General features: G+C 37.2%; 2 protein-coding genes across 2 annotated transcripts; one reads left to right on the forward strand and one right to left on the reverse strand.

Annotated features, from left to right (window-relative positions):
- The first annotated feature begins 12,605 nt into the window (after positions 1-12,605).
- LOC139146285 (cartilage acidic protein 1-like) lies at positions 12,606-14,097 on the forward strand. The gene is made up of 3 exons (XM_070717693.1): positions 12,606-12,620; positions 12,953-13,175; positions 13,497-14,097. Exons 1-3 carry the CDS (start codon positions 12,606-12,608, stop codon positions 13,982-13,984), a joined length of 726 nt encoding a protein of 241 aa, XP_070573794.1. The 3' UTR covers positions 13,985-14,097.
- A 3,652-nt stretch (positions 14,098-17,749) lies between these two features.
- Positions 17,750-34,583, reverse strand: LOC139145655 (excitatory amino acid transporter-like). Its single transcript, XM_070716937.1, has 11 exons — positions 34,499-34,583; positions 32,714-32,808; positions 31,931-32,129; positions 29,443-29,653; positions 25,251-25,293; positions 24,511-24,727; positions 23,600-23,726; positions 22,675-22,908; positions 22,046-22,240; positions 21,254-21,388; positions 17,750-20,425 (listed from the first exon to the last, which is right to left on the reverse strand). Exons 2-11 carry the CDS (start codon positions 32,783-32,785, stop codon positions 20,176-20,178), a joined length of 1,683 nt encoding a protein of 560 aa, XP_070573038.1. The 5' UTR covers positions 32,786-32,808; positions 34,499-34,583; the 3' UTR covers positions 17,750-20,175.
- Positions 34,584-72,089: the final 37,506 nt, after the last annotated feature.

The following is a 72,089-nucleotide window of genomic DNA, read 5'->3' on the forward strand; positions in this document are numbered from 1 at the left end:
TGAGTTATAAATGGCGAAAAAAGCTTTCACGGGGTAAATGACTACAAAGTTAGCACATATTTAAAAATCATTCTTGGTGAATTTCCCCTTTCATTAAAAAAAGGAATAAAACAGCAAATAGCTAAAACTCTGTAACCACAGACCAGCTTTGGTTGAGACTTGGTATGCAGGTTCTTTAAGGTGACAAGTCAAATTGTGGTTAAATTTTTATAGTTGTAGTTTTGTGCAATTTTCAAGTTTTTTGTCAAAAATATTATTCCCATTGATTTGAAATTTTGAAGACATGGGGCTAGTTTCTGTCATATATTTTAAAATTGTGGTTAAATTTTCATAAATTTTATATAGTATATGAAACATATTTACCATCTACCATTATCTTTTGTTCAAACAATCATTTTCTCCAAAAAGTTTTTGTCAGATGCGGCTTCGAAACATGTGTGCTTGATTCTGGGATTGTCTTCTGTCTTAGTTCTTAAAATCGTAGTAAAATTTTCATCTTTGTATTTTTGGGCATTCTTTTGCATTTGTGGTCAAAAAGTAATTTTCTCTGATTTAATGATTTAATGATTTATGGTAGGTAAAATTTATTGTAAGACCGTCAATATTTGTAAGAATTAGTGTATGACTAGCACAACAGGAGACTGCACTCTTTTTTAACAGATTGAAGTCTATGCGCATCATGTTTACAAGTGAATGCAAATTTGCCAGATTGTATGTTGTTGTTACATCGTTCAGGATAATAAAATATATGAAAGGTATCATATTGTGTGTTGTCCTACTTCAAATATTTTTTGTCAATAATACATAAAAAGAAATTGAATAGACTTAAGTTCACATTACGTCATTTTCAGGGTAATAAGACTGATTGATAGATCACCACAATGTCATCAGCATTAAATAAATAGTATATTTTTATATCGACTATTGAACTCACAACTGTCGGTAAGGTTATCATTGTAATTAGTGAATAGTATGAGGGAGAAGACTACTTATAAGATAAGATGAGGATGTGAATGGCTGATGTCCATCAACGAGACATAGATGTAGCAAAATGCGCACACCAAAGGCAGATAATACCCCCTTTTATTGTCAACATATTTCAGTCAACAGCTAGACAAGGCCACATACTATTTTTCTTCTTCAAACAGAGAAATAAACAAAACCAGGTGACATACTGAACTGGCGTTTCGTGGCAGCAAACTATAACATCATGTTCAGAGTATTATATGTTATGCAGCAGTCAATGTAATCCCCGAAGGACACCACCACGGGCGATAGGGGTTAAATGTGGGGGGATTAGACTGTTTGCCATGAAACTATGCCCGAGGGGGTGGGGCAGTTGCCTCATATTGATCCCCAAGTCACTTTCACGGACTTGCACAGATTTTAAAAATGTCTCATTCATTGCGGTGGGGATTTTCAAGATTGTCTTGCCCCAGGGGGTGGGGCATTTGACAAATTTCTAAGACTAATTCAAGAATCCCCAACAAAGCTTATGCCCTGAGGTGGGGAGGAAGGGGGTTGACATTGACTGCCGCATGACAAACATGCAGTCTAGAATAGGTCCCACAGGAAAATTGCACAGAAGTTAGGCACAATAAATATTTGTTTCCAAAATAAGTATCACAAAAGTAGTAATTTCACAGTAATTTCTAAATTTCTTCTGAAGTACGATAGCCTGCAAAATATAACGCCCTTCGTTTAGAGGCGATATCAGGTCAAGTGCACAAACATTATCACCAAATAACAATTTTGCCACAAATTCCATTGTATAACATTTAGGGGTGGACCATTTGATATCCAGGGGGGGGTCTGGAAGATTTTAGAAAAAGTTTTTTTTCCAGCAGATACAAGGGGAAATAATTCTGCCTTAGATGATTTTAGATAAGTGAACACACTCTGTAGATACATGCATATCATCTCTTGTGTGTTGACCAATAAATAAGTTTGTTCTCTGGTATGATTCCGACATGGACAGATTGCACTGACAAGTCAAATGACAGAATTTCAGAAGATGTTAAAACAAAACTGTCATCGTCAAGTATTATAATCCTTGGCATATTTTGGCCAACCAATAAACCAATTTACATTTTCAAAAAATAAAATCAAAATAGAACTAATTTTCAATTTTCAAATGGTTTTATCATCTTGATTATTAGCTTTTAGGCCTATTTCTAAATTTAAAATCTTTGGGCTGACATCGGAACGTAGGAAACAGGTATGTATATGTATAGGTGTGTATACTGAGGATGGCGCTTTGCGGGCATTCAAATTTCCCTCTGACAAACTATTAACAACAATGCACATTTCTGTTTTTTCAATTTACAATATACCAAATGTCCAATTTTCCAATTTCATTTGGGGCATGGCCTAGTATCTTTTCATTACTATGGTAAAAATAACTGTATTGAATTGGAATTAAGGTGTAACATTTCTCAGTGTGACCAAATATATACCGGTACTGGGGGAGGGCTTGGTTATGATAATTCGGAAAAGATACTTTTAAAAATTAGCGGGAATGAGGGACTGGTCAGTTTCTTTGGCCAGCGAGGCCATTTGATTGATGGGGTGACCCTGTATTTTTACTTTGGTTATGGTGTCACCTATTTTGAAATGTCAAATTAGGGGGGTCAGTGTGTTTTTAAAGTTCGACGCGGGCTCATACTTGCCTAAAATGCATCAAATGCATGGTGCTAGCCATGAATTTCATCATTCAATTTCATATTCGGTGCATAACTTTAACGATAATGAGATATATTTTTCACAGCCACGTCCTTGTGCAAAACGTTAATATATCAGACATACATATATCTGAGATATATGTATGTTTAAAATTTTTCGGCACGCCCTTCAGGCGCATTTCTTTTAAATATCAAACAAAATTTTTCAGCATGCCCTTCAGCTGCATGACTTTCATACATCAGATATATATATATATATATATATATATATATATATATATATATATATATATATATATATATATATATATCAGAGATATCTGGATGTTTAATATTTTTGGCGAACCCTGGCACAGTACATTAATATATCAGAGATATATGTCAGAAATATCTTGATGTCTGTAAATTGAATGTCTGTTTTGCCAAGTGTACTAATCATTATGAAATCTACAGTTCATATGAAAAGCATGACAAGTTCCTGACAATGTATGTTTCTTCCATGAGAATTCAGTATTAGAAAGCAACATGCACTAATATATCACAATCACATTTTTCTTACAACAGTTCTGGACATGTTGTTGTGCATAAAAAGAATGGCGTACATTCACAGTTCATTCAAAATACTGTATTAAAACTTTACAATTGACACGTTTAAGTTCTTATTAGTGACATGACAACAGTTTTATTGAAACACTAAATCAAGTATGTAGAAGTCCGAGGATTTATGATAAACAGATTGATTTGGCAACATCGCTGCATTAAAAAAAAGTAAACATGTGGGGAAAACAATAATGCCCCACAAAAATCTTCTAACCCCCCCAGGATATCAAATGGTCCACCCCTTAGGGGTGGATAATAATCCTACATTTGTATCGAGATTTCAAACAGATACAATGTTTTCATTACATCATAAACAATATCAATCTGATTAAAATCAGATATAGAGTACCGCAACGTCTTCTTATGCGTACGCGGTGTTCTCTTCCTGTCGCCTCTTATATTCCTGACTTTGTACACAATAGAATTTCAATGGATAATGGTAGTTTTAGTATCAATTCCTTTGGGAGACAACTGATTGATCTTTGCATTCAAAACGGCTCACAGATTTTAAATGGTAGAACTGCAGGGGGTCTTTATGGAAAACCAACTTGTTACAAGGGAAATGGATTTAGTACAGTAGATTATGGTATTGTTACAAAGAATTTGGCGAACCGTATAGATTATTTCAAAGTATATGCTTTTACACATTTCTCTGATCATTGTCCAATAGGTTTTTCTATAAATATAAATAATATTGTGAAGCAGTCAGTTGATGTAGAGTGTAAACCATGTTCAAGTAAATATTTTTGGAATTATAATGCTAAACAAGATTTCTTAAATACTCTGCAAAGTTCATCTAATCAAGAAGACTTTAGAAATTATAATATTGAGTGTCATAGTTCCAATTCTTGTGATAATATTGTAAAAGTATTTGAAGGTATTATTCACAAAGTCTCAGATCGCTGTTTACGTAAGGTTACGCCGAAATTGAAAAAGAAGAAATCAAAACGTGGTTTTGCAGCCTTGGTTTGATAAGTCTTGTTTTTCACTTCGTAAAGATCTTAAAGATTGCTGTAAATTGTTGAATCGCTACCCAAATGATCCACATATTAGAGGGAGATGTTTCACTCTAAAAAGAGAATACAAAAAATTGTTAAAATATAAACGGTCAACTTTCAGAGAGAGTCAATTAAGGAAATTAGAAAGGGTTTATTCCGAAGACCATAATGATTACTGGAAATTGTGGAAGGATATTTCAGGGAGTCATGTCTGTAAGAAAATCGACTCGTCTATCTCTCCTGCTGAATGGTTTTATCATTTTAAGCAGTTAGGTGATTTTCTTGTGAAGAAACTGATAATGTTTCTAAACGTATCATATCTGAATTAACAAAAATGGAAGATGCCAATGGATATGATGTGAACGTTATTCTTAATTCCACATTTAGAGAATTAGAAATATTTAGGCTTTGCATAAATTAAAATCAGGGAAATCCCCAGGTGTCGATAGTATTTTGAATGAAATGCTAAAATATGGTGGTTCTTCCATACTTACTCCATTGTGTTCATTATTCAATGTCATCCTCAGATCAGGAACATTTCCAAATGCTTGGAAAAAAGCATATTTGGTCCCTGTGTTCAGATCAGGTGATACATGTGATCCGTCAAATTACAGAGGTATTTCTATAAATAGTTGCCTTGCAAAATTGTTTACCTCTGTGTTGAATAATAGGCTTCTAAACTTTCTTAATAGCAATGGTATTCTTTCGCCATTTCAGTCTGGTTTCAGAGCAAAGAGGAGAACTGCAGATAATCTTGTTGTTTTGCGTTCTGCTATCGATCAACATATCTATGCGAAATTTTATCAGTCAAGCTGTAGTCCAAGTCGTAGGTACATTTATTGTTGTTTTGTAGATTTTCAGAAAGCATTTGACAGGGTTTGGCGTACAAGTTTACTTTGGAAATTACAGAAATATGGCATTAATGGTAATTTTTATAGCTTAATTAAGTCCATGTACCACAACATTAAGTATTGTGTGAAAAGTAACAATTGCTTTACTGGAGAATTTGACTCCAATTTAGGAGTTAAGCAAGGGTGTAACTTAAGTCCAACTTTGTTTAATATTTTTATAAATGATCTTCCCAGTACATTTGGTTCCAGTCAGGACTGTCCTATCAAACTTAGTAAACTCCTTATCAATTGTCTAATGTATGCTGATGATCTTTTATTGATTTCAGAATCTGAAACAGGCTTACAAAGCTGCTCAGATAAACTTCATAGTTTTTGTCGTGAATGGAAATTATCTATATGAACATAAAGAAAACGAAAGTTATTGTGTTTAACAAAAGTAATCATCTTTTAAAAGGAGTTACACTCACTTACAATGGAGTGACACTTGACTTAGTGAAAACGTACTGTTACCTTGGTTTTGTCATTATCCCAAATGGTAGATTCAAAGGTAATTTTCATAATCTTATATTGAAGGCAATGAAAGCACTTTCAGCCTTCGTAAGGGCCTTCAGCATGGTTCACTTTCTGTAAAAGTTGCATTATCACTCTTTGATAGTTTAATTGTTCCTATTATGACATATGGCTGTGAAATATGGGGATATGAAATTAATGACAAATGTAACTTTCTCAATGATGTTAGTATATCTTATTATAGATTTATCCTAGGAGTATCTAACCATGCACCGTCTGATGGTGTTGTTGGAGAGCTGGGTAGATATCCAATTCACTTTATGGTGATAAAGCACATGCTCAAATACTGGCATAGATTAGTTTTATCAGATGACATCTTACTGAGATCTGCTTATACATCCAGGTTGAATTCAGATTTGTCTAATTATATACAAAGCATTTTGAACTCTTACAGTGGGAGTGATATATGGTCTTGTGTTTGCAATATAAATTCCACATTAATAATGTATATGATAGTTTTTGTGAAATGTATGAACAAACATGGCTGAGAAACATTCATAATGATACGAGGAAGTGTGGAATGCAGAGGAATAAGCTCCGAACTTACAGGCTATTTAAGACAAAAATTGAATTTGAAAGTTACTTGCTAGATATAAGATCTTGTACCTATAGGAGGTGGCTGACAAAACTAAGAATTTCGGATCACAACCTACAGATAGAACTGGGTATAGAAGGTCAATTCCAAAAGTTCCTGCAAATGACAGATTCTGCAAGTTTTGTAAGTCTTTAGTTGAGGATGAATTTCACTTTGTTATAGAATGTCCAAAATACAGAACGTATCGAGATGGTCTATTTTCATCCACTAGTTTGTATAGTCCAGGCTTTCTTGATTTTAATGATAGAGAAAAGTTCATGTATATCTTTACTCACGAAAACAAACTACCTCTTGCCAAATTTATTTCTTGTACGTTAGTTTCTCCCCCAGCAGCAGCTTCATCCAGTCCTTGAGTGTGTTGTTGAGCAATAAAGTAAAGTATTAAAGTTTAATCAGATCGGAATAATATGTAACACAGGCATTTCTACGGTAACACTTTGCGGTAAAAGAGGGCTCGGACAACACTTCATAAAAGATTTTTGCATCACTGTTTTGTCAATAATAATCTGGCAAACCGGCGCTACCCACAGGTTATCGTAACGTTGCTTGGATAGTCGTTCGAGCCGGGCGGCCGCAGGTCGCCGTTTACTTGGGAAAAAGAGAACGGCGACGTGCGGCCGCCCGCCTCGAACGACTATCCAAGCAACGTTACGATAACCTGTGGCGCTACCATAGGGTATACCCGATTCGTCCAGCTGGGTCGGAAGCACAGACGAATAGGGTCGACTAGACTAGTGCTACTACGGCCCTCTCTTGAAAAATTGAACTCTCATCGACACTCTTTCTACGTATTCGATCGCCAAGATCGCGAGACTTCGCAAAAACCAGAACCCTACTCGCCGATTTGATTATAAACGATACGTAAATACAGAGAGCATACAGAGGGCGTAGCATGCGGAAGTGCACATACATGTGACCTGTCAGAATTTTTCCCACATGACAGTCTCCGGGTGCGCGCGAACTCCATAAGTGAACAAATATGGCTGCTACCATGAAAACGCCGGTCAAAATTCGACTGGATCAGAATTATGTTCGAACAATGGTATCCGAACCAAAAACATTGGCACACGAGACGGGAAACATAAACTGAAAGGATTAATCCAGAAGTACGGGGAAATAGAGGTGATTGAAAGCTGGCTGTGATATCGCAGCAGTACATGTACTTGTGGCGTGTATCGAACGCGCTAGGGTCATTGAGGTCATCGCCGACTGTGGCGTGACCCCAATGCCTAGCACGTTCGATACACGCCACAAGTACTGCTGCGATATCACAGCTAATTGAAAGCAAACTTTGTTGGAAGTGTGAACGACGATTGATTTCGATGGATAGAATGGTGTCCGAATTTCGCGAAAAATGCCAGGCATCATGTCGACGTTCTAAAAGTATCAAGAGGTGTGCTAAATCACAGTGGCTAAATCATGGAGGTAGAAAGTCTTTCTTTCTACCTCCAAGGCTTTGTGGTACAAACAAGAAGTTGATGTCAAGTGAGCCTGAAAGTGCGAAACCCAAGAAAGATGAGAAAAAGTTACAAGTGTTACTTTCATCCAATCACAGCTTGTTTTATTTTAACCCAATAGCGTCCATGTTTACATTAGCCGGTACCTGACCCTATATTTCCCCACGCCCTCTACCGGGGAAATGGGTCAGGGAACCAGACTAGGTCAAAATTGACATCTATTTGACCAGTGAAAGGGGTTTGGAGAGAAAGTGTTAGCCGGTCACTTTTAAGGGAGATTCATGAATGGTTTACGTGAGGGTAGCTTTTCGCCTCTAATCCAAACCTCTCGTTACTTGAAATCCTGAGCACTGACGTAAAAAAGAAAATGAAATCCCTTTTCAATAAGATCTTTCGTACGCATCTGATATCACAGTTTCATATCCGTTCCCGTGGTGTATCTATATTAACATACGAACAATATTTATGAAAATAATATTTATTTTTAGTAAAGAACCTTCTTGCAGCCGTCGAAACCTCATTTTACAAATCATGAACTTCGGTAAACTTTTATTGAATATGATGCAGATGATATAAAAGTGAGCCATGAATACATTTCGCGTCGCAGCGAGTCGTTTCTTCATTGAAATGACAACAGCAGCCAAAAGAATGGATATGCAAGTCTTGCAAACAGGTGTTATACCAGCTCTCAATACAGCCAGGTCAAAGTTCGACACTCTTTAACAAACAAGTTGGAGATATACATGATAACCTGCCTTACCAAAAGCCCATTTTCTCTTTTATGTACTTCACTAGCCTACTCAACTCCCGATTGTTAGTACTGTACAAAATGATTTCTATATATTTCCTCTGATTATTCATAGTCTATCATCGCTCACCTTAAATAACCTAGCCTGACCAACGTAAGACGTATGCTGTTATAAATAAAAGGGAACTTTACAGGAACATCTAATGTTCAGAACTTCGTGGCAACATAGCATGCATGTTCATCCGCGGGTCTCTTAATTATACAAACTTCTAATGCTGATAATATCATGCACACGATCAATATAATGGATTATCTTTTTCAGCATGGCCTGCAAAAGAAATCGCTCTTTCTAGATAAAATGTTGGAAATTGATTTCTTTGCAGTCAACCAGTTTGACAAGTTTCTTTCTCACGGCAGATAGTAGGGAAAAAATCATATGGCCAAAGTTTCACCATATTCCCGAGAGACAATTTGCAAGAATTCCGGCCGACGGCCATGAAGTAGATTTGCTCTCTCTTTACCAGTCTGCCGAGGGCTATAGGAGATAACCCTATGTGGTGAGTAGAGGGCAGTTTGGAGCATTTGTAATGCACAGAGGCTGAGTTTGCTGTGTTTTAAAAGCGAAAAAGTCGAGTGGATTGTCAGTTGGAAAACATCTTTCGACATACTTTCTCAAGTTATGCTTTATTTCTGCCAATGATTTTAGAGACGTGTTAACCGATTTGAAGTAAAGTAGAAGAAGTAATGACGCTCTGATCTTTACAATTTATCAATCGCGAATATGATTTGGTAGCCTGCATGCTATGTATAGTGACCTTTGGCAGCATGATTAGATAGCGAAAGTGCCGACATTTGAAACTTTGAACTGGCATGTACAACTCACAATAGCTTTATGAAATTTGCCGGACTTGTCCCTTTTTATCAACCTTGCCGGCGTTTTATGTCCGTGAATGTAGACTTATTACAACATTAGAATGAAATTCGCATCAATAATCCTTCATTTACAGGCAGTTTCAGTTTACTTTCTCTACCCTCCCAATTAGCAGTCAGTGCCTCATCTCGGCGCGGCTAAAAGGGCGCCCCAAATGTCAAGAATTACACCTCAAATATTTGAAAATTATCACCGATTTTTAGCATTTTCTCCTTTGGATCTTACCAGAGCCCGTATAAATTTCACCAGGGTTGTACATTAAACAGAACAAAAGGCATCAGTAGCGTTCCTGCCTCTCTTAAGGCTTTAAATCCGGCGGAGGAAGAAGAAAAGCTGTAACCAACCCACTTTCGCTATAACGGTCAAAATTGACATCGATTTGACCAGTGAAAGGGGTTTTGGAGAGAAAGTGTTGGCAGGTCACTTTTAAGGGAGATCCACGAACGGTTTACGTTTGGGTAGTTTTTCGTCTCAAATGCAAACCTCCCGTTCCTTGAAATACTGACCACTGACGGAAAAAAATGAAATCCTTTTTCAATAAGATGTTTCCTACATATATGATATCACAGTTTCACATCCCTTGCCACGGTGTATGTATATTAAAATACGAACAATATTTTATAAAAATGGTAATATTTATTTTAGGTAAAGAACTTTCTTGCAGCCGTCTAAACCTCATTTACAAATTATGAACTTCGGTCAACATTTATTGAATATGATGTAAACGTGAGTCATCAATACATTTCGCGTCAGGGCGAGCCATTTCCTCATTGAAATGACACCCGCAGCCAAAAGATGCAAATTCAAGTTCCCTAAACAGGTGCTATACCAGCTCTGAGTACAACCAGATCAAAGTTCGACACCCTTTCACAAACAAGTTGGAGATATACATGATAACCTGCCTTACCAAAAGCCCATTTTTTCTTTTATGTACTTCACTAGCCTACTCAACTACCGATTGTTAATTCATACTGATTTGTACTGTACAAAATAATTTCTATATTTCCTCTGATTATTCATAGTCTATCATCGCTCACCTTAAATAACCTAGCCTGACTAACGTAAGACGTATGTTGTTATAAATAAACTGGAACTTTACAGGAACATTTTATGTTCAGAACTTCGTGGCAACATAACATGCATGTTCATCCACGGGTCTCTTAATTATACAAACTTCTAATGCTGATAATATCAAGCACTCGATCAAAATAATGGATTATCTTTTTCAGCATGGCTCGCAAAAAAAATCGCTCTTTCCGGAAAACATGTTGGAAATTGATTTCTTTGCAGTCAACCAGTTTGACAAGTTTCTTTCTCACAGCAGATAGTAGGGAAAAATCATATGGCCAAATTTTCACCATATTCCCGAGAGAATTAGCAAGAATTCCGGCTGACGGCCATGGAGTAGATTTGCTCTCTCTTTACCAGTCTGCCGAGGGCTATAGGAGATAACCCTATGTGGTGAGGAGAGGGCAGTTTGGAGCATTTGTAATGCACAGAGGCTGAGTTTGCTGTGTTTTAAAAGCGAAAAAGTCGAGTGGATTATCAGTAGGGAAACATTTTTCGACATATTTTCTCAAGTTATGCTTTATTTCTGCCAATGATTTTAGAGACGTAATAGCCGATTTGAAGTAAAGTAGAAGAAGTAATGACGCTCTGATCTTTACAATTTATCAATCGCGAATGTTTGTGTAGCGTGCTATGTATCCTTTGGCAGCATGATTAGATAGCGAAAGTGCCGACATTTGAAACTTTGAACTTGCATGTACAACTCACAATAATTTTATGAAATTTGCCGGACTTGTCCCTGTTTATCAACCTTGCCAGCGTTTAATATGAGTAAATGTATCAGAAATACAACCTGGCAATAGACTAATTATAACATTAGAATGAAATTCACATCAAGAATCCTTCACTTATCACACAGTTTTCAGTTTATTTTCTGTACCCTGCCGTATGGATTTAGCAGTCAGTGCCTCATCTCGGCGCGGCTAAAAGGGCGCCCTCAATGTCAAGAAATACACCTCAAATATTTGAAAATTATCACCAATTTTCAGCATTTTCTCCTTTGGATCTTATCAGAGTCCGTTCAAAAGTCACCAGGGTTGTACATTAAACAGAATAAAAGGCATCAGTAGCGTTCCTGCCTCTCTTAAGTCTTTAAATCCGGCGGAGGAAGAAGAAAAGCTGTAACTAACCCACTTTTGCTGTAACGGTCAAAATTGACATCGATTTGACCAGTGAAAGGGGTTTTGGAGAGAAAGTGTTAGCAGGTCACTTTTAAGGGAGATTCAAGAGTGGTTTACGTGGGGTAGTTTTTCGTCTCTAATCCAACCTCTCGTTGCTTGAAATCCTGAGCACTGACGTATACAAGAAAATGAAATCCCTTTTCAATAAGATCTTTCGTACGCATCTGATATCACAGTTTCATATCCGTTCCCGTGGTGTATCTATATTAAAATAGGAACAATATTTAGGAAAATAATATTTATTTTTAGTAAAGAACTTTCTTGCAGCCGTCGAAACCTCATTTTACAAATCATGAACTTCGGTAAACTTTTATTGAATATGATGCTGGATTCATTTTAAAACTCTTTGTGTGAGAAAACTTCTCACCTTCTGAGTTTTTCGAAAATCGAAAGTTTTATTATTCTCCCTCCATAGAGTTGCAAGGATTTGCGGTCATTTTGAATTTCAAATATCGGTAAATATTTGGTAATTTGTTTCTCTAGTACCAAAATTTGACCCTAATTTTTACCCTTGATTTTGAAAGAGAGTGGAATGAAATATTCCTTGAGAAAAGTTTGACCAAAAGCATTTCATTTTCGAGGCGCATACTACCTTAATTTTAAAATTTTACTCTTTTGTATTTTCAGGAACACATTTATTGATCGACGTCTTTGTCGAGGGCTTTGATTCTGGGTCACAATGTTAAACCCTCTTCTTTAACGACAGTACGTGCTGTTCATGTTATGAATAATAAGTTTAGCAGTGTGTCCGGTGATGAATATCGTTTTGACATGGTTTCTCTCATTTGTGACAGACATAGCTGATCGTTATCGGCACGGTCGCGGGCTGGCGTTGGCAGATTTAAATGGTGACGAACTGATGGATATTGTATACGGTAATTGGATGGGACCACACAGGATATATATCCAAGAGAAAAGCGGCGAGATGCGTCAATTTACGGTAAGGATAGATATTAAAGTAATATGGCCATGTTTTGTCTCTAACAGAAAAATAAAATAAAAATGCACGTTGAAATTCTCTCCGACTTGGTAAAAGGACATAACCCTATATGCCACTAATATTAATGTCTACTTGTTTACAGTACAATCCAATATGGGCACCAGTCGCAAATAGGTCTTTCTTACCCTCATTTCGTTTTTATTTCATGTTGATCATGTTAACTTCAATTTAGTTACTTCCACTTACTCATTCCTAATTACAAGCGGGGACTATGTCGTTGTCAATGACTTGTTTATCAACTGTTCGTTAAACTTTTCGTTCTCATGTTGCAGGATATCGCCCCACCAAGATACCGCAGGCCTTCACCAATTAGGACGGTGATTGTCGCCGACTTCGACAACGACGGCAACTTGGAAATATTCCAGAACAACATCGTTTACCGCAGAGCAGCTCCAAATAACGTGTTCAGAGTTCTCAGAAACGAGAATGGAGGAGATCCTCAGATAACACAAATACCTATCGGAGACGCTCGAGAACTCTATGGCTACGGGACAGGTATGTGTTTTGTCCATCGTCCGCTCGCACGGCTCGTTAGCCAGACAGGAGTTTTCTGATTTCGGGAAGCATCCAGCTGCCCGGAGAGGAGACCTTGGCAAGCGAAGATGACATATGTATGTCCGGATTGATGTGTGTATGCACGTTTATGAGTTTGTTTCTATTAGGCCTAAACACTTTCAATTTCATTCTTCATACTGTGTTGCGCTGATTAGTTTTTTTCTTGGCGAGAAGATTCGCCGCATAAGCTTAATCATGGAAGAAGTTTTCTTAATGGTGGACGCCTTTTCTGATTAACAAATAATTTTCTTTGTCCACCAGGTGGTGCTGTAGCGGATCTCGACGGTGACGGTGTGCTGGAACTGATGTTGGCGCACGGAGAGTCCAGTAGGCAGCCACTTACCATGTATCGCGCCAAAACAAATGGAGACGAAAACTGGCTACGTGTGATGCCCAAGACGGAACACGGGGCTCCAGCTCGTGGCGCCCTCGTTGTCGCCAGGACGACGGACAACGTCGCTCACCTCAGAGTCATCGATGGTGGATCTGGTTACTTATGCCAGATGGAACCTTTCGCTCACTTTGGACTCGGTGATGCAGTGGTCGATAAAATTGAAATCACGTGGCCTAGCGGGGTGAAACTGACCAGAAACATATCACAATTGGAAATGAGAACCCTTGTCGTTGTTGAATATCCAAGAAACGTCGCCTTGACGACTGGCGAATTTGCGATTGTGGACAACAGGGAGATTGTTGGTGAATTCGTAGGACTTGGGCAAGCTGAGGCAGAATTAGGTTTCTCTTTTTGATCAAGGAATACGAAGAAATTTAGAGGACAAAAAAGACAAGCGGCCGCTTTCCCAGTTGAAGTGTACCTCTTCATATGATCAAGGTTGTCGCATTCGCTTATATTCATTTCGCATAGATCAAGAATTCCTCTGGTCGATTTATGGTTCTTTAGCTATTCAAAATTAATATGCCTGTTATAAAAAAACTGCATGTCATTCTAACTGCTGTTACTAATAAATAGACTTTTGGTGAGTGAAACGCAGTATTTCTCCAAATTCTTGACTCGCCAAAAACGCGATCTCATGCCTTTCAACTTCTCGTGGATCTGTTTGGATCTGAGGTAAAGACCAAGCAAATAATAGTACGATCCCAACGATTTGGGAGTATTGGCTGACCGATGGACAAAACTGAAGGAAGGCGTTTCGGGAAAAAGAAAAATTCTCAGTAACACCTTTACTGTTTGAAAGGTTAACTCATTCGACGGAATTATGAAGACAAATCTTTGCAATAAGTATTACGTGTTTTCACATCAGGTTTAAATTTAAATCAGAAGATAGTCTTATAGTCCTAAGGAAACGAAAATCTCAAAGAATAAGCACACAAAGTGTCATAGATTATGTCAAGGCTCAATATTTTCATACAGCAGGTTTAACGTTGACTCCTCACCTACCTGTCTGACAGTTTTTTTTAAATTTTGCCACTGGAAGAATATTATGGTCCCCTTCACATTCTCGACATTCTCATACCTGCATTGTGACATATTATCTTCAAGATTCTCCATTCCTCCGTACAACGCAGACGACAAAACCTTGCTGTATTACAATGAATTGGTAAATGTTTGAGTCGAGATCTTTTATAATGAATTACTATTGTTTGTAGCATTTTAGTGTTTTTTTTAAGAAAAAACAAAATTAGACCAATTAAATCGTTATTAAATAGCGAACTCATTTCTCTCTTTGTACGTACTTTGATGTTTTCTTTGTTAGAACGAGAGTGGGAGGGACAACCAGGTCCCTTCACGTGTGATCGTTGGAGACTTATCTGTAGTAAACTCTTCGAAATTGGAAGAAACTTTCGCTCAAACTTTCCATTAGGGAACTTTAAGCAAAACTCTTTTGACAGCAAGCAAAACAATCAGGGGTCACCGCGCAAAATTGTGTACAAGACAAACAAATTACCCGGAATATACCGGAATGGCTGCTATCCCTGTGGTAACTGTATGGGTTTAAATGACATTTTCGAATTTAACAATATTTGACCGTTACAAAAAATGATTTCATGAGCAAAAAATGTGCCCCACAAGTGGTAGACCAAAATAATTTTGTAAAAGATTGAGCTTCCAAATATCTGTCCTCGAGGCGCATCTAGCTATACACTGACCAATTCTCATTTGAAAACCCGACATACTGATGTTATTATTTATATGTTATTTGATGCAGGTGCCACCAACTGGTAAATTTCATCAATTTCGCAAAATCATCACAAAACATGTTTTGAAGGCTGATATACCGATTTTACTTATTTTTGACCTTCACCTGAAATTTTGAGGGGAAAGTAGAGCTGTTCGTAACTGCCCTCCCACTGGCATGTACGGAAAGTACATACATACATACATACATACATACATACATACATACATACATACATACATACATACATACATTCAAAACAAAGAATAATTATGCATAAAAATAATATAGAAAGAATTATTTAAAAAAATAAAATAAAAATAAAACAGGAGATAAAAGTAAAACAGGAGAATGAACAAAAATAAAAATAAAAACAAATAAGATATAAATAAATAACAGATTGCCATGGAATTGTCTTACTATAGATCGACAGACTCAGTGCCTGGTACAGTCTAATCGATCAGACTGTCGTAGTCGGTGACATATATAGTTTTACTCGCTTTATGATTTACCACTCATGGGACTCATTGAAGCTCTCAGAAGAAAGTGAAGTTATCAATGTCATTTTAGTTCTTGTACAAATCGAAAATTTATGCCGTTCTGAATTTCAAACCGACAAATGTTAGACTTTCTTTCTCAGGTACTAAAATTTGTAAGACGTCTCCTGATTTTTATTCTTGATTTGTCGGACAAGAGAAAGGTTGAAAGTTTATTTATTTCAGAAGTTTTAAGCAAATGTCATAATATTTAGTAATTAGGTCATTCAGTCTCGAGTCGCGTAGATCTTTATAACAGTGAACTTCACGTCGTCTCTCAAGTCCAATATCAGAATGCACAGCAAAGACTATCAAACTTGTTTTCACGGCCGTCAAAACAAACAGTCATGAGCCACACATCTATACATCCCCCTTAGTGCGCAGAAATAAACGTTTATCGAATCATGGAAACATACGAAAAAAAATACGTTACCACACCAGGTGAAAAATTGTACCCATTACTCTGCACGCGCTGCTGGCTTAGATACGGGCTCTGTTGATCACCTTTATCTTATCACCTCGTGTAAAAGTTTAGACTGCAGAGTGTTCCATGAATTTTTTTTTTCTTTTTTCACGTTTTCCTGGTACAACTTTAGATACACTTCTTAAAACATTAACATCAGCATGTGTATTCATCGAAACGTATTCTGTTGGACCTGGGGCCGGGACCTGGGGGCACTGTACAGTTCGGTGTGACTTTCACAGCACCAGCCAGCGCAGCCACACCAGTTTATAGTGTGCTGGCTTTGCTAACAGCTGGGCTAGTGAGGGCGCTTAGATTTTCAGGGAACTGCTACCAGCGTGTCTTGGTCAAAATTAAGTAACTGATATCAACGTGTCATGGTTAAGATTAATTCGAGGAACTTGTCGACCTTCCATGTAAGATAAATTTAGAACAAATACGAGCAATAAACAGTTTTTTCGTCTGACCACTAAAACCTTTTCATAATGCCTATACACAGTCCCTGTATCAGTTGAGTTTGTACCATCCATACCACTCACATGAAAACAGAGCCTTTAATCACTTCAGCTGGAAATATTTCAATGGTTTAATACTGAAAGGTCTCGGTGTTGTCATGAACAACTATCATGCGCAAGATATTTCACTCCTGGTTTCACTATTCAAAAGCGATGTTGTGTCAAAGGTCATAGTATATTCAAATCAAGTCACATGATGAATATTCATATTGTGTTTTCGATATTTAAAACAACAGGGACTTACTGAAAACATGGTAGGGTTACATGATTTTATTAAAATTTTATCATTTTTATAGTCTAGATATAGCACTAATATGTTACACAATATTGTAATCTCTATTTTTACATTCATAGTGACAAATACAAGTGATATAGTACTTTTTTGTAGCAGTTACAATTTTACGTAAAGAAAGGGAATACAAAAATATATGTACAATAAATCTTACCTAAAAGAGTTATCTTTGAGAGGTACACATAAATGTACATAAAATGACTTCTTTTGTCACTCAGTTAAAAAATGAAATTATTTTGAAGTGATTTTGTTGCTAAAACATTCTTCAATGGGGTACACTGTTCAATAACACAAAGCATTTTGAATATTGCATTTTCTATTTTCATGAATGACTTTCACAGAGATTATATGAAAAAAAGCGTTTGATGCTAACTTTCGACTTTTTGAATATATTTCTAAAAACACCTCATTCCCATTTTTTTCCTGAAAGTTCCAAGAAAATGACAATACTACAGGTGTTTCCTTGCATATCTACATAACACGGTTGGAACTAATTTGGGATAACTAGATGGTGAAGTGATGCCCATTTAATCTACAAATGTAATCTCATCTACATTTTGTACTGTTCTCTTTACATTACATGTTTTTATGAGTAATTTGTAATATTGCAACATTCAGCTAAATTGCACTTTTCACCTTCGAGAAATTTGAAAAATATGAAAATCCAATTATCCTAAATTAGTTCCAATAGTGTTATATGCAAATATTTTGTTAAAGCTATCCATCTTGAGAGACTCATGAATAAAGGTAAGAAAAAAGTTCTTCCCAAAAGTCAATACTTAAGACAATTTCAGAAAACAAAATATGATAACAGGATGTTCATGGAAGAATTCTTTGTGGCATTTTCATTGGGATAAGAGTATTAAAAACTGAACAGGTCACCCTGAATGTATTTGACCTCTCACTTCTCACCTCTCTTCCACCTTTGCCCAGTTGACCTCTGAGTGCCAAAGTCAATTTTTGTCATCTTTACAAAATATAACACAGTCAAATTTTTTCAGATTTTTTCCAAAATTTCAAAAAAAACTGTAGTTAATTAAATGTGATGTCCATTTGCTCCAAAATTATAAAAAAATTACAGAAAAAATCATAAAAATTGGTAAAATGTTGCACTAAAATTTTGGCAGGAAAAATTACAGCACTCAAAGGGTTAACCCTTCCACCACCATGTAGTTTCACCCATCCACATTACAGTTGTACAAAAGTCCTATCTGTGACAGGATTGATACCCTGTATAGGGCAGAACCATTTGATTTGGGGGGGGGGGGCAGAATATCTTCCTATTGAAAACACTGCAAATGTACCAAAGTCTAGTTGTGAGAGGGTTGATATCCTGATTACGATAGAGAAAGATTGTTCTTTGGAAAGATATTGATTGGCATGCAAACCTTTACACCTCTCTTTTTAATTCAGTGTTAGTTGAAATTTGAATGGTTCAGCTGAAACATTAATTCTGTATATTAAGCTACAATTACTTAATCGGAATTAAAATGTATCATTGTCATCAATTTGCTGCTTTACAATCAAAAATTACAATCCGCGGATCAAATTTCACACTTACTGACAAAATGCTGTTCTCTGGTTTCCCATGTTGTAGTTGACACAGCAGCAAATTCTAAAAATAGATTTAGGAGTGGAAGAGATTTGATCTCTGAAATCACAGATTACATCACAATGTACATATGGTCTCCATATTCAGAGATCCATTCAGGTAATAGTTGGCAAAAGACCACTAATTAATTTCCCATAGGCCACCATAGTAGCGTTGAGCTCAATTTTCTTATTCTAAAACATTCAGCGGCACGAATCCTCTTAACAGGTGTTAGGTCAATGTCAGCTTGACTACTAATGAATTTTTCGTGTGGGCAAGTCTACGGAAATTTTGAGTTAGCAATGAAAATTGTACCCTCAGTGTTTTTTTTGACAAAATTCAAGCTCATTATTTAATTTGGTATTTTTTCTATGAGCCTTTCCTCATATTGGTACAGAATGCTTCAACCAACATTCAGTTCTGTATTTTGATTCAAGCAGAAAAATACCTTTACAAAAATACTTCAAATTAAAGTTCAAACCAAACTTGCATCAATGCAGGTGTAAAAACTTCAAGGTCCACAATTTTTCACCCAAACTATCTTCATGGTAAACAAATCTGGAAATGAATTAGTCATCTTTTGCCAGTTGATCTCTCACTTAGAGGCTGCCATGGTCATGTGATGGTCACATGATGTACCAGCAGGTGACCCATCAATTTTAGTACTCTTCATCAGTGACATTTACATTTCTATCTCATGTTATTTACTCAAAACATTTTCTGTATATGAAACACTTCAGTACAAGAGTGATACTCTGTTCTAGATGTTTCAAACACTTTCTAAAAACATGAAAAGATTTGATAAAGATCTGAAGTCCACCAAAATCAGACCCTATATGTAATATTGGATGTTATCTATAGTCACACAAACATTGGACCAGAATAATATCATTTTTCAATAATTTTTTATTTCTTTACAACTAAGCTAGCACTTTTTAAACTGCTTTTCCAGGTAACGCCAGGCATCGTTACAATGGAACCCCTTGTTGTTCATAAAATGGGGAAATTTGATTCATCAAAAAAGCTAAGCTAGCACTTATTAAACTTCTTTTCCAAGTAACGCCAGGCATCGTTACAATGGAACCCCTTGTTGTTCATGAAATGGGGAAATTTGATTCATAAAAAAAAATACACTAGCACTTATTAAACTTCTTTTCCAAGTAACGCCAGGCATCGTTACAATGGAACCCCTTGTTGTTCATGAAATGGGGAAATTTGATTCATAAAAAAAAATACGCTAGCACTTATTAAACTTCTTTTCCAAGTAACGCCAGGCATCGTTACAATGGAACCCCTTGTTGTTCATAAAATGGGGAAATTTGATTCATAAACTAGGCGGCCACTTCAAGTTCTTTTTATTGTAACGCCAGGCATCGTTACAATATGACACGCCTTTTCAATTGTATCATTCTGAAATATACGTGATGGACTCTTGATCTTCAGCATTGACAATACCATTGACTTTGTCATCAGAGTCACCCTTGCTGACACTTGGCTGTAACTTGGACTTGTCATCTGAGTCAGCAATTTTGTTCTCTATGCCTTCCTCCATTTCCAGCATATCCATGTCTTTCAGCTCAACGGTTGACAGATGAGCAACAATTCCGGCACCGTACGAGTCACCAAGTACATTTACTGAGGTACGGAAGCGATCCCTGTGAGGAAACACATAAAAAAGACATACAACCATTCAGATAATGATCATCTACTTTGTAAAATACATTAGTTTGTTCCCATTTTTTCTGGCTGTGAATTACTTGAATTTAAGATTGCTGAAAAATAATTATACATGTGTGACTTATACGGTTTGCTCACACATTGTACTCTGCAACTACTCTGAAAACTAGCAAACACCGTAAACATTTTCACGTACGTTAGAGTACTTCAAAGATAGTAAAGAAATACCAGTCATTAAAGAATCAGAAGTCATAATTTCTGATTCTTTTCCACTGATTTTTGTCTTGTACGTCAACAGCAAGTTGTAGTTTCACTCTCTGCAACATGCTGAAATACCTAAAACATGTTGAAATATTTATCTTGCCAGTGCTTCAAGTTCAAAGTGCACTGTTACTCTTCACTTTTCAATTTTAGTCTCAACTAAAATTGACAAATACTAGGAGTAAAAAGCTGTAGTTGACAAATGAAACAAAAAAGTTAAAAAAAATATCCCTTTAAGGCTGCATTAGTGATACATTTTGCGTATTTCTCAGCACTTTTGTTTTTTGTTTCTCTCTTCCAATCTCTCAAGTACACCACAACAGATGTGTTCAACTTGCAGACAATCCTGTATGTATGGTGTCAAAATGTTTTGTTCTATGGAGTAAATGCATTTATTTTTCAGTGACAAATAATGATAATTTAATGGAGGTTGCCATTGTTTTCTTTGAATCAGTAAATTAAATTGATGTAAGACTGAAAATTATTTGGTAGATGAACAAATGAATAAATATAGAGGTCACAGGGTCATGATCTTTGACACTTACAGTAACCAATCAACAGTCCACAGAAGAGTGACATCACCAGTGGGTAATCCAGCTGCTGTCAGAACTAGCAACATTGTAACCAATCCTGCACTTGGAATGCTTGCAGCTCCAATGCTAGCCAAGGTGGCAGTCAGACTACAGAAAATGAAAAAAATAATTTTTCACTTTCATTTTCATTGAATTTCATTGAAAAAATTCAACTCTCTTTGTGTTTGATCTCATTTGGAATATATTTCTTCAATTAAATATATATATTCAAGCACAGTCCCTCCACACAACACTTGGGAACCCCTTGGTCTCTATTGTTACCATGTGCCTTATGGTTTGATAAGATGTCTGTGTTTGTAATTGTAGGGCTTCATTTCAGTTTGAATACAGTCCACCCCCACACCAAAATAACACCACATTTCATGTGATACCTGTCGTAAAAGTTTATTATCAGGCACAATTTGGACTTGGACGACGCATAAAACAGATTCCATACTTCTAAACAAGAAGAATGACAATGGCAATCGAACACAAGAAATGTATTTTCAAAGGGTGTAAAATGGTTGACACAGGCTTCAGATATTAGAGTAAATATCAGTGGTTCTGGGTAGCAAATGTTCGAAAGAAAAACACGACAAAAATGAATGTGAAATACGGATACCAAACCACAATGCACATACAATTCCTAATCCCGTACTTCAAACATTAAAACAATAGACATTTCCAAACTAGTGTGTGGAGGGACTGTGATTCAAACCATAACCAGCAAAAATAAAAAGCTTGTCTATCGACTTAAATACACACCTTACAGTTACGATGGATCCAGCACCAAGATTTATTCCATTCATCTGAGCAATAAAAATAGCCGCTACAGCTTCGTACAAGGCAGTACCATCCATGTTGACTGTGGCACCAATGGGAAGGACAAAGCGTGTCACCCGTTTGTCAACTTTGTTGTTCTCCTCCAGACATCTGAATGTCACCGGCAAAGTACCCGCACTTGTGTGAGATGAAAAAGATGAACATGAGTGACTGCTTTGTACACAGTGTGTTACTTCTAGTGGATTAATAGGCCAAACCCGGAATTCGAATCGACCACAGTACAAACAAAGCCATGTGCGCAAACGCGCATAGACATACGTGTATTTCCATACGCGTTAGTACACATGTGGGTTTGTTTGTACCGGCATCACGTGATTATTTGGGCGTACTGAGTATGTAAAACGCATTCGCTTCCTTTTTATTCCGGGGAAGAACCATTGTAGCTCAGCTAGGCTGACAGATTTCAAGGTTTGATCCAGTCAAGTAACAAACTTGAAAAGCATCATAGATACCTTTTTAGTCATTAGTGTCTGAAAAACTGTCCCCTAGTCATATACTTCTTTCATATTGATTTAAAATGTTTAAAATGCAAAATACAGAGTGTAACTCACCTGGAGGCTGTGCCAAGGGCAGTTATCCATGCTTGCAGCACTCCAAAAAAGTAAACAAATGGGTTTTTCTTGGTTATCACAAAGAACAGTCCTGGAAGTACCATGAATCCATGAATGACGAGTCCAATAATTACAGTCAACATATACATGCCAAGCTGGGCCAGTACAGATTCCAGATCACCCATGGATAGCAACTTTGCAGCAATCAGGGACATGATACCAACTGGTGAATACCTGCAGGAAAATAAAATCTGTGTCAGTGTGACCTCTAAACCAAATTATATTACACTGGAATACTGATGGCAAAAATACAGTGATCTGATTTGTGGAGATGAGAAAAGAGCTGTGCTGTATTAGTGGTATACAACAGTTGGAATCTGACTCTCTGAACTTCATAATGTTTTTCTAATCTACCAGTTGTTGGAGCTGAATTGAAAGCTCTTGGAGTAAGAAATACCATTTTAGTTTTTTTTAGTTTTTCCCACAAAATTAAGACAGGGTTGGCAGCCATTTTGAGTTTCAAATGTCATTAAATGTCAGGTAATTTGTTTGACTAGTACCAAAATTTACATGGTGACCTGGTTTATTGTTGATTTTCACATGAAAATCAAAACTTAACAGGGGTTGAAAAGTTTTCACTTTCAAGGCACATACTGCCTTAAATATTGCACAATCAACTTGGGAAAGCTGGCACTGCTGTGATGCAAGAGACATTTTCATATTACGTGAACTGCTATCACATTGATTTAAAAAATTTGCATTTTATGTAAAGAATTTGACAAGTTGGAGAGTACACAAGATCTGTATCAACCAGAATGTACTGACACTGAAAAGCAACGGCATACCTCTGCATCAAATCATGGAGGAATTTTGCACAAATATACACCACTGGTGGATGATTTGTAAAAGTTTTCTTGGTACATACCACATGACAATCAGAACCATCTGCATGACAATGTCATTCAGGATCATGAAGAACTGACACATAACATGTGCTTTTTTGCCCATCTTGGCCATCAAGACACCAAAGGTAATGCAGAACACAATCAATCCTACAAAAATCAATTTTTGTATTAATTTTGCTTGTGCTGTTATGCTTATTGACAGTAATAATGTATAAAATTCAAATAATAGAACATTTTTCTCAATAAATAAAGAAGTTTATTATCATTATAACTTGTCCATATAATGTTCATCATTCAAAAAACCACTGAGAAGAATTTTGCTTCATAAGATTTGTACATTTTTCCTTAAAATGCTACCAAGCATAAAAACACAGAAAATCTTTTTCATTTTTGTATTGGAACTTTGCAATTAAGTTCAACGTTAACATTATATCCAGTCAGGGATAAATACAATCTGATTAAAATCAGATGTCGCCTCTCACTACAGTGACAGCAAGAGAAAACTGCGTAAGTAAAGACGTCGCCGTACTCTATATCTGATTTTGATCAGATTGGGATAAACAGGCACTCATAGACTATGGTGTCAAAGAAAAGTGAAAAAAGCCAGTTTTGGAATAATACATTCATTATTTTTCTTCTGGAGAACAAGTGCATATTTTCTTCTTCTCCCCAAAATGCATTAAAAATAAGAAGTTTCGGCCTTGAACACACAATGAATTGTTTACAATATGCAATACCATTTTGTATCAATGTATAACACTCTAGATCAGAATTCATTAGTAACAATAACAGACATTATACACACATACAGGCTGTGTTGATCAATGTTGTATTCATGGCATTTTGACATGATTTGGGAAATATATCATATGAACTTTCTGACATTTCATTAAAGAATTTCCTCATGTAAAGAACTCAAAGCAAAACTCACCAAGTACATTCATTCCGTCCGACAAAACAAGGCTCCGTTTGGTCGTTTCACCAACTACATAGGTGATGGTCTCTTCAACGTATGTGATGTTTGTTTCATTGATACGATATAGTCCAGCTTTGTTAAAGTCCGTCAAGTTTGCAACCGCTGCCTCATTGAGTGTCACGTTGATAGTCCTTTGTGCAAGGAGGGGAACAGTTTCCAGTTCCGTTTTAGTCTATTGAATTGCAAATAAAACAAAATTATCACCCATCACAAACTGAACACCAGCAGAACTTGGGTTCAAAGAAATACACCAGCCATCAGTGGATGTGAAGAGAAGCATATTTACAAAGTGTATCATTTTTTTCTATCAATACAGGCTGGGCTGCTGTTCTGCTTTCTGTAAAGTCAAACACTAAACAGTAAAATTACATGATGTTGAAAGTGCAATGACTGACTGACGGTACAGCACATTCTACAAAAACAAAATACTGCTAACTTTTAGACTGCGAGGGCGCACACACTTAAAACAGATAGATGGAGGCCCTCTGCTCAAGCAATTTAACTCCTGTGGGAGAAAATCACCCAATTAAGAGTTCATTACAGATTCAGGATTAAAGGATTAGGCACAAGTACTCTGACAATTTACCCTTTTCTTCTAAACTTTTTCTTGATTTTATAGGTCATTTGGGGTTAAGGATTCAAAGGTCAAATGGGGATAGCTAACGTATCTTTCAGGGGCACCTCATTGTACACACCTGTTTGAAGCAAGCTTGCACTAAATTTGCCGGGATCAGGTTTCTGTAAGAGACAAGTTCAATTTTAAGATGTGAGTAGTGTGAAAAAGCACACTGTTGTAATAAAGCTTAGTATAGTATACCCAAACCTTACAATTATTAGTGCAATTTACTCTGATAACTTGAAAGTGCATCCTAAACTGACATCAATTTCTAAACTCTTCTGATGATTATTATGTTTTGGAATAATATGCAAGACAACATAGCTTGTATGAATCAGTTTCCGTATCTTCTGCAGGGAAAGACACTAAGGGTTGTCCGATTGCCCGGGGCAAGTGAAAGTCGCGTTCGGACAAGTGAACCTCCGATGCCACTTGCCCGACGGGACAAGTGCAAAAAATAATTACCTAGAAATCGAATTCACGAGAGCGATTTCTGGTGAGGGAACATGGACTTAAACAACAACAAATAATCATATTATGTCATTGTGAACATTTCCATAAAATTTTTCATAAAATTGCATGAAGAGTTGACGAAAAGAATCATATTGTCGCTGTCAATAAAATCCAGTTCAAACAATACACCGGTACCGGTAAATTACCGTACGCTGATTTTGCATATGAAAAAGCTGTTCAGCTGGTGGAACGTACGTTCACCAAAGTTCATTGCACTGACTGTGAAGTACGGTGTCTCACAATATGTCGATACGGTAAAAAAAGAAACACACAGCGGTTTTTGTGCTTTGTATGAACGTTTATAATAATGTTAAAATAAAGTCCAGTGGTTAAAAATCACCACATAAAATTGGACTTTTACTAAAACGTACTCTTCAATGTTAACTTGTTGAGGGACAGTGAGTGGCAAAGTCAGTGGCAAGACCGCATGCAATGAAGTCCTGAGCAATATTTGGTGTAAACGGGTCAAGTCTTTGAATTTTCAACAAACACTGACTTAATTTTCAGGTCAATAAGCCAAAAGTTACTTGTCCGTGGCGACCAACCTCTCTGTTTGTGAATTTTCCCATTCTAAAATGACTGTCAAGAAGCAATTGGAGCGAGTTTGACATCGAGAAATTCAGCTTTCAAGACACATTGAAAAACACAGACGCCTTAGGTTGTTGGTTTTAATTCTATTTAGTCTGCGCATGAGCAATAATAAGACCGCCTAGGTTATTAGAAAAACATAGGATACTGTTATAGTGCAATGGCAATCCAAACTTTATAGGGCTGGTGTATGATATAAGCGCAGTAAAAACATGACAAAGAAGTACATTATTTTTCAGAAGCTTCAAAAACATTCCTTTATAGCTACAGATTTTTTCTTTCTGTATAGATAAGTTAAAACTTTTAAAAGCAAAAAGACCTTGAAGGTACAATTGAAATGGCTGTTATTATTTGTACATTAAGCCCCAAGAAAGTAAACATACAAACATATGAAATGTTAGAATTTTTTCTATGAATATGAAACCCCCCACTAGCTGTAAATCTTGAAATTTGTTGACCTAAAAAGGCTTCCTATTTGCTCTGGTTTACTTTAAATTCTACCCATTTACAGGATATAGTCTTTTACTGGTGTACAAAAAATTCTTTAGTGAAAAATTGGACGAGTAAATTTGCATTTTAACCATTATTATGATTTCCCACCATACTAAAAAGAAAACAAAGCATGTCCCAGTTGAAAACATTCAACACTATGCATTACATTGGACAAATCTGTTGTTTCCATGAATATTCAAATGCATATATGCACGGTGTACACTGGTTTTGCTATATTTGCATGGGGTGCCAGTTTATGTTTGGGCAGATAATTATTATTTTTGTTGTTCAAAATTGCACATGCAGTCGCACTGGGCAGTTAACAATACTTGTGTTCCAACCCCTCAAAGAGCAAATTCCAAAAAACTTGTTTTAGTTCAGAAGTAAAATCACATAAAGAATGCTAAAAGATACAGGTAATGGGGCTTTAGTAATTAATGGAATATAAATGAGCCATCCAGCACTCTTAGAAGTGTGAAGAGAACCCAATGAGAATGTCTGACATTTTCTCATGATATCATGATAATTTTCAAAATAAAGTGCGTGAAATGAAAAACCAATGTTTTAGCTTTTTTCAAACACATAAATTATACTGGGCAAGTGGTTTTCCAATTCGGGCAAGTGAACTGAACCCCCCACTTGCCCGAAGGGCAAGTGGATAAAAAAATAAGTGTCTTTCCCTGTTCTGCAATGATTGCATTTATTGTTCCATCACATATTTCACATATCTTGACTCTATTATCATGAATGTAATATTCCTAAGTAATATCCAATCAAACAAGATTTTTACCGTATCCTTATAATTTACAAGAAAATGTTTGAGAGTAAACGGTTGCTTTGTCAGAGATGTCTGTTTTTATTGGCATTTCAGGAATGTAGATAATAGACAGAAAAAACAACCACCTGTAGGTGGCAAACTTCCGGCTGTAAGCAAGAGAAATCCACCCAAGTAACATAATGTTGAGATTTTTACATGTAAAAAGTCCCTCTGTGTCTATTCCAATTTCCGTCTGTAACTAAACTTTTCCATGCCGTGCAGAAATTATCTACATCCCTGCATTTTGCATTGCATAATTACTGAAATATTGGATGAAAAAAAGGGGCAAGTCAATATTTTTTTTAAATATGGAATCAGTAATTTTTGTTTCATGTGAGAAATTGCAGGTCATCAGATTCTACTCCCTCAGTGACATAATTATGTTACTCGGAAGAAATTATGTAATAATCACATTTACATACTATATGTATACACAAAAAGAAAGTAGAGCTGTAGTAATCAATAATTTACTGTGTGTCAGGTAACAAAGAGCAAAATAACTTCTCACCAGAAACAAAAATAAAGCAAAAAGAATTTGAAAAGAGGGTGATTTTATCCCTTTAAACCTCTGAGAGTTGTAATTTTTCTCACCCAAATTTTTGTCCATCAGCTTTCCAATTTTTATGAGTTTTTTGTAACTCATTTCATAATTTTGGACAAAATGGCTATAACTATTTATATACTACTGTTTTTATCAATTTTTTTTTAGAAAATTTGAAAAAATTGTCTGGAAATGAAAAAAATTGTGCCTGTTATATATTTTATGAAGGCGACAACTCTCAGAATGGACTTTGGCACTCAAAGTGTTAACCTGTGAGTGTGAAAGTAAATTTTTGTTGCCTCTTAAAATATAGCCCAATCAAGTTTACTCAGATTTTTGCCAAAATTTTGATAGAAAACTATAGCTAATGAAATATGATGTTCAATTTGGTCTCTCAGAATGGACTTTGGCACTCAAAGTGTTAACCTGTGAGTGTGAAAGTAAATTTTTGTTGCCTCTTAAAATATAGCCCAATCAAGTTTACTCAGATTTTTGCCAAAATTTTGATAGAAAACTATAGCTAATGAAATATGATGTTCAATTTGGTCCAAAATCATCACAAAAAATACAGAAAAATTCATAAAAAATTGGTAAAATCTTGCACTAAAATTTTGGTGGGAAAAATTACAGCACTCAAAGGGTTAATTAAAAGAAATAAACAACAATTATTTAATATACATAATTGTTGGTCTCAAGACAACTGTAGAGACTGGAAGATCAATTTCACGAGGCAAGGCTGTATCCCTGGAATAGGAAGGTTACAATCCTGAATCAAGTCACTTATCTGCTAGTCTTGGGATTCAGAGCATCATTCATTTCAGTGTACTCTGATTGAATTGATATTCAAAGTCTCTTAGTCTACCTGGGATACATGAAAACCTTCATGAGAATACAGATTTGAGGGTTACACGCTGACCCAGCAAAAATCTGAACACTGCAGGGATATCTTCAAAGAGTTTGTAAATTAAAGTGTATGCAATGAAATAACCCAATTCAGCATCCATCAAAACATAGCAGACACATAGATAATTTACATAACTATACCTAATTTGTATATTCTTGCGTTATGCAAAATGAATCCTAGTGTGAAGCCGAAATGATGAAAATTGTGCACAGACACAGGGGTGGCCAATCCCTCCAATGTCCTATCATAATACTGAACTCTGTGATTGAAATCTCTGCAAAAGTTAAAGTATGTGAGGCAGAACAAACAGCAAGATAGTTGTTGGTCTACCAGTTGAAATGAAAAATTTCTCAATGGACATATTTGTGAAATTATACCGGTATTTGTACTTCTCGGATCAAAATGTCAGGACATACCGTAATAAATCCAAAATAGCATCAAGGGTGTCCACTTTCCTTTCATCACCTTCTTCAATGTCCAGTTGTTCTTTCTTTTCACGGTCGCCAGGATGGATGGAAACCACCAAGATAATTCCCAGTATGGCAGCAAACAGGGTTGTACAGAAGTAGTAGACCAAGGCACGTGTTCCCATTCTGCCACTCGACTTGGCATCCAACTGAGCTAGCCCTAAAACAAACACAACACACACATAATTCTGAGTTAGACACAAAAGAAACCCAACACACACAATACAAGAGGTCGGATGCTCCTTTGCACATAGTCACACTCAGCAAAACTATACCACACAACTCAGGTTAACTTGGTTGTGTTCATTTTCATAACTCAATCTACTTCTTACATCACCTTAACACATATAGTATATTTTATATTATATCATACCAGTGTATTGATGGTGCAAATACAGCGATCTGATTGGTCGAGACGCGAAAGGAACCGTGGTATATTAACGATATACCACGGCTGGCATGCGCACTAGCTCTCAGCTTGAGGAAAAGTCCTTTTATCATATGACATTCCACGCCAGAATTTCAATATACTGTTATGATATAATAGCAATAAATCACACCCAGCGACGGTATACCACACAAGTTTGACCATTTCACTTCATATGCATTCGCTATCGCTGGTGCATATATGTCGTGAACTGGTCAAAATCTCGTGGTATACCATCGCTGGGTGTGATTTATTGCTTAAATATATATTATATAATGTTTTATATGTAAAAATTAAACCTCTGTAGACTGAACTGACTCATAGTGCGGGACAACACAATTGACATAAGCTGTGACAAGAACAGTGATGGGATGAATGAAATGGCAACAGGTTGAGTTGTGCTTGCTTTTATAGATAGATCTCATAATTCACCAGAATTATAATATATGTCGACATACTCAAATAAGGAATGAAAATCACAGAGGTTATAGAGATTATGTACCACAAAAAAATAATGTTTGACAATATAAGATGAATGCACCTTATAACAGTGAATAACACTGTGATCTAACACCTAATTCAGAAATGTCTCTGAAAATCAAGCTTGGTTGAACATCAGGAAATGAAATGGTATCAAGAAAGGACTCTATCATAGCCTGTGATGGCTATACTGTGCAGAAGTGCAAAAATTTTTTATTCCTGCACTGGCAGGTTAACCTGGCAAGCAGGATATTGAGGTACATCCTATAAAGTGACAGAGTTGTGTAATTTTGGGAATAGAAACATGGCTCACACGGTAAATTATATTCTTTTCAAGTGAATAGCAAGATTTGGCAAATCAAATCACTGTCAAACACTCTCGATTATGAATTTGTGTCACAATTTTGCTGGATTTTTTCTGAACACAGCCACTGTCAAATTTCTTTTTGTGATATTAATTATGCGGGGACAGAGCATTCTGTTTTGGGATATTTTTTGTAATACAATTATGTAAAATTTGATAATTATAACCTTTTATCCTTACATTAATGTAGTGTCATCAATGTGAGCTCAGTTCAATATTTTGTAACACCACCAACTTGATCAAAAATGTTTTCTTGGAACATTGAATAGGCAATAAGTTTTGAGTTAATATGAAATATTTACTGATAGAGGGCGCTCTTTGCAGTGACAGTCATATGTATGAAACATTTTCGGAAAAATTTTTCCTACCTAATGTCAACAATCAGATAAAGTCTGCTTGCTCCATATATGTTTGGGCAAAATTGCATTTCAAATATCCATGGGTTTCACTGCCAAACCTGATAATTGCTGCACCACTGAGGATCTACAGTTTTCAGTTTTTTGTGCTTTAATGACTATGTCTGTTTGTATGTGATACCATGTCTGTGTTTAGATGTACTACGATATTAAAGGCCAAAAAGCTATATCTTTTAGCATTGTTTTTGTGATTTTACTTCCAAACTAAAACAAGTTCGTGGGAATGTACTCTTTGAGGAGTGTTTATACAAGTATAACTGTCCACTTGCACTGCATGTGCAATTTTGAGCAAGATGAATAATGAACGTTTGCCCAAATATAAAATGGCGCCCTCATGCAAATAAAGCGAAAACACTGTACATCATGCACATATGCATTTGAATCTTCACAGAAACAACAGAGTAGTCCAATGTAATGTGTAGTGTTAAATGTTTCCCACTGGGACATCATACACTTTGTTTTCTTTGTAAAATAACCAGTTTTTAAAAATGGCAGGAAATAAAGATAACGTTTAAAATTGAAATTTACTTGTCCAATTTTTCAGTAGCAAAAAACTATATCCTTTAAATTTGTAGAATTTAAAGAAAACCAGAGAAAATAATAAGCCTTTTTCAGGTCAACAAATTTTAAGAGTTAGAGCTACAGGGGCTTTAAAATTATAGACAGTCTATGTTGTTGCTTTATAATTGAGTCTGCAAGGATGTACAAAAGAAGCAGTACAGTAGCTGTTGAGAAATTTACTAACAATACCTGTGATAAGTGAAGATATAATAAGCGGTAATATCAACATTTTAAGGAGACGCATAAGGATCTCCCCTGGAAATCCTATCAGCAGTATGGCCGTCTCTGATGGTTCGACGGCACGTAAGGCCAGTCCAAAGATGATGCCAAGGACCACACCTGTTACTGTCAGAACAAGTAGGAGGTCCTTCTTGATCCATGCCAGTACCTGTTGAGAGTAAAATTACAGAATTACAAGTCACCCTTCAGGACTATACTGAATGTAAACACTTGTGTACTGTAAAATTACTTAAGCTGTCCATCCTACCAATTGTTAGGGTGTTGCCCCTTTATATTCTGTCGGAGGGTTGGATCTCTATACAGTAACATGGTGCAAAATAGATCCGTGCAGTGAAAACAATGTAATGATGATAAAGGCTTTATACATGTATGATGTACCACATGCTCATGAAAGTTTGTGACTGTTTACAGATGGTTAATAATGAAATATGAAAAATTTGGCAATACAAAAGTTGATTAACAGCATGTTGAGATCAGTTAGAACATTTTATGAAGATAAAGTCACTTTCTTTACATTGAACATTTTCGGAATGTCTGTTTTTTAATATGCAACAGTTATTTTTGTCTTATGATCAGCATCTTTATTTACTTTTACCATTCTGATTTGTACAAGTTTGACCCTTTTACCGCCATTTTTTCTATTCTATTGATTACAATAGTGAGCATGGATCTGTATTGGAGGAAGCAGGTAAAATCATGGTTCAAAAATTTCAGATAAGTAGATTTGCTTACCTTGGCATGCCAAGGCTTTGGCTGAATTGCATCAGTTTCTGAACCTGATTCAATGTCAACCATGTTGAACATCAGTTCAGTTCGGTGTATAACTTCTGGAAGATGAAAAAGAACAGTGCATACAGCAAGAGTTGCTAAATTGATATATTGAGAGGGTTTGGCCAAGCTGATACTAACTCAGTTTTCTCTCTACAACGATTAAATCTTATAGAAGAAATAAATAATTGGAGAAATGAAAGGATCTGATGGCTTGGCAGAAAGAAATATGCAAGTAGTAGAATTTATGACAGATATTAGATATACATCAGATAGACAGTCAGAAGACTTGTAGGTAGATATATAGATAGATAGATAGATAGATAGATAGATAGATAGATAGATAGATAGATAGATAGACACACTGGTAGTATTGGCTGTTATTTGCCATGGAGAACAATATTAGAATTGTTGCCTGTTATTCATAAGTTTAGAACAAAAACAGCTTATGTGTGGTTCCAGTTATTGCTTATATGAAATGGAGTAGTTTGGTTTGAAGTTTTTTTTACTTTTTTATAGTAAATGTGGTAACATCGTATATTATTTTTTTAATGAAAAGTCAGACAAATTTAGACAGAGTAAGTTGCATTCCTGAAACAAATACATTTTTGGGGCCTTTTACAACGCACAACCAATCTTATAAAGTACAGTCTTCCCTGTTTAATTTTGGAGTTTTACTTGAAAACATCTTTCCCTAATGAATCCTCTGATCAATCAATCCACCCAGATACTATGATGAAAAAATTATCAAAAGTTACTGAAAAATTGTACACTAAAATCACAAATCAAAGGTCAACTAAACATCATCTCTGGGTAATGAGTTTAAATTTATAACTCAACTGGAAATCTGGATGGGAATTGTTACAGACACTTCTCTGTCTTGATGGGAAAGAAGAGTAAAAAACCTGTGGTTGATACACTGAACAACATTTTCAAAGAGACAGGAAAAAAAACATCGCAGTATTACATTTTAATATTTTATGAACCGCTAGCTAATATGCCATGGCACAAAGTCAGCAGGGTGACAGAATGCATTCAGCAAAATCATTGAATCTCGATAATGTAAGGTGACCCGGCCAAAAGAGTAAAAGTTAGAATTTTTGCCCAGTTTTGGCTTTTAAAAGTACTTGGCAGTGCAAAGAACATGAATCGACACACTTGCTGTTTAAGTTTTCTGAACATCCTACATAATTTGACCATTTTACCAATACTCATATGGCAGAACTTAGCGAGAACAGTCATGATACAATGGATATAAATAATCGGTCACAGTAAATGCAGCCAGTCTTGAAACATTGAAACTACGAGCCTCGAGGCTGAGAAGTGTGGAATGTTCTGTAGTGACCTTTAGATTGTGTCTTTATATTTTATATTTTATGCATAATTGATATTAATAGTAAACGTGTATCCCCCATTTGGCTGTCGTTGCCGTGAGTTTGTCATGCTTCAACATCTGCTGTCCGAAAACAGATGCTCGGTATTTACATATACATCACTCTTATTTTCGTAGAATGTATGACAGACTTTCACACGCGGTGCCACCTTGTAGGATTTTTGTAATCGCTGCCTGATTATTACTATCAAACTATATTAGTCAGATGCACCAACTTGGTCGCTGATATACAAACATCGGCGCGGCAAGGTGTACTACGAGATGAGGAAGGTGTCGTGCGCACACAACTCTCTTTTCAAATCCACGCTGTACAAAAATTATCAGACACGATAAATTTTAACAGGTTGGCCACTTACAGTCTCATTCTTGATTTCTCGCAATCCACAATTTCTTGTGGGGCAGTCAAGCTGCAGCGTACGTTCTTCCATCATGTGAACCGTAAATGAAAGCAATGGCAACAGGTGCACTATTTCATGTGTCTACGCACAAAACGTAACGAACGCAAGAACAAACGCGGTTTCACATATCCAGGCCTCTGACATTTCCCGTCGTAGAGGGCAGCAAACAATAGGGTCACATGGGGTCACGGTGAAAGGATATTTCTATCCCATCGGCACCATCGATTGAAAGGGGTTGTCTTTTATGCCGATTTTTTGACCCTAAACTATTATTTTTCTGAGGTCACCTACAGTCTAAGCTAGCGCTAAGCTTAAAGGTCGAACCTAACTCTTTGACGCCCTTCTCGATATATTGCTTTTACGCTTTATTCTAAGCACTTTTTGTAAATGCAGATATTTATGAAAGAGGGGAAAGTTTGTGGTCACAGCACAGGGAACTCAGTCTCCGATGTTTTCTTGTTTGTTTAATAGTTTGTTCACGAACACATACATGTAGTATATAACAACACAGCCGAAACATGAAGATGTATGCTTGATTAATGGTGTGTACGTTTTCTTTATTTGCATTTGGCTTTTTGGTTGGTTTGTTATTTGGTTTGTTAGTAGGTTGTTTTGTTTTGTTTGTTTGTTTGTTTGTTTGAAATAAAGTAATAAATAAAACAAAACATATGAAATTATGGCAGGAACAGAAAACACACTCTACCAAAACTAACACTCGCCAGGACAAACACGTTCTTTCGTCCAGGCAGATCGTAATCTATTCCGCAATTTATTGGCGCGTCCGAACGGTTCGTGTAAATTTTAATAAAATTACAGGAATAGAGATTTCTCTCATAAAATCATGTGAATAGTACAGTTGTTCACTCTATAAATCGTCAAGTCGTCCTGACATAGTCATCCATATTCACGAGTTTGATCAACTAGCTGGGTCGACGAGATCGAATAGTCATCAAAGCAAAGACTTACTAACAGAGGCAAAATCAAACAGAGACGATAAACATCAGCTTGATAAATGCTCCGAAAGCCCTCGTTTGCATTCATGAAGAAACGATATGCACGCAAAATCTTTCTTACATGTTACATGAAATAATAACACATCGGTGTAATTCAGCAGGCATGTTACTTAATCTACCTTTCTTGTGGCGGTTAAGTTTTTCTCCAACAAAATTAGTTTTTGGTTTTTTTTTTGATTGATTGATTGATTTATTTAGCACTTAAAAAATAACCATACAGTACAAACAAGAAAAAGACAAAGACAGAAGTGCTGGGATAACACAGAAAAGTTAAAAACTTATTTCCACTGTGGTCCCACGAAAAACAAAATCACAAGCAAATCGGCACGACAACAATTAATAAAATACAAAATCATTTTGCTCGCGTTGAATCATTGCTTCATAAAAATACTTCTTTAACTTTCTTTTAAACAGAGAATTTGAAGTAATATAGGGTTATTCACAAAATACGGCCCTGTATGGACGAGGGCTCAGTGAGTGACGTATTGGACGAGCCGAAGGCGAGTCCAATACGTCACTCACTGAGCCCGAGTCCATACAGGGCTGTATTTTGTGTATAACCCTATTATTATACTCCTCCCTCCATTAATTGTCCGTATAAACTAATTCTATGGTAAATTTTTAGGGATGCGGCACGCGCGATATGAGTGGAACGCGTGCGACTTGCGTTGGCACGAAGCCAATTAATTTTCAGTGCAGTACAAGCAAACTTCACTGAATGTTTTCAATTTAACTAGTTTTTTTAAATAAAAATCAAGTGCATTTAGACTCAGTTTTGTGTTTAGCGTGTTTTAAACCTTATACTATGAATACATTTTGGTGGAAGTTGTTATTATGTCTATAACTCACCGTAAAATAGTTTGTTTACATCCGATAATTGCTAGGTCAAAGGTCAAATAGGCGCGTCGCGCGTCTCCCGTATTCGGGACTCCGCGTACTATACAAAATACGGAAAGTTATTGGACGGTCAAACTCCCATAGGTTACGGCAGTAGGTGTATAATAATACTCTGTATATTTCTTGGAACTTTGTTCCATTCAACACTAGCTGTATATACAAAACTATTCTGATAAAACCGAGCCCCACCTTGAATAAAAATAGAATAGGGTCCGGATCTCGTTCTATGGACATGACTGTTAAAAACAAAATTATCAGACAAATATTTCGGTGCTAATCCTAATGTAACTCTATGAACATGATTGAGTTTTATATATGCGACTCTGTGGTTAACAGGTAGCCATCCCATTTGTTTGAAGTGAACCGATTCAAGGTGTGCTCTTGCTGACATACCAAGGGCAAACCGTATAACTTTATTTTGGGAAGTTTGAAGTTTTTGTTTGCTTTTTAAAGTCAAGGCACTATACCAGTAAGAGCTTGCATAATCAAAATGGCATTGTATCAAACAGTTAGCCAACAGTTTTCTCGTATGAAAATCTAAAAACTTCTTATTACGATATAAAAACTTGAGACGAGAACATGTCTTTTAATAACCTTAGATGCTACTGTTTCACCAGACAAGGATTGATCCAAGTCAGTACCAAGATATTGCACACACTGTTTTGCAGCGATGTTGACATCCCCACACAGAACCTGCATTTCCGAACACTGTTTTAATTTTCGACTAGAACCAAACAGGATAGATTCTGTTTTACCGACATGAAGAGACAATTTATTATCAATTAGCCATTCATTGAGATAACCCAATTCCTTACTAAGTTTTGTTTGAATATGTTCAACATCTCTGCCAAACACAAGAAGAGCTGAATCATCAGCATATAACAGCAGTTTGCATGACACTGCTGATTGCATATCGTTTACATACATTGAAAAAAGTAAAGGCCCCAGTATAGAGCCTTGCGGTACTCCACAATCAACTGAGTTATTATTAGAAAGAGTACCGTTCACGGCCTGAGTTCTACCAGACAGATATGACTTGAACCACCGTACTGACTCTTTATTCATGCCACATGCATCAAGCTTTTCCAACAGTATTACATGGTCAACTGTATCAAAGGCTTTCTGAAGATCTATCAAAACCATGCCTGTTAGCTCCCCTTTATCCATATTTGACCTAATATAGTCAGTAAGGTGGATCAGACAGGTGTCCGTAGAAAACCCAGGTCGAAAACCAGATTGAGATTCATACAAAATGTCAAACTTCTGAAGATATTGTTCAAATTGATTTTAAACTACTCTTTCTAAAACTTTGGAGACCACACTCAAAATTGAGACTGGACGATAATTTCCTTCAAAGGTCTTATCTCCTTTTTTGTAAAGAGGTATCACTCTAGCACGTTTAAGTTCAGATGGCACTTCTCCATGATAAATAGACAGGTTTATAATGTGTGTAAGTGGAGCACTGATTTGTTGAACTACCTTTCTTGTACTACGTATTGACTGAAATAAAAACAATTTACAGATCGAAAACAACAAAGGTATCGCCAGCGCCAGTTTGTACAGGTATATAGTGGTCGGGCCACTGTACTCAAGCTCACAGATACTCTGTACTCTGTACATTTATTACACACATCAACCTTGTACGAGTCGAACGCTGTATGTCAATATGCGCTATAAATTCTCGAAGCAAAACCATTCTTAAAAATAAAATGAAATAATAACATATTGGTGTAATTCAGCGGGTATTGTATGTTAAAATGATGCAGTCACGTTGTCAAGACTACTGTGAAGATAAGACTAGTTGATTAGATGAACCCTCTCATCTCCGAGTCCTCAACAAAGTGTATTACAAAATTCTGGAAAACTTGTTTGACTTTGGTTATATCATTGTCACGCCAAAAAATATCTACAAAATCGGTTATGTGAGTCTCCTTGCTTCGTTACGATGATACGCTAAAATTAAGAAATAGTGACCTGACTGACAATTTACATGATAGCTATTTGATCTCGAATCATATCGTCAATACACTATAAAATGACTAAAACTACCAGCATAGATTGAAAAAACCCATTGGAAGTTCAGGAAGACATTATTGTTCATTGAATATACACATGCGGTTTCTGCGGAGAGACAAGGAACTAAACGATTCGTGTTTGACAACTATGGGAAGTACTGAAAGCTAAGGCAGAAGTATATGACCAATAATCGCAGTATATCACACTTTTAAGGGACGTCCGAACTCGCTGCTTGCGGACATAAGGGCTCCGTAAAGCAGGAACGTCGAGAATCGGGATGTGTTTTGGTATAACCGGCTACTTTAAAATGCCTTGCGCCAACTACATCTGCTTTAAAAGTAACATTTCTCCTCCTTTCTCCCCTTTCATCATCACTCCGCTCCCTCCTCGATTTAACCGCTAACACTGACTTTCGAAAACTATGTTTTGTTACACACCTACCGTCGTGCGATTGCGTTATTTCCCATACGGCGAACTTGAATAAATGTTCTCACTGTCGAATACGAATTGTTATGACATCAAGCGGAAACCAAGATTAAGTTTGTCTTTCAATTTAATAAAGAGAAAAATGGAACATCTAGTCTATAACAATGTGCGATGTTACTATACATGCATTGATAAATTAACATTACAACACGGGATACACCGTGACAATAACTTTTGTCGTAAACTCCATTCAAGGCTATTATGCTAAAGGCGGCAAACCAGTGAGTGGTGAACGTCGGTGTTTTGAATTTTAAGCAATTGGTTTCAATGGCTTTTTTCTTACATACACAATTAATTATAGACTGTCTCTGGAACATTGAAATCCAGACATCTACATCATCATCAACAATAATAATCGGGGTTGAAGGAAGTACTTATACTTCCAGAAATGCAGTCTGACAGTTCTGTAGCGTCCTCGTGTTCCTCTGTTTGTAAAATTTGCTATTTTAAAATTTCATTTTTGGAAGGATAACTAACTTGTAGTAATACGTGTGATACATATCACTTGTCAGATGAATGTTCGACGGCGTCGTGAAAGTGAAACTTACAAACCGCAGGAGGAAGAATAAGAGCGTACATGTGACTCTTACGTAAAAAAATTAGAATCAAAAGACAAAAAATAAGTAAAGGGAAATGTTAATATTAAACAAGTTTACTACTTACATTGATTTTCTTCATTCTGGCAATCCAGAGTTTCTTTACGGTACACAGTAAGCGCGACATGGTGTACGTTCAACGAAGTAGCTTCGAAGAATGAAGACAAGAGAACAATCATGGTCACATGATTCGTCGCAGAGGGCAGCAAACAATATGGTCGTGTTAATGTCATAGCGTGTAACCATAGGGGTATCTCAGAGATAACTGAACTGCGATGCAATTTTGCCAAAAATATTATTTTTCATGCATTGATTTGACGCACTGTACATGTTTGTACGATGCTTGTTTCATAGAGGAAGGGGCCTACCTGTGGTCTGCAAGCACACTCAGGCGATTAAAGCGAAACACGTAGATGACTGCAGAATAGATGCGTCCGAATCATAAAACTAAACTTGAGAACTATAAAGACGATCGGCCAATGAATCGACGAAGTATCTTTCAACAAAGACTGCGACGACACTGAGTCGTATTCGGATACCATGTACATCCACATGTTCGATCGTATACACGTCAAGATACAGTGATTTTGACCGATGATAGCCCTGGATTTTTTAAAAATCGCATCACTTGATATTCTTCATTCATGATGCGCAGCGAAGAACCATTATTTTAGTATTCCTTTACATTTGTTTGCATCGACATAAATATGATGAAAACAACAGCAACAACAAATTAATCTTCTTCGAATTCTGCTTGCAAATGACATAAAGAGATCCTGTAATACATTTTCTTCTCCGAGAGCTTTGACATCCTTGTATGTATCTTTAGTAAGAAGCAGGTTAGAGTACCGCTCTGTGGCCTGGTCTCCAAACTGTCAATATTTGTGTGACTATGTTGAGAAAGTTCAAAAAAGCTTTCTGAAATATATGTGTTTGAACTTTATTGGGTATTATAATAATGATTACAAACAGTCCTGTATGCATTTTAATCTTCCCTCTCTCTCGCTTCGGCGGAAGGTTTTAGATCTGACTTTTTTAAACGGAATAGCTTCAGGGAGATCTTCTTGTCCCTATCTTTTATATCAATTGCCATTTTATGCACCACTAAGACGCCTCAGGTTCCCGTCTATATTTAAGTTCCACGTTGCAGGTTGAATCTTAGAAAGTATGCTTTTATCCCAAGGTCTATTACACTATGTTATGACATTTCTGTGGAAATATTTTACCTGGTACTGCTTTTAAGACGTTTGTGTCCAGATATTTTTATTCTTACTATCTTAGGGTCCTTTCTGTGCATATTGTATTTTTGGATTTTATTATGTTTGTTGATATTGTACTGTTTGCTTGTTTTGTTTGTTTGTATTTATTTTCTCGGAGTCTGTTATTGGGCCTTTGGGCCTGTTGACCCGTCAAATAAATAAATAAATAAATAAATAAATAAATAAATAGGCCTAAATAAGCAAGGACAACAGCAAAAACCAGATGTAGATAGCGTAAAAGACCAGCCCTTCTCTTCATCGGATTTTAATCAGATTGTATACCCCGATCCCGACCGACAATGGACTTAAGCAAGCTTTGCACTCAATGGTGCATGTACGAGGCGAAATTGAGTACATATCGAGTACAAAGTTTACTTTCGTCTCTTATAGGCCGGATGGGGTACAATTATTGCTTATTGTAAATGCCGGTAAATATAGAAACAACGGGCGACGCGCTGACCATTAACGTTTATTTGTGGACAAGGGCGAGAGGAAAGCCAAAAATCAACGGGCGAGGCTTGCCGAGCCAGTTAATTTGGCTTTCCTCGAGCCCGCGCCCACAAATAAACGTTAATGGTCAGAGCGGAGTCTGTTATTTCCATTATATTATCAGCGAACCCAAGAAAACCGTCAAAATTTCTGAAAATTTCAGGAGCGAACGACAACTTGGCCCCAGAAACTGAGCAAAACGCGACGCACTGTCACGCGCGCTGTTAAAAATTGGCAAATCCGGGGATGTTTTCAGAAAAAAGTATCTCAACTTGACCTACAAGTGCTCCATTTTATTTTGTGATTGATTATGATTTACGTTTCAGCTGTAAAGTTACCATTCTTTGAGTTGTTAATTTTATTATTCATATTCACGGGCATGTAAACAAACCATTACTGTGTATTTGTGGTCAGTCACGTGGTTCAGCTCGACCAATCAAAATGCGACGGACATGGCATGGTAATGTAATGATAATTAGCACTATCATGTGACAGTATTTACACGTAATGACCAACATACACAATCCCCATATATTCAGTTCCCTTTTGCAGTTGCTGCACCATCACATCTTCTAAGTAAGACATTGCGGCCGGATAGAAAATATGCAAATCTTTTATCATCTTCAAAGATTTGACTGTATTTTCAAGTGGGCAAAGCATGCTGTTATTAGTGCTGATATTATGATGTTATTACGGAAATACAGCAAAGGCTTGCTTCGCGTCGGGCGATGCGCGGCGCCAATGTCCGAGTGCATCCTTTGCGGTGTTTTCGTAATCACCTTATTATTAAACATCTAACATTCGTGACTGGGGCATTAAATTGTCAGAGAAGTGACCGTTTTCGTGCAGTGTAAACAATGTTTCTTCTGATCTATCTGTAAAGCGAAAGTGTGGAATACTATCTCGGACGCGCTTCTGCACGCGAGACATGTTCTGGCACTCCTCCAATAAGCATGATAAGTCCCTTGAAACCGTTCAACAGTGAACGGGCAGATACAGTCACAGGCGATGGGACGCCTAGAAACAGTACGTGTTACGGAACGGGCGTTCCGTACGGCTTTTTTAGAGCACGCAAAATTCTATTTTTCTCGATTGTAGATGTATAATAATACAGATAAAGATCTAAGAAACATTTCGAGGGCCTATACTCTGCCATCTCATTTGATTTTTTCCCCTCCCATCTACACTTCCATACCATGGATGATTAAACCACACATATGTACGTGGCGCACGAAATATGAACAAAACTCACCGCGTTCTTGACAAGTCCTCAAACCCCCTCATTTACGAAGGTTTTAAAGTGCGAAAATAAGTGGTTTGCTTGAATTTCCGAGTTTGAAATTTTTCTACGCTGGATAAATTGTCAAAAGAGGTTGTTTGATAGTTTTTTTGTTTGTTTTAACTGTTGACAGGTTCTTGAGTCACAACCATTTCAATAAGATGTTTTTCAATTTTTATTCAGCGATATCAACTGACAATAATCATCAGATGTAGAGATGGGGAAATCAGGTGCAGCCAACGGAGCTTATTCATCGAAAAAGCTATTCTGGGAGCAATTTTTTTGAGGGTAGGGGAATTTCTAATTTTGCTTGGGCAGGGGACATATTTTTAGCTGGCAGGGAGCAGATTTTATTTGTTTTGTCGGGCAGGGCAGATATAAGTTGATTGGCCTGGGGACCGGGATTTAAACGAGGAGAGGGGTAGTTGTAAAACAGGGAAGGGGAAATCGAGTTTTTTCATCACAAAGTAGATGAGATTCATGTCTGCAGGGGAATGATAAAATTTTAAAGGGAAATTTTTTCCAGGGCAGGAAAAACGACAAGTTTTTTCGTCACAGGGCAGGGGAGTTTCAAAAATTCACAACTGGGAGAGGATGTCGGGAGTGGGTAAAAATGAAGTTGAGTGCGGGAGGATAATTCGCAAAATTTTCAGTTGGAGGGCAAAACTAGTCACTTCACATTGCTTGTCATGGTCAATATATGTTATCATAATAAGGACCCCCTTTAAAAGTGCATTGTTCGTTGGCTGCACCTGATGCATGTCACCGAAGCTGAATGTCTTTTAAAGACCGGCAAATTCACAGGTGACTACACTATACGCTTGCGTCACCTTAATACATGGGGACGTCTTTCCTTGCTTTGTTTTGTGCGCGATTTCAGCGCTATCGGTAACTTTTCCAGGGCAGACAATGGCGCAATCGCGCAGTCGACAGAAAACCCTGATCCAATAAGAATCATATCAGGTGTTTCCTATCCGTAAAATGAACAGATCGCATCATTATTTCTAAAAGATACTGGCAAGTACCAACAAAACCAAATGACTAGTATGATTAAATAGGAGTAAAGAGTATTTCAAGCATTTCGAGCCTTAAGAAGCAGAATGCAGAAGAAGAATGACCCTTCGTTGAATTTCTTTGACGCCAACTGATCGGGAGGGTAGAACATCTGTTCATGAAATTTGCATATGCATAGTTTTGCAACTCTACTTGATTTGACCTGAATAGAAACAATATCAGAACTGAAATAAAATGTCTTTTCTTTCTTTTGACACCGTCACGTCTTGATAATCAGTACACTTATTCTCCGCACTATTTGTAGTATCGCTTATGTAATTTTTCTATGCAACCATAAACGATGTGGGTGAAATGGGCGGCTGCATCTTGGAAATGGAACAGAATGAAGGATATGATATGATATAATTATTAATATTTTGAAATTAATGTAATATTTAGGCAATGCAGAGGTTAAAGGTTACAACAAGATCGAACAAGAATTTTAATTCGGTTATTAGGTTTTGCTATTGTAAATTATAGTTTCATTGGCCTTTGAAGACGTTATCAATATAATTTCTGATATTGTATTGATCGTTGCAATAAAGAAGGACGCTATGTCAGAAAGCTTAGTTTTGTCATTGGCAAGGCATTTGTGTAAACTCCATCGAAGTATTAGCATCGTTGCTCGAAGTATCCCACTCTCATGTAAAAGTAATGGTTATCCCTTGAAAGGGTCTCAAGTGCACTTCTCTCCAAAATCGCTCTCAGAGGCCTAAACGGGGTGAATTTTGAGATAAAAACAAACGATCAGCAAAATCTTTACCTGCCATTACGAAAGGTCCGATTTCAAGCCTGTCAGACAATGCACACAATTATGCTTAGGCCAAAAAAAAAAAAATTGTGCTGTTCCGATTACATGGTTTTCAAAAATAGGGTAGGTAGGTAGGGAATTTTTTTTTTTTCATTTTAATTTTTATTTCTCAATGTGCATTTTGTACGCGTTCAAACTAACTAACAGTGAACAATTTCCTCATGAAACGCACTCAAATTGAATACCAATTTATTAAAATAAAATATTCATCAGTAGAATTGAAATTTGTGGTTTATTAGACTGCCACGGAAATTGATATGGCTAAATTACAATTCTTTGACGGGAAAGTGAACTGTTTATCCACAGGTAAGTCTGACTTGTAAGAACTGACACAACACAATATTTACGGTCATCAATGCAGTGTTTCAGCTAGGATACTATACCAGGGGGAATTGGTCCCCCTCTCCTGGAATTTTTCAGGGGGATTTTAAAATTTTGGGGGGATTTAACTGAAACATTTGAGGACATCTTATGTAAGTTTAAATGTTGCAGTGATGTCACTTGTGATATACATACTACAAGCCATAAATCACTTGCTTACACAATCCAAGCTGCTGGCTCCAAACACCATCCTCCATAAGATTTTCCAAAGTCAACAAATTTGGGTGTCACTGTTGTGAATGTATAGGGCTTCCAAGAGTGGCGGACGGCTCATTAATATTCATAAGTTTTGATATCCCTAAAAATTGTAGCATATTCCCTCATGCTTAAATATTCTGTATTTTTGTTTGCACATATTCTGTCAGTTTGCTTTCATAGGGCTTAATGTACATTCAAACATCAAAATTAACAACAGCCAGCCATTCCCATTGTACCTTCAAGGGATTTTTTCATTTTTAATGAACTGTCTGCACTACACAAGCCAAGAAAAAAATCTATTGTAGTTATAAAAGAATGTTTTGTAGCTTCTGAAAAAAATAATGTGTTTGTTTGTCACGTTTTTACTGTGCATATATCATCCCTCACTACTGTAAGTTTGGATCAACATTGTCCTTTGCAAACCAGTGAGCTGTGTTTTTGTAGTGACCTAGCTGGTCTTGTAGTTTTGTGCGCAGACTCAGTAGAGCTAAAACGAACAACTTAGAGGGTCAGATCCCTTGTTTTGATTTGAATGCGGAGTTGAGTTTTTCTCGATGTCAGATTTGCTCCAGTTGCTTTTTTCAGTCATTTTAGAATGGGGAAAATAACAAACAGAAAGGTTGGTTGTCACCGACAGTTAATTTTAGGGTTTATTTGCTCTGAAAAATGAGTCAGTGTCTGTTCACTGAATTCAAAAACCGGGCCCATGTGCCCATTGACACCACAGCTTGCTTCAATGCTTGTTCAGTCTGCACTGAGCACGTTTCTGTACCTGTAAAGTCCAATATTAAGTCCAATGTTTCGTTTCAATTTTGCTATCAGAATTATTTTCAATGCTATGGACATTCATATAATGCATAAAACCTTCAGTTTGTCTCCTTTTCTCGATCGTGCAGAGATGATGTGACACAGAAACCTTATCGGGCTAGGGCAACGAACTTTTGTGAACGTAACTCTCAAGGCTTTCATATGCAAAATCAGCGTACGGAAATTTACGCGTGGTATTGTTTCAACAACATTTTATTGAAGTAGATCAAAAAGTATCAAAATCGAACTAAAATTAGTTTCATGCTAGGCGACTGATGCTGTGTGTTGTGGGTTCGAACCCGATTGAAAACTAGCTGTATCATTTCATGCGTTTCACGTTTTTTCATATCATTATTTTTACTTCCGGGTTTACAAAGCTCTAAAAGGTCTAGGGTCGGGGGGATAAAATTGGGGTAGGTCGGGTAATCGGAACAGCACATATTTTTTATTTTGGCCTTACTGTCACCGTCATCTCCAACACTAGATCTCTAAAGTAGGAATGTTGTCTATCTTTATGTCAACGACTAAGTCAACAAAAGTTGACAATTTTACTAAAAATCGGACCAAATTTACTGGCGCTGGTGGCGCGATTCCTGGCCGGGTCCACCCATACATGTAGGTATCTGCCCGTGTGTGAATGTATATGCCTGTCGCGCGCAATGTAACGCGAATACATTTGAAATCATAGCCACGATTATGCATACGTGTGCATCCATGCAGGCGTGTTAGTATTGCACGTGTAAATTCGTTATACCATTTACATACTTTTCTAGGCACTATCGCCTTCTGCTCTTACGCAAATGTTGAAAAGCTTTTAAGTCGGCCAATTTTCCATCTGTCGAAATGTTTGTTTGTTTATCAAGGCCTCCCTGTGGACATTATATACATGGGTTGTCGTGGCTTAGAATCACCAGAGAATACATCCTGTACATTTTGTCAAGACCTAGAGATGACAAGCTTGACTTGTACATATAATAAATGTTCATAAAAACATCTTAACTTTATTCTATCTACCAAAATGACTTAATGGGTCACTGTCTGTTCTGCTATGTAGGTGATCATCTCCGCTAGAAATGTGATATTACAGTAAAACCTGAGTCACACAAGGAACCAAGAGAAAGTGACCAGGTGGCCTTTCTATAGAGGGTATATGCTGCATGGCTTTCAGTGTGTGTGGTGTGCTGAATGGGAAATGTAAGAAAAGATAACAGCAATGATAAAATTCAATATGATAATCATAAACCTTTTGAAAATGATAACAATATATTTAATTTCTGAATCAGTTGTAAAGCATATATATAATTAGTGAAACAGAAACTTGCTTGCTGTGTAAGGAATCTTTCACAAAGGTCATTCTGAGTCCAGTATTCTCACCTCTTTAAAACTGCAGCCGCATGTATTGCAATGTCATAGTCCTTTGTGCGATGATGATTGGAACTTTTTCGAACACGGTTTCAGTTGTTAAATTACAACAGCAGGTAAATACTACGTTAACTTTGTAGATGTTCCTGGCATCAATATAATGTTGTATCAATTTATTATACCCCAGACTACAGTTGCAAAAATAACATACCTTTTACGCAAATACCTTCTGTGTTGATTGAAAGTTAAATTTTGGCAAGATTTGGGTGAAGAAGAACGAAAATACCGGAAAAAGACAACAAGTATTAATGGCTACAAGTACTGGAACTTTCAGACATGTCATCATGACAATCGTGTGCGTAACTTATTTTAGCAGAGAGAATGAATGGTTGTAAAAACATCACAACTCATTCATTTCATCAACCCAAATGATTTTACGCATTGCAGTCTGTCCTAAAACATAGGTGAGAATCTCCTCCGTAAATATCTGCATGACGTCATACCATAGGCTGACCGGACTAAAATCTTAAATCAGTTCCACTGGTCTCATTGTAAGGTAATTCTAATGAGACAATCGATTGCACTAATATCTTTCTTAAAATCCACCATTTTGCAACTGCTGCTCAAGTAAGTTAATGCATGGGTGTTTGTACCCATCAAGCCAAAAAGTAAGAAAATGATCAATTAATTTTAAAAACCACCAGATTTGATTGATATTTGGCCTAATTATTGAAATTGTTAAATTCTTTAAAAAAATGTCTGCCTAAATCTTGACAAGTTGTGTCACGTGACCAAATCTAATATTTTCCCGCCAAAATTTACGTCCATATTAATTTTAATATTCCAACCGTAACCTGTTGAATTTTCTTGATTTTCTGTGCACTTTTGGAAACAACATCTATCATATTCTTTCAAAAAGACATGGCACTCATGAAACTCTATCTATACTTCTTTCTGACATTCAAAACTTTCATGTAAAACATCAAAAATATTGTAGGCCCTATTTGTTGCTTTTTGTGAAGAAATGTTATTCAAAATTCAATAATTTTGCATCTGCCAGTAGTTTTAACACAAGTTTCTATCCCATTTTACATTAATTTGTAATAATATTTTAAATATTTTGATGTTTAGCGGTTGGAATATTCAGTTATTTGCAATATACAATTTTGGCGGGAAAATAACAGATTTTGGTCACGTGACCTGACGTAGGTAATTTATTATGATAAATTTCAACTTAATCAAATGCGAGACATATGTTTGACAATTTTCTGACCAGGTCTGATTAAAAAGTATGTTCAAACTGATTTTACATGTAAGTAAGCCTATGCCCATGCATTAACATACCTGAGTGCCCAAAGGTAAACCTCTCTGATGTGGACGTAGCAACATGTCGGATGACCTGGCAACCCACAGAGACAGTCCGTACACACCAACACATACGTCACCGTCAAAACCAGTTACAGACCCTAAATGATCCTTGCCAGTACCTGTTAGGAGTAAAAACTACAGTATAATGATGTCATCCATGATCAATCAGGGCTACAAAAAAGTTAGCATAAGGTAAAATCACAGCTGAATTATGCTAACATCACAAGTTCACATCGAACCATCTGACACTGCAATATGGCCGTATTGGCATTGGTACAATGAAACCCCTTGCTGCTCATGAAACGGGGAATTTTTATTCCTTTATAAAACTACGCTGCCACTTCTTCAACGTCTTCTTGTTGTAACGCCAAGAGCCCACCAGCTTTATAGAGGTATAAAATGTTTGAAAATTCATTTTATATAATTCCTTTATGGAGCTGATTGACTCTTGATCAAAGCATCGGCAATATCATTGACTTGAGAGTCACCCTTGCTGACGCTTGGAAGCAACTTTGGCTTGTCATCGGAGTCGGCATTTCCATGACTGTCTCTGCCTTTCTCCATTTCCAGCATATCCATGTCTTTAAGTTCAACAGTTGACAGATGAGCATCAATTGATGCGCCGTAGGAATCTCCTAAAACATTGCCTTTAATCGGGCAATGTACTGGGTGACTCTTACGGCACATCATCTATTTTGCAATATATCATAGCTTGTTTCACTTCATTATCAATAATTCCTTGACCGTTCTTTACTTCTGCTAACAACAGAGAACGTTTTCTGGGTGTGTAAATAAAATAAAATTTAAAATTAAATTGATTAAAAATGATTGTAAAGGTTACACTTGTACTATTTGCTCGCACATTGTACTTTGCAACTACTTTGAAAACTAGCAAACACCATAAACAGCTTTACTACAACACAAACAGCATAAAGTATATTTTATTAGAGAATCATGGGTTTTAAGGATCAGAAGCTGTAGTTTCTGATGTTTTATTTTTTCACTATTTTTGTTTTGTATGTCTGTTCTGTAATGTTTCTGTCTTCATGTTCCAAACTCTCAAGTATGTCTAAACAGATACCCTTGTAAAACTCGCTTGCATATTTTATTTGATCGATACGTCTGTAAATAAGTCTGCAAATAAGTCGTTTTGGTGGCAGATACATACCTGTTCTGTTACAGACTTGCTCCTTTTTTCTGTGGTTACTATTAGGTCTGTACATAGCATCAAATATGGGTATAGGTCCAATATGTAAATTAGCTAGGTAGGCATCAGCCGTACAGACTTAAAATTAGCACAATCCCTAAGGACACCTTCTTAAAGTAAATACAAGCAGGTATTAGATTGGTATGCAAACTTTAATTTTATTAATTAGCATACATACATACTGACAGCAAGCATGTATATGTTCTTAAAAATTAGCATGCATAATGCCAATGCAAGATGCATGAAAAAAATGCAAAACCAGGAAGAGACAACATTAATGTTAGCCACAGCCTACATTTTGTACTTTGTACGGTCAAAATTATCCAGTTTCTAAACTTGATATGTCAACTGGACAGAGGTTGCCGAGGCAGAACGCAGCTTCCAGTAGAGTTTGTATAGATGAGTGTACTTAGCACATGTAATAGCTGTGCCATGCTGAGATTTGTATGCAAATGGTTGGACATGACACACTGGATACAGGATACTGGAAGGGACTTGAAAGTACATACCAATGACTTCCGACGTTGTGAGCCTCACCTTGGCATCAAGACTGATTAAGGATGTACATTTCTTACGAGTCCATAAAATAATATAACAGTAGCCATCCCAATATATATACTTCCACATATTACAAACGTACTCAGTTCAGAATCATTTTAATGTAGTGGATAGACTTGCCATGTAAGAAACTAAAAAATCTTAGTCTTACCTCAATGAAGGGACGAGACAGCACAATAATCAACAACACAGCACAAGAAGCAGTTTTCTGATGTCAAGTATGCAAGCTCTTTATTTCATACTAGAGAGGTTCATCCGTAAACACCGACAGAATACGTCTTAAAGTCTGCATTTGATTGTTCACATTATACAAAGTTGCTTTCGATGCCATCCTAATGTTTCCGATCTGGTTCTGAAACTTCAAAGTGAATGTTCCTGTACTGAGATCCATTGGTCTGTTCAGCTTCTTGGCCTTTGCCCATAGATACACTGAGAATAAAATAATAAAACAGAACAGACAAGGATGTCATTACATGTGCCTCGACTACACTAAATAAAAAGCATTTTCATTGAAAACAGCATTCATGTGCGTGAATGAAATTGTATATAAAATAATTTACCTGATGATACAAACACTCATGACATACAAGTCTTGCGAAGATAAGGATTTGAAAAAAAACCTAGTTTTTCTCGTTGAAGTTTTTAGCAATGTTTAACAACATACTGACCTCAAATAGAGTGTCTCAGAACTTTTTCATCTGTCCCAGTTTTTATGTTACGGAGCATGGATCAAACACCAGCTGAAAAAAGTTATGAAGTCATCGAAAATGATCTAGAGTCTCTAACAAATGAATCTAGAGTCTCCAACAAAAATCACAGACACTTTGGCAAGACTGATTGTACAAAAAGTTTTCATCGCACAAATTTCAACATGAGCAACATGTCAAGATACACTTTGTATATATTCTTGACATCATACAGTCGTTATGTTTTCTACTTCAAAAGACTCACTGCCACATACACTGATACGTACACACAGACGGCACACAAGATAACAAGCTTGAACTTACTGACAGTTTCTTTAGTCGGTCAAACTTGTAAAGTTCAGCTCCGCTATGCAGAACCACAGAGCAGCCTATGTCTTCTATACAGGTTCCCATACGGTCACTCTAGGAGGGTTCAGCTCAGCTATGTAGGTTTGCATAGCTTGATATTATGAGGGTACGTATATTAATAATACCCCTTATAATATCTAGCTTTGCAAACCTGCATCGTATCATGCATCGTAATCACAGGTCTTGTACATCTTCAGCGCCCTCATTACTCACAACATCTGTGATCCGGGCGAAATCCTGATGCGTTTCCTGAAGATGTTGATACTTCGGTATCACCAGCATTTTCAGCATCTTCAGCATCCCATCAGGAAATCCAATCAGTTTACAATTCTTTTACCGGTTCCATGATGCAGTGCGCGCCAGGGTATACGAAGCGTACGTTACGCATAGAACTTTTTTAGCCGTAGGGTACACGCAGGGTATGTTGTTCATAGAACTCTATGGTAGATTACACCCTGACCTATATTGTCGTCGCTGATGGTTAGATTATATACGGGGCATTATTTGGTATTGCAAATTTGTGTCATTCTTCTTTAACAATCCGTTGTACAAAACAAATCAGCATGTTTTCGCTGTTTTGAGCTTATATACCATGTTTGATAAAGTCACTGCAATGCATTGTGGGATAACCGGGAAAAGGTCTATTATGGCAGTGTCCGATGGTAGAACTGCACGCAGCGACAGTTGATACCCAGCAACACTTGGTTTTGACGGTGACAGGAAGGATCTGTTCCTGGTTTTGACGGTCATAGTCAAAAGATGATGCCAAGGAGTACGCCTATCACCGTCAACACCAGTGATAGATCCACCATGATCCAAGCCATAGCTGTGTGGAGTAAAATTTGCAGCACAATTATGAGTCATAATTGTCATGCTATGCAAACGTGTGTATTGTGTTACATTACCGGTGAATGGGAAATCATTCTCCGGGACTGTGCAAATATTTGTAGTAATTCATCTTCCAACGATTTCCAAGCTGCGGATTGGACCTTTATACAGGAACTACATACAACAAAATTGATTTACGCTATGCAAAATAGGTGATGAGGGCTTCATTGTTTGTTTGTGATGCATACTTGTGAAAATTTGTGATCGTTTATAAATTTGATGTGAAAAGATGAAAAATTGGAAATGTCGTTCCAAGGCGAATGGTTGACACTTTGTATGCTGTTCTGAGCTGAGAAGCCTATATACGGATCCCATTGTCACCAGTCTTATTCTTACTGGATGGACATGCAGCGAATGTATTTATTAAACAAGAATCAGTTTGTCTGCCTTGTTGCCAGTGTCTTTATATAATTTTACTGAAATCCTGCATCGGCTCAATGTTTGCCACTGTCCTTGAAGTTTACGTACATGCACTCTCATTGGATTGGGGAGGCTCATTAAAGCTTTCAGAAGAAAGTTAATTCTAACGGTCTTGTTACAGCTTTTGTACAATTTGAAAATTTAGGCCGTTTTGAATTTCAAATAAGTTTATTTGACATTATCTTCTCTGGTACCAACATGTGCATGGCGACTTCTGATTTTTATTCCTGGTTTGTCGAGCAAGAGAATAGTTGAAAGCTCCTGTCAAAAGGTTCAAACAATAATAATTAGTCGAGTCGCGTACGATCTTTATAACAGTGACTTTCAAGTCGCCTGTTTTGTCTAATATCAGAATGCAAAGCAAAGGCTTAAAAAATTAAATTATCTTCCAGGCTGTCAAAACAAACAGACTGATTGAAGATATGAACGTTCATCGAATCATGGAAGACATGATACGAATATTTCTTTTCTGAAAATACAATATCACTCCAGGTCAAACGATGTGGTCGCTGTTAAAATACTGATAGTGTTAACCATACACACGCTGCTGGCTGACATACCGGGCTCCGCGCAGGCGCGATGTGATCTGCGTAATTTTAATACTGTACAGTTTATGCTGCCTTCAGACGTTCTGATACGTACTGTATGTGTCAAGTGAAGTTTCAACTTTCGCTCATTTACTTTTAAGGTAGAGCGCGCCTCTTTTATAGATATTCGGGCTCTTAAACTGTAACAGTACTTTTCTGATAAAGGAAGTGTGCGAAACTCACGCAAAATCTCCACTGGCCAAGCGGGCCAGCAACTTTAAAAAATGACTGGCCCTGAAGGTAATCAACTGGTCCGATCCTCAGGTCAAATCCAAATATAGTGCAGTTTTTTACCCGGGTTCAGTATAGGGGCCTAGAGCATTTGATTGAAAAAAACATAAAAAGACACCACTTCAACAACCTAACATCAAACAGTTTTTTCGTGCCTTTTAAATTCTTTTCAATTAAAGTAGATGAAGATGACTATCAAAACCATTTCTCATCTTTGAATTATTTTGTCAGGTATTTAGCTTAGCAAAACATTCAGGTAAACTTCTTTACATAAAGGGAAAGTTACTGGCCCGTGTTTTTAGGAACAGCAGGATTTCTTTCAAGAGTCAATGGTCCGGCATGAAAACATGCAGGCCTCAGGCCATCGGGTTTGCGTGAATTACATACGCTGCTTGTGGGGTTCATGTTAGAGCTCTTAGTGTAAGAAAACGTGTCACCGCCTTAGTTTTTCGAAATTCGAAATCTATATTTTTCTCCATAGAGTTAACACAGGATGGCGGCCATTTTGAATTTATTATCACGGTAAATCTTGGGTTATTTGTTTCTCTAATACCATAATTTGCACGGTACGACCACCGATTTTTATTCTCGATTTAGTAAGGGAATGGATAAAAGTTTTATTAAGGAAATTTTGAGCAAAAGTTTAAATCTCTCACTTTCGAGGCACACACTACCTTAATGGCAACATCTCCCAAGAGAGCGATAATTATCAAGGGCCCTGCACTTAGAGACAAGTTTTGATTTGCAGTAGGTTAAGAGGTGAATATTTACTATTATTCAATGGAATCCTGGGAAATTTGTAATCTGGGATGTTGCCCTAGATCTCCAAAGGTAATTTTCCCCAAAGCTTCCACTAGAATTAGAACAGCCTCCGCAAACTTGCCCCGATACCATCAATTGCCAACAGCTCGTCTTTACCACAACTATTAATGAAAACTTTATCCATAATTTCTGAATATCTGATCTAAACACGTCTTATACTCTAATTAAGGAAAAACTAGTTTCAACACAATCAAATCAAAGAAAATATTTCTGAAAACTTGAATAACTCAGACGACCTTAAATAAAATAAGTTGTCGAATTTAAACAAGATTTAGACAGTAGTTCGGAAAAGCTAATAACGATTTGAGAACACTGTTTTTATAAATGAGGTCAACTAAATTCTCTCTGACGTCATCATCTCATTCCCTAAAACTTCAAGGAAACTATTCAGCCTAAGGTTCCGAAAGGTTTTTTCAAAAATACTTGCCTTGCCCAAGTAGGTTTATTTTCAGGCTTTTAAAAATGTGCAAGCCTTTCAAGACAAGAAATTGCAACACGGAAATCTCTATAGGCGCACTCGGTTACGGTTAACACCGAAATTCACGCACACAGGTAAGGAAAATTTTCTCGCCACAAAGAATGCATAAATTACCGCACAGGTAGTAAAAAAAATTCCACAGTTTTACAAAAACTCAAGTCTCGGGGGCGTTAAAGTACACAAACCACACCCGAAAACAGCGAGTCTTGTACTTACCTTTCCTTTCTTCTTTATTTCAAAAACAAAATTCCCAATTATGGTCCTTGGGGAGTCGCAGCGCCATGTGTTGTTATTTTCTGGTATAAAAGACTCTCACTGCCACAGTCTGCACATACACTGATACGTACAGAGACGGCACACAATATAACAAGCTGGAACTTACCGACGATTTCTATGGGTCGGTCAAACTTGTGAAGTTCAGCTCCGCTATGCAGAACCACAGAGCAGCCTATTTCTTCTATACAGGTTCCCATACGGTCACTCTAGGAGGGTTCAGCTCAGCTATGTAGGTCTGTATAGCTTGATATTATGAGGGTACGTGTATTAATAATACCTCTGATAATTTCAAGCCTGTGCAGACCTGCATCGTATTATATGCATCGTAATCACAGGTCTTATACATCTTCAGCGCCCTCATTACTCACAATATCTGCCATTCTGGTGAAATCCTCATGAGGATGTTAAAAATGTATACCACTTATCTTCATCAGGATTTCATCAGGAAATCCAATCAGTATTATGGCAGTGTCCGATGGTTCAACTGCACACAGGGACAGTTCAGAGTTGATATACCCAGCCGCACTTGGTTTTGACTTTGACGCGAAGGATCTGTTGCTGGTTTTGATGGTCACAGTGAAAAGATGATACCAAGGACACAGGCGCTCGTTAGCTGGGTAAAGTCTACTATCGATCGATCTTCGGCTCGAAGTTTATAATACAATCCAAGGTGCTTGGTCCTCATGACAAAATGGTGCCATTGACTGAATATCAGGAGTGAGATAAGAGATAAAGAGAGTGTGCGACGGTACGACTGGTAAGTAAAAAAAACGCTTTTCCAAACAAAAACACATTAAAAATTCAGATTTACAACTTACAGCCGTATTCTTGATTTGCATACTGTCCACTTTGTTTAGTGTATTGAGTGTACAGAAGACATTGCTTCCATTTTGTTCCAGAGTAGAATATATAAGTTGAATGAAAGGGACAAGGTAAACTATCTGGTCAAAACATTTTGATGATTGTGTCACATGACCCAATCTGATTAAACTTGGATGTAGTGATGGTTGAATGGTCTTATATGTAACCATGTTGTGGTCTTTGTTTCAATTGCAATCGCGGTAATGGGCAATGGAAACAAAGACGAACAACATTTATGTTGTCTGCCTACTAAAACATGATAAATTTGTCTGCTATTAAATTTCTACCAGTATTAAATGATCTGCTTATTGAAACATACCAAATTGTTGGCCATTAAATCTCATCTACTATAAAATGTTGTTCTCGTCACATGCCAAATTAACAGCACTTTAAACTGTACTCCTCTTTGGTTGTAGATAGAACAACAAATCCTTGGATGACATTATTTATGGTAAAATGTACTACGATCTAACCAAGGTCCATCAGCAAAGAGAAGCTGACCATTATCCTTACGACATTAAGCCATCCTTTCTCTTGTCCACGGACAAACATCCCAAAGGTATACCATTAAATCAGTGATGACTATCGGAGGAGGGGAACAAAGATTATTAGCCTAGTTTTTTTATCGTGACTAGGTCTGGTATCTGTCGATTTCGAGCGTCGAACACAGTGCGTCTTCTTTTACTCGAAATCTCACGATCTTCCGGCTTGATTGGTCGAATGTTCAACTCGATCGCCAACTCCACTAATTGTGCAGGTTTGTCCTTCTTTGCATTGTTACACGTGATCCCTCTAGACGCAAAAGATTTTCGCAGTTCAGGAACTCGCATGGTACGTATATTGTCCATTGTGCTCGGTATTGTTTGCAATGAATGGGCGGTGGGTCCCACTCCATAACCAGAAGTGCTTTGATCCCATTGCAAATTGCTTACCCTTTCGTTACATGTTGAGATCTCGGGAGGGGGATATCCGGGCACATTTACCCAAAGAGGGCGCTCTTCGCAGTGACGGTTGTGTACACTTTACCACAAAATAAAACTTTTCTGGCTAATGCCCGAAAAAACATATATAAAATCTTGCTTTTTCACAGTCATCACAAAATTCCACTTCAGAAATCCATGGCACACTTACCATGACCTTGTTATTGTGCCTCTACGTTGGAATTAAGCTTTCCAGTGTATGTGTTTCTTCGAAGCACGGTGATTTTTTTGTTCGTACATAAGACAGCCACGGTAAAGAAACAGTTTCTCTGCTATGTCGATGGTTTGTGTGATGTGATGTATTGTAACACTGGAATTCAAGCAAACACGTGGTACAGAAAATTCTTTCACTGTAAAGAATGGATAAATTACTACACAGGCGGAAGATTCCATATTGTGAATAAAAGAAAACACACAAAGTCTCCGAGGCGTTTAAACACACAAACCACACTCGAAAACAGTTAATTTTGTACTTTGACCTTTCCCGTCTACTTTATTAAAACAAATTCCAGTGCTGGCGCGTGAGGAGTCGCAGTGCCAGTGCTGTTCTCTCTGGTACAAAAGACTCACTGCCACATACACTGATACGCACACAGAGACGGCACACAAGATAACAAGCTTGAACTTACCGACGATTTCTTTGGTCTGTCAAACTTGTAAAGTTCAGCTCCGCTTTGCAGAACCAAAGAGCTGTTTCTTCTCTACAGGTTTCCGTAGGTTCTAGTGTCCCTCTAGGAGGGTTCAACTCGGCTATGCAGGTCTGCCGATCATGATATGATGAGGGGGCGTATTTAATACCCCTCATCATATCCATCCTTAATCACGGGTATTGTACATATTCAGCATCCTCATTACTCATAATATCTGTGATCTGGGTGAAATCCTCATGAGTCTTTTGAAAATGTTAATAATTCACAATCATCAGCATCTTCAGCATCCTCATCAGGATTTCACCAGGAAATGCAATCAGTATTATGGCAGTTTCCGATGGTTCAACATTATCATATTCAAACTGTCCCTACGTGCCGTTGAGTCAACGTATCAGTGTATGAGTCAACTGTACGCAGGGACAGTTCGAATATGGTAAGTCCAGCAGCACTCCTGTCATCTTCAAACCTTCTTGATCCAAGTCAAAACCTGTGTGGAAGTGATGGAGTAGATCAAAAAGGATCTGGCATTGAGCATTTCTTGGTTTCTTTATACGATCCATAATTTGTATACAGACAATCAAGAGGCGTACGTTCTTCTGTATCCTCTGAAAATGCTTACAATGATAGAACAACCAAAAGTGTGTTCGATTAACGATTATCTTCCTCGAGGCGCTCTTGGTACACTGGGATTCTGTTCCATTGTTCTCTTAGATTATCGCTATATCGTGTGACGTATGCTGAAGTTGCCTTTGTTATTTGTTATCAACTTACACAAAACCAATTTTAAAAAATAAATATTTATAAAGATAATTTCAAATCTTGTGCACTCAAGCAACTTACGTTGTACATCCTCGGTGTACATTTCTCAGTGCGAGGGTATAGATGCGCGGAAAGATTTCAGATAGCCAATATGCGCGCACGTACAATCCGCATTTGCAAGATTTACGTCGTAGAGGGCAGGAGAACACCGAAAGTGTCTTCGTGGTAGCGTTTTCGTGGCATTGGATATAAATCATTGCAATCGGAGAACGACGAAAATTGTACTAAAGGTTTACTAGCTACTAGTATAATATTCTCTCAGCCCTGTAAGATAGGTGTTTCTTTTGATGGCGCTAGGCCTACCTTACAAATATTCATATCCTTGCGAGAACCGACGCGACGGTCGCTGTGTCTGGCAGCGCGTCCTCAAAGCGTAGCCTTCGAATGCAGGCCAATCGCGGCACACAAAACAAGGCACAGCGACTATGGAGAGTCTACCCTCTCCCCACCACTGAAATTGCCCATTGCTCAAGATGCCCACTATAGCAACTCAGATTAACGCAAAACTGCGCGAGCAATATACCTGGGAACATTGCTCCCCTTTAAGTTAGGGGTGGACCATTTGATATCCTGGGGGGGGGGGGGGGCTTGGAAGATTGGTGGAGAGCCATTATTTTTTTTCCCACGTGCTTCACCATGAATTATTTTTTTTCTACAGGGCATATGCTGGCAACTTTTTTTTCACTTTCCTTCTTCGAGATATATTTTTTTTTTACCAAATTTCGGTGCAATGTTTGTGTGCTTGGTTTTCCACACCCAGTAACAAGATGCTGTTCTATCGCACACAGACTATATTCGAGAAACTAAATAAAGATATGTAAATACATGTACATTTTTGATTCACTTTACAAAAACATATTTGTAAAATAATGTACATTTATGGCATTTACTTGTCAGTGTTGTCCTGACATTGAAAGTAGCCGGGTAATTTAAGAAAGTAGACGGGTGGACTGCGAGGGAGCGAAGCGACTGAGTGGCGAGTGAGCGTAGCGAACGAGGGGGGGGGGGAGGGGGGGGGGGGGGAGAGGGGGAGAGGGGGGTGTCCCCCCTCTCGCAAGGCGAAAAATGAAATTTTGGAGTGGAAATGGTTTTCTCTGGTGGCATCTGAGGTGACATTTACAGACTGAAACAGTACTTTTGTTGTGTGTCTTAGACGTGGCTCACATACAACAAAACAAACAAACATGATTTTGTTTTGTTTGTATTATTTATGACACACTTATGGTTTTATTTGCAGTGAAGATGTAACATTTAATCTTCAATCACCTGCTGTCTGCTCATTTCATTGCCCATTTCCCATTCTTCATTACCACATAGTAGTTCCCCAAAACCATCAAACTCATTCAATTCTAATCAAAACACATTCGCTTTTGTTAAGAAAAACATTGGTAAGATAATTCACTATAACAGTGTTCGCATTTACGAATAAAACATGCGTATATAGAAAACTCATAACAATGAAAAAATGTGTAGAGAGTCGATCCAATGCGTAATAATATTACGCATTGGATTGAGTCTCTACGCATTTTTTCATTGTTATGAGTTTTCTATACGCAAACGATAATAGTAAAATGTTTGCAGGCTGTCTCTCTTCTTGTGGTATTTTGACAAAATCCATACATTCAGATTTACACATTTCTGGAAAACACTGGTGAGCAATTTCAATTTCAGCATACTTCCTCTAATCAGAAGGTCATATATACTGTACAATTGTTCATATTCAGTTATTGTTCCTCAAGCTTGAAATGGTTTATGCTTTATAAAACTCCAGGGCTGCTGCTTGATTTTTATTGATGCTGCAGTGTGCATCGAACAATTGCCAAGATTTTTTTTTTCCGAGTCGCAATGGTCCATAATTGTTTTTCCATCAGCCACTTAAAGCCAGATTTTTTTTTCGAGCAACTCCACCTGGCATCTTTTTTTTCCCCCAAATCTTCCAAGCCCCCCCCCAGGATATCAAATGGTCCACCCCTTAGGCGCTTAATCTCATCTCAAGTTCAATCAACCATGGCATTCCCCTCCCTCTACGTATTCCCACAAAACTTTTCTCCCCGCCAACAGAGAAGATAAAATTTCTTCCCCGCCCACAGTAGATATCGATTTTTTTCTCCCCGCCAGTTGATTAGTTTTATAATTTGTCCGCCCGCTAAAAAACTGCACACGAACAATTTTTTTGCACGAACAGCTTTGCGGCACCTGCGGATGGTATATTCAGTTGTTTTTAACTGATTGACAGGCGAGGTACATTCGTTATTTGCATCAACCGCAATTATATATTACCATATCCTACATTTTATGACGATGAACTGCATAGTTATTTAAGGCCAGTGGCTGTGACTTTCGACACTTAGACAATTACACACAGAATGTTTATTTCATGTCAATCTTAAGTTTCATATTCATTAATGGCTCTGACCACAGTATTTATCCCATTCATTCACTCTACAAGGTAATGTTCATGATTTCCAAGTGTGGAATTCATTACCTAATGAGATCATGCCATTATCCAGCTTTACTTCATTCAATGGTCAATTGAAAGGATTTGTCAAAAGCAACGTGCTTTGTGATTTACTATTTTTGTATGTAATTCGATGTCTGTAAGAACCCCGATGAAAATTAGGCTTACTTTACCAGAGGTTTGGCCGCTCTATATAAGTGTAAATGAATAAAATAAATCAATACATAATAAACATTGCATTTTACACGTATAGAAGCTGTTTCAACATACTCTTGGCAGTAGAAAAATAATTTGCAGTTAGCAAATGGGAAAAATCATCAAAAGTTCCAATAACCGATTCCTTTAAATGGCTGTCCCCATATCACAAGCCCGTAAAGAGCAAACCGGCCTCGGCAGATGAGGGCGCCCAGCAGAATGATATAAGGAACTGAGTATATCCAAAATTTCTGTCTCGACAGTATATTTAAGCAATAAAGCACTGTGACATCAAGCGACGGTATACCACGAGATTTTGACCAGTTCACAACATATATGCACAAGCGATAGCGAGTGCATATATGCAGTGAACTTGTCAATATCGAGTGGTATACCGTCGCTTGGTGTGATTTATTGCTATTATATCATAACAGTAGTCCTATATTGAAATTCTGCATTGTGTGGAACGTCAAAAACGGATTTTTGCGCTTAAGCTGAAAGCTAGCGCTTATGCCAGCCGTGGTATATCGCCAATATACCACGGTTCTTTTCGCGTCTCGACCAATCAGATCGCTGTCTTTGCACCATCGATATACTGGCATTATGTAATTACAAACTACGCACGGGTTGCGAAAATCTTTAGTAAGTGACACTCTGACTGCACAAAGGAAATCGGTTATCGTGAAAACATTGGCTATATCTCCATATATTGTAAACCTTTATTATGACAATTATATTTTTGAGCAACAATTTTCACACTTCTCTCGCATGTGACTCGATCAACGAAGATTGACGTGGTCCAGTAAGAACTCGTTAAATGAGGGGAAAAACGCTGCTGGCTTCTCATTCATTCTCTTTCAGGGCGATCCGTTCGTGCGTCCGTCACCAGCCTTTTCTCGGACAATTGTGAAGCAATTTTGCAATTACTTGGCATAAGTATAGTACCCTATGGTCTCTTGATGCACACCTCTTGCTCTCACAGAACAATACACTTTGGCCTCCAAGGATTCATTTTAGGATACTCGGAGCTATATCCTCTGAATCTGAATAAAAAATTACACTTGGTGTCTGGTATTCACACCTCTATTGTCTGAATCTGAATCAGAAATTTGTATCTTCCTAATGTGAATGTGTAAAGACACTTGAATCATTCTTGATGTTTCAAGAAACACTGACTCAAATCCAACGAAACTTGGCATAGATGGTGATATACAAGAGCTGTAATAGTGTGCAAAGATATTTAGCGGTGTCATGTAATAATTGCTAATTTGCACATTTGATGAACATTCCTAATTAGTGTAATATGTCCAAAAATACTGCATCATATTTAATGAAACGTGGTACAGATGTTGAACTCTCAGTATTATAACAGTGTACAAAGGCATTTAGTAATATCATGTCAATTAATTGATCATTTGAATATTTGATAACCATAACGTTTCAAATTAGTGTGATATGTCTAGAAATACCACACCAAATTTTATGAAACTTGGTACAGATGTTGATCTTACAGTATCGTAATAGCATGCACAGACATTTAGCCGTACAACTGAAACAAATCTGCAAATAATTTTTATTTTCCATAAGAGAGCTTGACTTATTCTGTTCACCAAACGACTATCCTTCTCTTGAATTATCCGAATCCTCTCTGTTCACTGTTATGTCCGTCAGACAAAGAATTGTTTATTTCAGTGGTGTGTTCCTCCAGCCCCTCCCCAACCGTTTCTGTGAACGCAGATTTATCGCTTAAGATGTACCGTGTTAATCTCCGTGTCAGGCGAAGGACAGAATGCAACACTCGCAGACTTTTTCAGTCACACAGTGACAGGGAGTTAAATGTAGTCACCAGAGAAGAGGAACGTTCTATTAGGCCGAACAAAAAAAGTTGTGCTGTTCCGATAACCCGATCTACCCTATTTTTTACCTGCCGACCCTGAACTTTTTAGAGCTACGTAAACATGGAAGTAAAAAAAATGAAAAAACCCTTAAAATCACGCGTTCGTTACTTGGCCTTTGATTTTTGCTCGACCGAGGACGTCTTTTATGGTTTTTTTCTTTTATATGTATGATACGTTTTTCTGGAAATGTTGTGACGAGTGTTTGACCACCCTGAACCCCTGAAAAATGCATATTTAAGAATAAAAATATTCGGAAAAAAATTCCTGCCGACCTACCTAACCTATATACCGAGCGGCTGTAGAGCTCTGCTGTAGAGCTCTGCAGCCAGGTCGGTGGACAACGGGCCCAAGCCGGGCCCAAGCCCTGCAGAGCTCTACAGCCGCTCGGTTAAGCTAGCTCACATGTACAGTAATATCACTTACCGTAATTCTTTATTAAATAATCAAGTCATGTAGTACACATTGATGATTATGCAGTGCGTTCGCCGAGCCCGAGCCAGGCAGCCATAACCATTCGTGTATAATGCCAGTCAACATGTAGGCCTATAGGCCTACACTAATATCACGTACAGTGATTCTTTTATTGAATAATCAAGTCGTATATAGACATTCTACATATTAAATACGATTATTATCCCAGCAATGTGCCAAGCGCCTGTGGTAGTTAGTGTAGTTAAAAATGCTTATCCACACAGCCTGAGTATTATTGTGCAGCAATGTCATGTACTTGACATTTCGATTTATATGAAATGCAAGTGACAACAATATAAATGCACATTGTTTATCGGCTGAATAATGAATATTTCAACATTATAATGAGATGTAAAATAAAAGAAGAGATTAGAGATAATACGAGGAGCAAAAATATATCAAAATTTCATTTTTCAGCGATTACGTTTATCTTGAAACCGTACATTCTTCAGAGAGTCCGGTTAACTGAGAATAATTTCAGGGAGTTCATAGTTCAGATCACGAGTTAGACGCACAACTCTTCATAGAGACACCCTGAACGCAGCGATGCCTCAGCCGCGGTCTTTCTCTGGCCCGCTGCAGGCCTTCAACAGAACCGCAATGCCATCGCCGTTTTCCATCTAGGAAACATGATTTATGCAATGGAATAAATTCAAAGAAAATACTGTTTACAGTATGTACTATGCATTACATCGGACACGCAGACTAGTTCCCATAGTGCGTCAGCGGTCCCCTTTGTCCATTGGAGAACACCGTCCTGCGGTCTTGAGGGGGGCCGGGGCAGGCCTTCCAGGTAGCCACTCTGCCATCGGCGTTATCTGGCCAGGACATTTTTTCTTCAATGGCATAAATCCAAATGCCATAATAAACCACCTCGTTGTTTGGTAATTCCTCATCTATCCTCAAAGTTCATCCAAATCACGGTAAAATGAATAGTTTTGAAGAAAAAGGCCGTGTTGGAGCACGTACGTCCATCGTCTTTCGTGTCGACAGACAAGTGACCTAGCTATAAGCATGAACTATGATGCGACCGCGATCCCGTCGACCGGCACAGATCGTTGCCCACACAAGATAATTGATATGATAATGAGTGTCAGGTTTGTCTGTTGGATGTTTATTACATGTAAACGCATATGAGGCCCAGTTATCTTGTTATTGTTGTTGTTTGTATTGTTTTTATGGTAATATTAGTGTTGTTGACCAGTAAAATTCAACTAACATAACTATTGTGTTGTTTTTGTTGTTTTCAAACGTAATGTAGATTTCATAAGAAACATTATAAGGACGGTATCATTATTTGACCCATTGAAACTCTCTCCCAATGTTCATCTTATAATAATAATAATAATAATAATAATAATAATAATAATAATAATAATAATAATAACAATAATAGTCTTTATTTCGAGAACAAGCTCATAAAATGTCCTCTAGACTGAAACAACAAAACAGAACAAAAAGGTACAATATACATGATAAAATAAGAATTCTATTAACGTCTTAAAAACAGTCATTGATAACTCTTCTACAAAAAGCACTTTTTCTAAATACGTCAATAGATAAAACTGATTTAATCAGGATATTGTCACTTTCATTCAACCTACAATAAAATCTCGATTGAGTGGTGCGTTGTTTGCTGTAAAAAGTCATAATACAGTTGTTTACAAAAGTTTGAGAGATGCTTATACGCCGTCTTATGCCAAACAAAATTCTAAAAAGTATTGTTATAAGAAACTCGTATTTCATTAATACTTTTCATATTAAAAACACTCCACAAGTGAGCACAGTACATTGCAGAACAATATGCCTTAAACAGATAGACTTTTACGGCGAATGAACCATTGTAGAAATTACGAATTATAGAATTAGCACTGGCATAAAAAGTTTTCGTTTGCCGTTTGATGTCATCACCATCATTGGCCAAATAGTTGAGAACAACTCCAAGGTATGTATGGCTTCTTACAAATGAAAGGGATACATAGTCAAGATAGACATGAGGAATTTTAGTTATATTGCAACACTTAGGCAGAACACAAAGACACTTTGATTTACTTGCATTAAAAAGAATGTCATGTGACCTGGCATAGTGACTACAGGCTTTTAAAACACTGTTCAAGCTTTTTACAGAAGGGCACATTAAAACAATATCATTAGCATAAAATAAATGGTTGATGCATTTGCCCGATATATGACATCCCATATTATCCATACAAAGAGAATCACTTAGTTTGTCCATGTAGACATTAAATAAATAGGGAGACAAAACGCCTCCTTGTTTAACACCATTGTAAATGGAAAAAGTCTCAGAAACAACTGGACCCCATCTGATACAAAATTTCTGCCTGCGATACCAGAAGACTTATATTCTCACAATAAAAAAAGGGATGTGCCTTTTGAGCAGCTTACGAAACAGAGTCCAATGATTGACTCTGTAAAACGCTTTGCTTGCATCCAAGAAGCATAGAAAAAACAGGGCTATTATGGCGTTTGTAGAAATCAATTACTTCTTTTAAAAGAAAAATACACATTTCAGTGGAGTGACCAGCTTCAAAACCAAATTGGTGGTCACTAGTAACGAAATACTTCTCACATCTACTGAGTATGAGTAGCTCGTACAACTTCGAAATGGCCGTAGCACTCGCAATAGGGCGATAATGACCAACATCAATTTTATTTTGAACAATAGGTACTAAAATAGTGTCTAGCATTCGGAGTGGTAAGTGTCCATGAACATGTGCAGCTGTAAATAAAATAGACAACAGCACGTGTAGACGATTATCAGCATACTTAATGTGTTCGGCAGCAAGACCACCAGGACCTGCTGCCTTCCCATTATTTGATAACCTGTCTATACAATTAAGAATATCAATTGAACGAACAATAATGTCTTCGCTATAGCATACGTTGGAAATGCCAGACTTAACGAAATATTCGTTGTCACAATTGTTAACAGATGAAAATAAGCTTGCAAAGTGATTGCGCCACATACGAGCGATATTCTGGTGACCATTGCACCCACCAACAGATGATGACAAAGGCGTAGACTTTTGGTTAGTAACCCCTTTCCAAAATTGCTTTATATTACCTGTAGACAGGTTTTTGGCAAGACCATCGGCGCGCATATGAATTTCGTTAGCCTTGCATATTTTTAATGCATAATTATTATTTAAATCTTGCACGTGTTTTTTTCATGAGTTCAAATATTGGTCCTTGTCGAGGACTGCCATTATCACGCCACATTAAAAAGGCACCACGGGCAATAGAATGGTATTCCTTGATATGCTGATTCCAACCAGGAATATTATGAGAGTTACCTTTCGATTCAGTGGGCAATCTCAGCCGCAGCAGCCTCTAAGGCAGCTACAATATCGTTATAGAGTTTATCAATGAAATTAATGTGTGAGGTGTTGTAACAGTTAGGGTCTCGACTAGCAGCAGCCTGACGATCGAAACTAACATTTAATGCTTACTGCATATACGATATCTGTGTGGAGAGGTATCATCAATACAAGACCAATCAATGATATTATGAATAGAACTAGTTTGACAAGGCGACTTAATGTCATACTTTTGTAGATAATCAAGGTTACAGATGACACGTAAAGGGAAGTGATCGGATCCAATATACACGTGTAAAATACTAATATCTGTAATACAGTTATGTGCAGGAAATGTGGATATACAGTGATCAAGCCACGAAGTTGAATGGTGTGCTTCACTACAATATGTAAAAATACGCTGATTGTCAGTACCAAGTAAATTGACATCAGAAGAAATGTAATTGTTATCTTCACAAAATCTAGACAGTTCGTTACCAAAGTCAGAATTGCTAGTGATATCGGCATCTCCCTGTATTTAAACAAGGGATGCAAGCTTAGCCGCCTTCCAGCTCACGCATCCAATTTTCCGAGTGTTCTGAGATTGAATTTTGTGCAGTATTTCTTCATATATGTCGAAAAGGTCGTTACTGTCTCCATGGGAAACCATTTATATAAAAAAATGACATGTTGTAACTTCATTAATATGCAAGCCACACTGACCAAAATCTAATCAGTTCTTGCCATTAGCGTATGGTACCACATGTATCGGTTCGGGCGTTTTTGAGTTATCGTTTAAACAGACACTCAGACACACACACAATGACAGACAGACAGATAGACATCGCTAAAACATTAGCTCACGTGTGTGAACATGTGAGTTAAAACTGTGTCAGCAATGTGCAGCTCCACCTTGGGTTGAATGGAAATGCTCTTTCTGATTGTGTTAGTCAATCAATCGAAAATATTTTGTTCCAAGTTGATGAAACTATAAACAGTCTCGATTCTCCCGTCTATGAACCGACATTTACTGATTTTGTTCTTTTTTTATCGATCGACCAAAGTACTTTCATCTTCAATATTCCGTCCTACTTTGATTCATGTCATATCCTAACTGTCACTGGTTCCAGACCAACATGCAAAGACTTTGCCCGTACGCCAAAGCACATCTGCGAAGTAGATATTGATGTAACAGTCTTTCAGAACAAAAGTGGGATTGTCCATTCGAAAGTGAAAAACGTTTACAGACTTTCCATGGTTAATATGACGTCACTTTGCACATTGGCACTGCAAAGATTTCGAAAATGTACACATACTTTCCCGAAATTTGACTAACAATATAAAAAGCCGGAGTAGAACGAAACCAAGAGTGTTTAAATAAGTCTGCAGTTTGCTAAGTTAGATTACACACACAGTCTTCTGTTCAAAACAAGACGTTGTTCAACACCTGTTTTCTTATTATCGGTGATGTCATATTTTACTATTTGGTTAACGAAGATTAATACACCAAAAACTCCTAAAATGCTTAAAAATGAATGAAATGAAAAACCACCATATATATATATATATATATATATATATATATATATATATATATATATATATATATATATATATACACATACATACAAACATATATACTTATAACTGCTATAATCACTAGATCACTTAATCATGATATGTTTCTATGTCACTTTCTCGTGTCACTTAACTTGCCCGGCTTGATTTGGCGCATGAGGCAATCTGATTAAATCAGATGTAGAGTACGGCGGCGACTATACTTACGCGATATTCTCTTGCTGTCGCCTCTTGGCGACAAGTATAGACAATTTGAGATGATTGGATGGTGTAGTAAGGTCGTTTTAATTTGCAAATGTTGGCTCATCTGCTCTTCTTTTTAAGTTACACATTAGTTTTTTTTAGTTGTTTGTAATATTGCAACATTCAACGATATGACACCTAACACTTTTGAGAAATTTGAAAAATATAAACTTTAAGATCCAATTATCTCAAATTAGTTCCAATCGTGTTAGACGTAAGTATAGACGTAAGTATAGACGTATACGAGTAAGTATAGACGTCACCGTACTCTACATCTGATTTTTATCAGATTGGCACATTAGGCAATCAAACGCATCATACAATAAAGGCAACACAGTGATAAAACTTAGCGGAAGATTGTCAAAGAACAAATACATGACACAGTGAAAAAGAAGTCTTTCTAAATTCAGTGCTAATATAAGACCAAGACAACAAACGTTGGTAGTAGAAATCTTCATGGGCATATATATCATAGTCAAACGTACTAAAATAAACAATTATTTTTGCACATAACCGGTAATTATTTATTTTACACAAACAGATATGTATAAATAATGTTTTAAATGTACTGGTTACGTACGAAAGGCATCGTGAATGCACTGCATCTAGTGAGCTTGGTCATTGGGGAGGTGCTCCTTGATCCACAGTTTAAATTAATGGTATGTCATCTTCCACAATGTCATCAGCATTCAGTTTGGCATAAAAACGCTGCCTTCTTAATTTATGACACAGTCGATCTATGCAAGTCAAAATTGAAGCCGCCGAGTGACTCAAATCACACCAGCCACGTTGCTTACGTTTGGCCAAGTCGGCCTCTCTCTTCCTGGGCAGAGCTCTAACCAATTTCTGCCAAAATCTATCCTTATCTCTGTCGGTGCCCTCTCGCGGCCACTCGATGTACGTGATGGTGTTAAGGATCGACTGCAAGCTGGCTCTTAAGTTTGCCATTTTGGTGATGTCATCAAACATTATGGGAACTAGTTTTTGTCGAAGACTTATCATTTCTGTGTGAGCCAAGGCAAGTTCATAGTCACACCAGTCACTCTCAACAAAGGATGGCGACAGAACCAGAATAGTTCGCCGACTTTCTCTGATAGCTGTTACAATATTCTCAACGATGGCTAGTCAAATAGATAAGACATATCAGAAAAAAAGGGATTAGATTTACGCGTACATAATTACATATAAGCATAGGATTCCCCTGTGTCTAGCGCTGCACTTTGAAAAGTAAATTCGCAGTTTTTGCAGCTAAGCGGTTTATATCTGACCCGATATAAGGCACACCTTGATAAATAAAAATGAAAGAGCAGAGAAGTTGCCCGCAGCAAATAATGGTAGTTCGATGTAACTCTAATCGATCAATGGATTAGTTTGCACTTTAGAGAACTGCAATTACTGATGTATTGCGGCACATTTCAGTTCGTCCTTTTCACTCAACAACTGCCGTGTGGAATATAACCGACACGTGTAGCCTGCCATGTACTGCCTCTGCGGAACGAAGATATACTTTACATTCGGAGACTACAAACTTTTTTCTGTGTTGGATTTAGCTACTTGGCTTTTTTGAGATTTTTAGGGGGTACTTGAAAAATAACTGTAAATGACTAATCATGTGGACAAAGCCCTAACATACGACAGGAATTACCAAAGCTCGGTGTTTTGACAGCTGAAATGCAAATGTTTTCATGATACTGATTCTTGCGACAGCCTACCTTCTCCTATGACGAAATCTCTGTGATGAACGCAAAGTTGAAAGCCGTATTTCTTTTCTAGCGTTGGAAGTAATTCCTTGTAAACGAATTCCTCATCTTCAGTGTTACCTCTGACAGAGACGAATGCATCATAACGCCTGCCATCTGGATTTCAAACACACAAGACACTGGTATTTATGTATAGAGGTCAGAGTGAGTTATACATGCATCATACTTAAGTATAAGAGTAATACATTAAAGTTAACATGAGTATCAGTAATGACGGGCTGCCCGATTTCATTTAATTTGCTGTAGTATTCACTTACAACTCAGTTTTCTTTGCGATACGATCACGATCAGACATTTCGTTTAAGCAGCGATTTTCAAACAGTGTCCAAAGGCATAATTCAGACATTTTCAAATGACTTTCACACCAGCCAGTCTGTCGTTGGTCACCGACCAGTCTACGCCGTCAATGAGAAGTCAGGATGATTAACTCAGTACATCTATCTATTCAGCGAATGGTATATCATTGACAATCACTGGTGTATTCAGACAGAGGCATTTTACCACTTTAAGGAAACATCTCGGGATAATATCCGCTTACATTCGCGCTACATATACGGCCTCAAGAGAAACTTTACAGTTGATGGTCTAGTTGTCCCGTCTCATTTTGCTTTCTTATTTCTGATAGTCTTTTGTATTTAACCAACTGGCTTCACCGAAAGGCTTGCATTTTGCATTGAGTTTCAGGACAGCTATGCATCGAACAATTCACAGTCTTAGAACCCGATCGGTTCAGGCGCCGTTTATTTTGATGACATTTTGAGATCAATACCGATAACGTCTTGTTCTCGTAAACGAAGGGCAACGGCATGTATAGACCTTATATTTTATGAAAAACCACTCTTAGAGCGTGTTATAGATGTAAAACAAAACTTTGTTATTGGTAAAAAATTGGTTCTTTACAGCTTTGAGTGATTTCAAGTTGAAATGTGACACAAAACTGATGAATACTTAGGCTAATGTCTTACCATCGTCTTCATATGGTTGGAGCTTATTTGCAATTATGGTCTGTATTTCCCGTTTGTACCTGTATCCTATGTATGGTCCCAGAACACATATAGCCAGCATGAAAACAGCCAGAGCCGACAAAACACCTTTCGCTGCTTTTGATATGCCCACTGTGATATCTATATGGGAAAACTATGAATTACTTTCAGACGAGATTGGGAATTCTACCGCCAGTGTTAAACCCTGTTTTGTTTATTGAACTATATAAGATTAGTTCGTTAAAAGTACCTAATTTTATAGTATTAGTTTCTTTGTTCAAGTTACGGTATGAATACACTCTTCATTGTGTAAATTTGACAGAATAGAAGATCTTGGCTTATTATGACATGCTTGTATGATAGACGACATGGCTCTTTAAAACTTAAATTAATTTTTCATTCTCAAATTGAAGGAAGTTTAAGTTGCAATTATATGGATCACATCACATAAGGTCTTATGAAAAGCAAGACTGAAATTGTTAGTACTTGTTAGTTTTGACGAATAAATGGCGAAAAAATTATTTGCATTTGAATTTTTTTTAACTGCACTCCCAGTTCCTTATAAAGGCCCTAGCAACGCCCTTGTCACCAAAGATACAAATCTTCGGTAATCTTCGGCAAATGTCGGGTACGACGTCGGTTGGAGAACGTCGACCTCCGGCGCTATACACGCCAGTGCCTTTGCCAATACATTCTCTCTTGCCAAAACGCAGCCTATAGCCCATTTTAACAACTTGAAGGGTGTTTAGTTTTAAGTCAAATACGACGTTAGATGTAAAATATGGGCTGGAGTGGGTAA

The sequence above is a fragment of the Ptychodera flava genome, chromosome 12, assembly GCF_041260155.1.
Source record: "Ptychodera flava strain L36383 chromosome 12, AS_Pfla_20210202, whole genome shotgun sequence".
NCBI lineage: Eukaryota > Metazoa > Hemichordata > Enteropneusta > Ptychoderidae > Ptychodera > Ptychodera flava.

Bases quoted from the DNA above. Each gene is read 5' to 3' on its own strand.
- LOC139146285 (XM_070717693.1), top strand. The intron at 13,176-13,496 runs GTATGTGTTTTG...TTTGTCCACCAG, and splicing joins ACTCTATGGCTACGGGACAG to GTGGTGCTGTAGCGGATCTC.
- LOC139145655 (XM_070716937.1), bottom strand. From the start codon at position 32,785: ATGTTCAACATGGTTGACATTGAATCAGGTTCAGAAACTGATGCAATT. The intron at 32,130-32,713 runs GTAAGCAAATCT...TACTCTCAACAG, and splicing joins CAAAGCCTTGGCATGCCAAG to GTACTGGCATGGATCAAGAA. The intron at 21,389-22,045 runs GTGTGTATTTAA...CATTTTCTGTAG, and splicing joins GGATCCATCGTAACTGTAAG to TCTGACTGCCACCTTGGCTA.